This window comes from Canis lupus, chromosome 17, assembly GCF_011100685.1.
Source record: "Canis lupus familiaris isolate Mischka breed German Shepherd chromosome 17, alternate assembly UU_Cfam_GSD_1.0, whole genome shotgun sequence".
Lineage (NCBI taxonomy): Eukaryota > Metazoa > Chordata > Mammalia > Carnivora > Canidae > Canis > Canis lupus.
Genome location: NC_049238.1, coordinates 30784865 through 30856953, shown reverse-complemented (window position 1 = coordinate 30856953; position 72089 = coordinate 30784865). Strand labels below are relative to the sequence as shown.

The window sequence follows — 72089 nt, the reverse complement described above, 5'->3', positions numbered from 1 at the left end:
ACAACAGTTTGATCTCACAACCCTGAGATCAGGACCTGAGTTGAAATCCAGAGTCTGATGTTTAACTGACTGAGCCATCTAGGCACCCCAGGGTATTATAACCTTAATGACTCTTAAAACTGGTATACATAACTTAACAAACATTAACTTTGGCAAAATACATTAATTATTATCAGTTTATCAAAGAGAATTAAAATTTGCCTTTAACCACAGTTTTTTTTTTTTTTTCCCACAGTTTCTAATGCTATAATTTTGTAAGTGGGAAGTGATGGTGCCGAGAGAGGATTATATCTGACAGCTTTGGCTTTTTGAATATACAGTGATATTTGAGGGGCAAAGAGGATATCTCTTTACCCAATTTATATTTGCCACTGTTTTTTTTTTAAGATTTATTTATTCATGAGAGACACAGAGAGAAAGAGGCAGTGACATAGGCAGAGGGAGAAGCAGGCTCCCCATAGGGAGCCTGACATGGACTCGATCCTGGATCCTAGGATCACACCCTGAGCCACTCAGGCATCCCTGCCACTGTTTCTTGAAGTATCACATAAGTGGGGAGGGGTAATCCTGTATTTTAGCCTTCATTAAGAATAGAAGTACTGACATAGACACAGAGAAGTGTGACAGCGTCCTATTCATCTTCCTTTCCTTAGTGCCTACCATGGGGTCGAGTAGGGGTACACTATAAAGTTATATGCATGATCAATATTTGTTAGATGGACAGATGGGGTAGGAGTAGTCACTTGAAGCAACTAGCTGAATGTGACTGACTTTACTGGGGCAGATGACAGCATAGAAAGCATTGTGTTCCCATAAAACCAGTAGCACTCATAGTGGCATTTGGTTCCTAGTTCTCATTACACTTAATGATTTAGATTGTTGCTCCTGCTAGCACAGCTTCTAGGAATATCTGCTAAAGTTGGTGGTAGAGTCAAGATATTGAAGATCTGGGGACAAACAACATGCCTCTTTCTCTTAGCCAGGACGAAAAAACACTCTCTAGTAAGATAATACTTGTTTTTGTTTAATTCAACAGGGATACAAAGGCACTAACAAATTAATGAACTGATTGATGAATTTTTAATAACTAGGGAATAGTGTATATGCCACAAAATTGAAAAGTATAAAAGAATATGTGAAGTATTCTTTCAAGCTGTGGTCTCCAGCAATCCTGTTTCCCTCCCTGGAGGGTCTACCAGAGATATGTTAGGTATAGGCTAGAAACTGCCATCACCAAGAAATCCCAAAATAAGGCATAAAAGCAAAATGGAAGTTTGCCTTTCTCATGTAACAGTCTGGAAGTATGTGGTTCAGGCTGGGGAGTGACTTTGCTCCACAAAACTCATCCAGGGACCTAGTGCCTTCAGTCTGGTTGCCCTGCCATCTCTTACATGTTCTGCTTGGTAGAAGCTGATTCAGTCCCATGTCTATACTCTAGGATGCAAGAAGGGAAAGAGAACATAGAGGGCAAACCATTTCTTTTTAAGCAATGACACAGCAGTTCCACCAACCTTTCTGCTCATATTTCATTGGCAAGAACTTTGTCACAAGGTCACACCTAGCTGCAAGGGGAGCTGGGAACGTAGTTTTTAGTCAGGTGACTGTAAGACCAGCCCAAAATGCAGAGAAGAATTGATGTAGTCGTTGTTGGTATCTCAAAGTAAGAATTGGGTGCCTGGGTGGCTCAGATGGTTGAGTGTCCAACTCTTGGTTTCAGCTCAGGTCGTGATCTCAGGATTGTGTGATGGAGCCCTGCATTGAGCTCTGCACTTGGGGCATCTGCTTGGGATTCTCTCCCTCTGTCCCTCCTGCCCTGCTGCTCGTATTCTCTAAAATAAATAAAATCTTAAAAACAAAACCACCCACTAATAATCCTTTTTACCAGGTGGTAATGATGTCAACTGGATTATGAATCATTGAATCTCAGTATTTTTTTTTATTTATTCACGAGAGACAGAGAGAGACAGAGAGAGAGAGAGAGAGAGAGAGAGAGAGAGAGAGGCAGAGACAGGCAGAGGGAGAAGCAGGCTCCACGCAGGGAGCCTGACGTGTGACTCAATCTCGGGTCTCCAGGATCACACCCCAGGCAGAAGGCGGCGCTAAACCGCTAAGCCACCAGGGCTGCCCTCTGTCTCAGTATTTTTTTTTTTTAAAGATTTTATTTATTTATTCATAGAGACACAGAGAGAGAGAGAGAGAGGCAGAGAGAGAAGCAGGCTCCATGCAGACAGCACGACGTGGGACTCGATCCAGGGTCTCCAGGATCACACCCTGGGCTGCAGGCGGTGCTAAACCGCTGCGCCACCGGGGCTGCCCTCTGTCTCAGTATTGAATTGTGATGCTGGAATGTCACAACTAGATCCTTTCAAAATACCAAGACTAAAGTAAACAGAAATCAATACAGGCCTGATACTTCAACCCATTTCATTACTAGATTATTTGTCCTTTTTTTTTTTTTTTTTTTTTTTTTTTAAGGAGGCTCTCTGCCCAGTGTGGGGCTTAAACTCAAGACCCTGATATCAAGAGTCGTATGCTCTACTGACTGAGCCAGCCAGGCACTCCAAGATCATTTATCTTCTTTAACTCATTCTTCTCTTTCTTTTATTTGAATCTGGAGGTGACTGGCAATCGTCTTTCCCAACAACACTGGGCACACTTAATCTTTTAAAGTTGTGGAAGTGGGTGAAACTTACCTTTGTTGATCTCAGTTCTTCACCCTCTTACACTGAGCATACAATAGCTATGGTGTCCCAACCATTCAGAACCCCACATCAAGGGCACACATGGTTGCTCTCCATGTAAGGCTAATGGCTACAACATTTTCTCTCTTCTTATCCAACAAATACACCTTTAGTGTTCCACTTACACCTGGTTGATAAGGCTGAAAAGCTGGGGGCTGAGAAGGAATTTAAGGAGTGGTTGAAATGTTGCTGCTTGTGAAAAGAATTCAATTTGACTATGTAGAACTATTGCCTCACCTATTTTAAAAGGCCTAGAGTTTGTTTTACTGTCTGTAGGACCAAAATAAATAAATAAATAAATAAATAAATAAATAAATAAATAAATAAATAAATAAATATATTCTGTGTTTAAATTGCAAACATTGGCATCCATGAAGAAACAACTCCAAATATCATTTTTATAAATTGCCACTTCTTTTCTGAAACAAAAACAAAAACAAAACAAAAACAAAAAAACATTGCACAATATAGAAATAATCAAGCAGATGGACTTTTCTCTCTTCTCCCTTCCTATGGTCATTTTGATGTCATTAGCAGAAGAGCTGAAGCCATCTTTTATCTTTTTTTTTTTTCTTTTTCTTTTTTTAGTGCACATGTGCATGGGGGGGGTTGGAAAGGGGCAAGGGGTGAGAGAGCAAGAGCAAGAGAGACTTTTTTTAAAGATTTTATTTATTTATTCATGAGAGACACAAAGAGAGAGAGAGGCAGAGATACAGGCAGAGGGAGAAGCAGGCTCCATGCCAGGAACCTGATGTGGGACTCGATCCCAGGTCTCCAGGATCACCCTGGGCTGAAGGCAGCGCTAAACCGCTGAGCCACTGGGGCTGCCCGGGAGAGAAATACTCTTAAGCAAGCTCCATGCCCATGCCCAGCTCAGAGTCCAAGACAGGACTCCATCTCATGACCCTGAGACCATGACCTGAGCCAAAATCAAGAGTTGGACACTTAACTGAGCTGCTCAAGTGCCCTATTACTATCTTTTCTCACTGTAAATCTTCATTATAAGGGTTGACTTGGTGATATGTAAGTTGACTATAGCTATCTTTAGTTCTCTTTAAAAAAAATTTTTTTTTAAAGATTTTATTTATTCATGGAGACACAGAGAGGGAGACAGGGAGACAGAGACATAGACAGAGGGAGAAGCAGGCTCCTCCCAGGGAGCCCGATGTGGAACTCTATCCTGGACCTGGGATCACACCCTGAGCCAAAGGCAGATGCTCAAACACTGAGCCACCCTGGTATATCCTTCTCTCTCCCTTTCTCTCTCTCTCTCTCTCTTTTTTTTTTTTAAGATTTATTTACTTATTTTTAGAGAGAGTGAGTAGGGAGAGGGGCAGAGGGAGAGGTAAAAGGGAATCTTAAACAGACTCCATGCTGAGTGCAGAGCCTGATGCGGGGCTCAATTCCACAACCCTGAGATCATGACCTGAGCTGAAATCAAGAGTTAGATGTTCAACCAACTGAACCACCTGGGGAACCCCAAGCTATCTTTAGTTCTCTAAATGTGTTGCAGGAATAGTTAATATTAAAAAAAAAAACTGCTACTAATAAAGGATTCCGAAAAGACTACATGTATTGGCCAATATTTGACAAAGACTCAATAACAGACATATTTATTCAAAGACTGCAATGCTTCCCACATCACAGCACATGTAGAAAATATTAGTACTCGTATGGCACACTGATGGAAGTTGGAGCCAATCAGCCTTGAAACTGCCTGCACCTGGCCTCATCTAGCTGTCCCAAGGGTTGAAGGGAATCATTGCCTTGGCACAATCCATTCTTTTGGCAGCTGAGTTGGAGAAGACTTATCTAAAATGCTGGTATCCAAAATGTAGTCTTCACATCAGCAGCAGCAGCAGCAGCACCTGGGGGCTTGTTAGGAATGCAAAATTGGGGGCGCGTGGGTACCTCAGTCAGTTAAGCATCTGATTCTTGATTTCAGCTCAGGTCGTGATCTCAGGGTCGTGAGATCAAGCTTCACATCAGGCTCCATGTTAGGCATGGAGCCTACCTAAGATTCTCTCTTTTCTTCTCCTGCCCCTCCCAACACTTTCTCTCTTATATATATAAAGAAAAAGAAAGAAAAAAGAAAGAAAAGCATTCCATTAATACTCTCAATTATTCTTTAAGTATTTTAATACTTCTGGCTTAAACTAACTGGAATGAATTCTGTTCTCTGAAATTCAACTTTGATTCATATAGTCAGCTGTTTTCAGGACCATACATGTATTCACTGATTTATTTAGCCAGTATTTATTGAGGGTCTTCTCTGAACCAGTGTTTATATATATTACATATCTATATATAATTAAAAATTATATTCCTTTTTTTCTTTAAAGACTTTATTTATATATTCATGAGAGAGAGAGAGAGAGAGAGAGAGAGAGGCAGAGACACAGGCAAAGGGAGAAGCAGGCTCCATGCAGGGTGCCCGACGTGGGACTTGATCCTGGGTCTCCAGGATCACACCCTGGGCTGAAGGCGGCACTAATCCGCTGAGCCACCCGGGCTGCCCCAAAATTATATTCCTAAGAAAGTAGTCCCATCCAAATAGGACAGAAAAATTAAAAGTTCCAATGCCAAACTAATCCCCATAAATAACAGTCCATATGTCCTCATTGATATACTGGAAAGAAGATGGGAATTGAGAGACAAAAGATTAGTTTTTCTGAACATTGTCAAAAGGAGACAGTAAGGACTTGCTCTACTTCAATGTTTCTGTGAGAATCAAATCAGGCAATGTATATGAAACTGCTTTGTACATAGTAAAGTTCTATGCAGTGCTATTTATTTATAATTAGTAATAATAGTAAATTTATTCTATGGACTTTTAATATAGGATGCTTATGATAGCACCTTTAAAAAATACTTTTGTTTGCTTTATTCTCAATTCAGTGGAAATTCTGATGATCGTGTAATGGCATTCTTTTTTTAAAGATTTATTTGAGAGAAAGAGCACAAATGGGAGGAGGAGCAGCAGAGCCAGAGGGAGAAGCAGGCTCCTCACTGAGCAGGGAGCAGGACGTGGGGCTTGATCCCAGAACTCTGGGATCATGACCTGGGCCAAAGGCAGACACTCAGCTAATTGAGCCACCCAGGTACCCCAATGTAATGGCATTCTTAGAGATAAGTCAGAGAGTGACTACTTTGTGAGAAGAATTTTCACGTTTGAAAAATATTCACAATAAGAAATCTTTCGATAGATGTGCTTCATTTAATACAATTGGTTGACAAATTTAAATCATACACATTTTGGTATATCTAGTGTACAAAATATAGCTTAGTTGGCTGAAAAATGTAATTATATCTTTTAAATGATCTCATTTCAAATATGGGTGAGGAGCAAATCAAATTATGGATAAATCTTTGAGACATATACATATACCTAAGTTGCACAACTTACATGTTTTATGTGCTTCCTTTTCTTAAGCTAGGAGAAGGAGAGCTTAACTCAGACCAACAAGTGTCTAGTCAGTGGCTACCATGTACAATGTTGTAGGTGATGAGAACACAAAAAGATGAATAAGATACGGTCCTATGCTACAGTCCAGTCCAGCATATCCAAAGCAGCAGCCAGTTGTACATGTGGCTATTGGTTACTTAAAATGCAACTAGTAGGGGGATCCCTGGGTGGCTCAGAGGTATGGCGCCTGCCTTTGGCCCAGGGCGCAATCCTGGAGCCCCGGGATCGAGTCCTGCGTCGGGCTCCCGGCATGGAGCCTGCCTCTCCTTCTGCCTTTGTCTCTGCCTCTCTTTCTATGTCTATCATAAATAAATAAAATCTTTTTAAAAAATGTGACTAGTATGACTCAGAAATAGAATTTTACATTTTCTTTAATTACAACTAATTTAAATGTAAATAGCCATGTGTGACTAGTGGCCACTGCACTGGATGGCACAGGTCTAGCCAAACTCAATAACTGATTTGTGGTTAGGCTGCATGGGCCAAACACTTTTGTCTTTTTTTTTTTTCTTCTTTTCTTGTCTTAAAGATGATCTATTGATTTTCTGATCTTAGGGGTAGTGGTGGAGGAAACTGCCACAATAATTTCGGAAAGTACATAGTATCAAGGGAAACGATTATACAATTCTGTTAAAAATCCATTCCATTTGATTCAAATGCCCCCTAACATATTCAGAATGCAAAGACATTGCCAGGCCGAGAAAGCTGAAGGTGGGAAAGGTAAATTAAAAAAAAAAAAAAGGGGGGAATCCCTGGGTGGCTAAGCGGTTTAGCGCCTGCCTTTGGCCCAGGGCGCGATCCTGGAGTCCCACATCAGGCTCCCTGCATGGAGCCTGCTTCTCCTTCTGCCTGTGTCTCTGCCTCTCTCTCCCCCTATGTTTACCATGAATAAATAAAATCTTAAAAAAAAAAAAAGGTCTAAAAACCTAGTTTATGTGTTCTCTTTAGTATTCCTTGTCATTTTTAGTGGTTGCAGCATCAAAGATCGGGAAAAACAATGAGTGAATTAGTAACTTTCTTACTAAGGAAACTTCCTTGATGGGGTGAAATGGGGTGTTTCCAAGAAGTTTTTATTTTTCTTAAGTTAAAAAAGAAAAGAACCAAGAGCTCTACTTAACAAAAAGGCACTAAATACTGATTACTCCCAATTATTTCATCTTCTATACCATTGGGAATGATCCGTAGCACTTAGTACCATTTTGTTAAGTGTGAGCAACTACTTGTTAATCTTTATATTTTCATGTCAGTGAATTTACTTTGATAAATTCTATTTGCTCTCAACTGGGGATAGAAATGCTACGATTTTACTCTTCTTGCTTATTAAAAAAATTTTAAAGATGTCTAAAGCACTCTCAATTCACAGGAGTTAGAAGTGGAAATAATTTAAGTATTATTTCTAAGATTAAGTGGCTACCACTATGATGGTAAGAATCTGAATTTTACCCATCATTATTTAGTATCTGAGCTAGTCCTCTAAAGTAAATCTATTTTATTTTTGCTGACTTATCACAACTTTTTTTTTTAAAGAGGCATAATAAGGTAGTAGTTCCAGCCCCAAAGCAGATGTGCATGATGATAATGCCCAAAAGAGAATACCACTGTGGTTACACTTGACTACACAGCGAGCTAATAGTGCTCAAGCACTTCCTACAGGGTGCATCCACTTGGAACTGTGGCTTTTCACCATAACAAACCAAATGTAGATCAAATTAAAGGGGTTAGCTTGGGTACAGGACAGAGTGTCCTTTCTTGGGGGATCTCTGTCAAACACAGAAGTGATATCATCACAAGCATACTTGGGATTTGACAGTTTCATAGGAACTAATTGATTTGTCTCTGTCTGGGCTTTGTGTTAAACAGGTCTTTTTTTTTTTTTTTTTTAAGTTTTTATTTATTTATTCATGGGAGACACAGAGAGAGAGGCAGAGACACAGGTAGAGAGAGAAGCAGGCTCCATGCAGGGAGCCCGACATGGGACTCGATCCCGGGACTCCAGGATCACACCCTGAGCCAAAGGTAGATGCTCAACCGCTGAGCCACCCAGGCATCCCTGTGTTAAACAGGTTTTTGTTGTTGTTGTTGTTAAACAGGTCTTAATGAAAATATACCTCTATAGTTCCAATTCTTTGGAAATGTGGCTCACAAATAAGGTGTGCATAAGGGTTTTATTTGATTTTGAAAAAGCTGAGGCAGAAAACAAAGTTTTGTATATTCAGTCAAATAGTTGCAATATTGGAAATTGAGTTTGGGTATGAAAAGTTCATAGTTTGCATCGCCAGTTGTTCATATGATGTATCCATCAGAAAATAAAGATACTTCTCTATTGATTTCTGAGCCTTTTCTATAGAAATTAAATTTAAAAATGAACACTAAAACAGCTTTGTTTGTAATTTCTTATGGAAGCCAATTAAATTTCCTTATACTAATAAAAATGATGAAAACTATAATCTATTCATCCCTTTCTAGAATTACTACTACATAAGCCCTGGTAGAAATTAGTGAATAAGTTAGTATCATGATAAGTGAGTATAAGATCTGTGTTTGTGGCAGTAAATTTAAAAAATTATTCTTCTTGATGAGTACTGGATCTGGAATCAGATAGCTTGGGTTCTAATTCTTACTCTCTGGTTGGCTTGGTCTTTACGGCAGGTCCTCCTTAACCCTTCCTGGATTGTTTAATTGTAAAATGGGCAAAGTAATAATGCCTGTAAGAGGGCTTCTGTCAGAATTTGCTGACATGACCTGTATAGTGGCTAGCATAGTACCCAGCACACTGTGAATGGCTGTTATTACATGTGTCTTGTTTCCTTGACTTGACTGCAAGCTTTGAGAAGGCAGGGATGATTTCATATAGTTTTCTGGTCCCTTCATCACTTAGCACACTATCTTATAATTTTTTTTTACAGATTTATTTACTTATTCATGATAGACATAGAGGCAGGAGGAGACACAGGAGGAGGAAGCAGCAGCCTCCATGCTGGGAGCCCAACGTGGGACTCGATGTCGGGACTCCAGGATCAAGACCTGGGCCAAAGGCAGGCGCTAAACAGCTGAGCCACCCAGGGATCCCCCACTATCTTATAAATTACACTCAGTACTGAGATTTAAAACTAAATAGCAACTCAGGGTTAGATTATAAAGGACCTTGACTATCAGTTTCCAGTTTCCCCAGGGCTGCTCTAGACCTGTCTCCCATTCTAGTAGAGCCTCTGAATCCACTTTGAGTTGTGGTAATGGTAGTTCATGGCTGTTTCTTATCCTAATCAAGAGCATCCAATCCAATCAAGCATTCAGACAATCAGCCAAAGGCCTGAGGCTAGATGTAGTGCAAAAGAAATTCCAGATGGTCAGGGCATTTAGGAGCTGTTACTGGGTTTCTTAGGCATTTCTGGCTCCTGGGAGGTGTGTAATTTATCTCATTTAAGTTAAATCATGCAGAGTATAATTTATACCCTCCTTCTTTAGCTCTTCTCATGGTAGAGTGATTAGCTAGCTAGCATTCTCCTTATCGAAGGACTTGTCACTGAACAACTTATCAGCAATAAGCTCACAGATAACCTGTGGTCAATGTACAGATCGATGTCCTTTAAACAGACTATGTTTCACGTCTTCAGGTTTTTTTTTACTGAGCAGTTTGATGTGACCTATTCCAAAAAAGAACCAAGTTTCATGCTGGTACATATTCCTTCCCACCTTCTGTTAGTAAACAGAGTATAACTGCAAGGTTTCGCAAGGCTGGGTTTCCTTCTGGATTGGCGTGAGACTTGAATTTTAACCTGGTATAATCTAGGAGTTGGAGGTAGGCTTTGAGAATATTTTCACTATCACTATAAAATATTTGGAAAGTTTGGATAAGGCCTTCTTTCTGGCTCTTTTCATTCTTCCCAATGCTCTGTCGGTAATATTTCCTCATGTGGCCAGCACTGCAGCTCCCTCTTTGGTATTTCTTTTGTCTACTTCCATTCTATCTTAATCTAAAAAATAAATTTCTAACATTTTTTTAGTTCTGTCAGTGTACACTTGCAGCTGCACACAAATTTGATTATAAGCTCTATGGTGCTGTGAAAAGCTTGCATTTTTCCCCCCCAAAATGACAGGCAGTGTAAATTATAAAGTAAAAAACAGTGTGTGTTAAAGCACTGCCAGCAATAAATAAAAATGGCTTTTTTGGAGGAAATAACTTTGGAAATGAGGGAGAACAAGGTGGGAGGAGGAAACAATCCACAAGGTTAGGAAAGGAAGAGCCACATTTAGAAGAGCATGGAAGGATAAAGACAATGGAAACACTTAAGGGTCTCTATCCCAGGCAACCCTCCGGGGGTTAAGTCACAGAGGGCAGTTAGGTTGGATTAGATTTGCTAGTTTCTCTCCTGACAGATACTGGACCTTTATTTCCCAAGGACCACTCACTCCGCATTGTTGAGTATCTAACTTATGCCAGGGATCTGCACAGCAGGTGAGGAAAAAAACAAAAAAACAGCACAGTTCGTCTTCAAGCGTTTCTAGTCTTTAAAACAGAACACCCTAAGAGGTGAAGTATAAAGGGCCCTGCAAAAAAGAGAGAGAGAGACAGAGAGAAAGCAGCAAGTAGAAGCTTGGAAGAGTCCTCGGGGCTCCACGAACGAAAGGAGTCCTGGCCCGAGGGAGAAACAGAATTTTCCTAAGTTTCTGTATCTTTCAAAAATAAACGATAACGTTGAAACAGATTCATCAGCCCGAGAGCAAAGGGTTGGGATGAAGGATGACATATCGCACGGAAGATCTAAAACCCAGGAATTTACACACAGCAGTCCCCCCTAAGTGTCAGGAAAGAGAGGCCTAGATGACAAACGCTATCACGGGTCGCACTGACGTCCACCTGCGCCTTGCTAAATGTAGACCGCTGATCTCGAAATATCTAGTGAGGGGCGGGGAGAGGGTGCACCCACTCTCATCCGATTTTGCACACAACAGAGAGGGAGAGAGAGAGAAGCCTACTTTCATGGTTCCAAAAACCCTCTCCTCCCGTCGGCCTCTGTAGTTTTTAAGGGCTGTGCGAGCTCTCTCTGCAGGGAGTTTAGAGGTTTTCCCCACCCTCTTGTCAAGAGAATAAGAGCATTTAAATTAGCGGGAGGGCGGTTAACACCCGCAGCCCCGGCTCCCCTGCACGCCTCGAGGCCCGCTGGGGTTCCCTCCACGCCCGGCTCCGGCGCGCGAGAGAATCCAGCGGCGCTAACGGCCGCCGCGCAGCAACGGCTCCCGGGCAGCGCGCGGCGAGCGTTGCGCGCTCGGGACTCGCAGGCCAGCGGCGAGTCGGCCCGGCGCAGGGAGGAGGGCGGGGCCGAGCCGTGGGCGGCTCTTGACGAACAGTCCGTGCGGCCAATTGGAAGCGCGGTCGACTTTTCCGCCTGCCAATGGGGAGCGGGGCCCAGGCCGGGGGGCGCTTCCCGCGGGCTGCGGCTGGATTCGATCCTGCGCGGCGGCCGCGAGGGCGGGGGCGGAGGCTCGGCCTGGGCGGCGGGGAGCGGATTAGGGGAGGAGGGAAGACCGGAAGCCACGGCCGCGTCCCCATCCTTAGATTCGCTCCCCGGGGCTGGAAGCAGAGACGGAGGAGGAGGGAGAGGCTGAATGTGGGCTCCGTAATAAAGGGGAGCGGCCGCTCCGGAGCCTCCTCCTGGGGCGCCCCCCGCCCCCCGCATCCCGCCCGCCCTCTGCGCCCGCCCGGCTCCCGCGGCCCGCCCGGCAGCGCGGCCCTTCGCTCGAGAGGCTCGGCCAGTGGCGGGGACGGCCGGCGGCGTCCGAGGCCCGCGCCCCGCCGCCACCCCCACCCGCTCGCGCGCCCGCCGGTCCCTCCGGCCGCCGCCATGTCCTCCTCCTCCTCCTCCCCCAGGGAGACCTACGAGGAGGACCGCGAGTACGAGAGCCAGGCCAAGCGCCTCAAGACCGAGGAGGGGGAGATCGACTACTCGGCCGAAGAGGGCGAGAACCGCCGGGAAGCGACGCCCCGAGGCGGGGGCGATGGCGGCGGCGGCGGCGGCGGCGCCGGCCGGAGCTTCTCTCAGCCGGTAACAAAGCGCGGCGCCCCGTCCGCGGTGCCTGGCGGCTCCCGGGGAAGCAGGGCCGGGCGGCGGGGCCCTCCGCGCGCCCGGGGCCCCCTCCCTGCTGCTGCTGCTGCTGCTGCGCGGGGCCGGCCGGGATTAGCCTGTCTGCCCTACCTGTTTCGCGCATCCCGACCGCGAATCCGGCTCCGGCCTGGCCGCAGGCCCCGCGCGCGCGCTCGTCCGCCGGCCCCGAACTCGGGGAGGGGAGCCGGGCGGGCGCGGGCGCGGGGGCGGGGGCGGCGGGGCGGCGTTGCTTGCGCGCCCGGGGGACTCCCGAGCGCCGCTCGAGCGCCGCTTGCTCTTTGTTAGTTCAACTCCGCCGGCGGGCGTCGGCGCGACCCTCGGTCTCCGCCTCCTGCCGCCGAGCCCGCAGCATCCGCGCGCCCGGCTCGGCCGCAGGACGGTTTGCGTGGGTTCGGCCGGGGTCCCTCTCCGCCTGGGCCGCGAGCACAGCCGCCACCCGCTGACAGGTCGCGCCCCGGCGCTCGCACCCCAGTTCTGGAGGTTTAATTTCAAAATGTTCACTCTTGGCAGGCATGGCGCGCGCGTGCATGCCTTTTTCCAAAAAAAAAAGTGTTGGTAAGGTCTTAACACCGCCCTTGTTTTTAAGTAAAATCGTAAAATCGCCTTAGTTCTTCATTGGCCGTTTGCTCGTTGCACATTTGCCCCACGAAAGGAGGAACAGAACTCTGCCTTAAACACACATTCCTGCATTCTTGTTGCTCTTGTTAGCTGGAGGCAGAAGGAATGTGAACAGTCGTCTGGTCCGCAGCTAGTAGTAGTAACTCGGCTTCAGTTGCATGACTTTAAGGAAACAAAGCAAAGCAAGTTGTCGCCCTTTTTTGGGTGCCCTTAAGGGGTCTTAATAATAGCCTAGATGTCCTTCAAACATTTAACACAATTGTGATTTTTTTTTTTTTTTGAAAGGAAACTTTACCTGAAGTTTAAAAGAATTGTGCACACATATTCTACTTAGGATGTTTTCACTTTTTATAAGAGGCGAATTATTTAAGTCTTTAGTAATAGTTTGAATTTTTACGTAAAAAATTCTGGTCAAGTAGTCCGTGTTAGAGTTTCCAAATACCAAACAGGTTTCAACACGTTAGAAAAAAAGGAACTTTTTCTTCTTCTAAATAAATGTCTCCTCCTGGCTAAATAATAGCTTTTGATTTTTGTGCCTAGGTATTTGGAATATTCAGAATGTAACTTGAACATGCGAATAAAAGAAATGCATGTTTTCTTAAAAGTTTCAGTTCAAAGACCATTCCACTGTGGAATTGAAACAGGAATATTGTAACTGATATTTTAGATGGATCTCATGGATCAGTGTATTTCTTTTGCCAAAAGTCTTGAGTTTTTTGCATAGCAGCATGAAATATCTCCCTTCAGTGTCTTGGAAAGATACTTTAATCTGTTTATGAAAAAATTTTTTTTGAAAAATTGATTAAACATTAGGGCAATAGTATTATTTTGGATGTTGGTAAGAAAATAATATATAATTAACATATCCAAAGTGAATTGGATCTGGCAGTGGAAATTGCACTGGGCAAGGCTTGAGGAGAGTCAGAAGTCTTAGCTAGCATACAATCTATGTGCCTTTGGGAAAGTCAGTTAACTACTACTCTTGAATTTGCTTAGTCTGTAAAATATAAAAAGTTGAATCTTTCCATACCTGATGTTGTAGTTCAGTGATTAATGTAATGCCGCTTTTAAATTACCCAGGCAGGAACTAACATATGCAGATTAAGTTAAAAATTCTAATTTTTGTTTATCTTAACAGTTTTGTTTCTTAGGGGAGAGTGAATTGCTTTTATTCAACTGTAGAATGCAATACTGTACTGTGAAATCTAATGAAGGCTTATTTTTCCTGTCTTTAAACTTTTTTATTCGTGTAATTTTTGGTACTATTTTGAAATAATTGCAACTATGGAAACCTGTACATAATAAAATTTTATTAGGATAGACATTCCCTAGATAGAAGTTTAATGTCTAGTGCGTCATCAGCCAGAAATATGATAATTCATCTAACTGAAATGGGTTTGGCTCAACCTCCAGCCATAGAAGAAATAAATACCTGGTGGTCAAACTGTTAAAAACAGTAAACGTAGATTAGATACAATAATAATCAAGCTTTTCCACTCCAGTTGGAGGTTTGTAAGATGCAAAGACTTCAAAGATTTACATTATTTTGCTTTGGATAATTAAGTTTCCATGAGTGCTTTAAAAATGATTAGATTTAAAGACTGCCGTAATTAGGAAAGCAGTGATGGGGCTCCTGGGTGGCTCAATAAATGTCTGACTCTTGATTTCGGCTCAGGTCCTAATCTTAGGGTTGTGAGATCAAGGAGTCCCCCCTCAAGCTCTACGCTGGGAGTCTACTTGTCCCTCTCCCTCTGCTCCTCCCCTCTCGTGTGTGCTCTCTCTCAAATCTTTAAAAAGAAAGAAAATGAGTATTTTTATAAATCCTTATAATTTAAAGATGAATTGATCATTGTGAATGATCATGTTGTTTTAAGGTGTATAGACAAATGAGTTAGGAAAAGAAGAAATGAATTTGGATATGAGAAATAAGATACTTTAGATTTATGGCTTCTTGTACTTAATTTGAAGATCAAAAATTCCTAGAGTGTTTCATATCCACTTGACTGCATTGTTGCACAAAGCTGGATTATGGAGGTTTGTGCTATGTATTATACAATTACTTTATTCTTGTAGAGTGAGTAGTCTTAAATTTAGCAGTCATGACCTTCAAGATCATATTAATGGTACATTTCTGTATCTGCTTTATTTTTTTAAAAGATTGTTTATTTGAGAGAGAGTATAAGAGAGAGAAAGCAGAGTATGAGGGGATAGGCAGAGAGAGAGGCAGGAGCAGACTCCCTGCTGAGCAGGGAGCCTGATGTGGGGGCTCAAATCCTAGGACCCTGGACCATGACCTAAGCCAAAGATAGATGCCCAACCAACTGAGCCTCCCAGGCACCCCTGTATCTGCCTTTTTTTTTTTTTTTTTTTTTTTAAGATTTATTTATTCGTGAAAAGCACAGAGAGAGAGAGAGGCAGAGGGAGAAGCAGGCTCCCTACAGGGAGCCCCATGTGGGACTCGATTCCCAATCTAGAGATCACACTCTGAGCCGAAGGCAGATGCTCAACCGCTGAGCCACCCAGGCATTCATATCTGCTTACTTTTAAAAAAGCAGTTTGACTTACAAATATTAGGACTTTACTTGGCAAAACCAGTTGAGGAATTAAATTGGGAGATTACATAGAAAAGATCTTTTATAAAAGACTGGTATCAAAAAACATTTATAGAGTGCTAATTCATTTTGGAGGCTTTTAAATTTTTCATTCACTGTATTGTGCCGGTGAGTAAACAGGCAAATCAGATTGTTAAAGTGGTTTGTTTGCTGATGTGAGAATTTATTTCTCAACTTTTTAATAAATAGACTTACAAGATGGCAAAATGCCAAGATAAAAATGTAGATCCTAAGATTTCCTAGTGATATATATCATATAGAGAATCTAGTTTGAATTTATGATACACTACTATACTTTAAGGATCTGAATTACAAAGATGCATAGGAATATTATGATGGCTTGTTGGATGAATGTGGGATGGGAGAGGAGATGAGGTCACTTTGTTAGCTTAGCTCCCACAGGAAAAGTTTAGAGGCTGACAGTGAGCATGGTAACTATACCCTGGGCAATAAAAAAGTTAAAGGATGTGTGCCCTGGAGGGAAGTGCCAAAGTCTTGAGGCTTCTATAGCAATAGTGTTCCCTGTCTCCTTTAGCTAAGCTGCTGTAGTAGCGTGAGGATTTTCTGGCCTGATATTAGGAAAGAAGTGAAAAGTAGTAGATTTTACTATCTTTTTTTTTTTTTTTTTTTTTAAAGATTTTATTTATTCATGAGAGACACAGAGAGGCAGAGACAGAGAGAGAGAAGCAGGCTCCCCGAGGAGGGGAGCACCATGTGGGACTCTGATCCCAGGACTCCAGGACCACACCCTGAGCTGGAGGCAGATGCTCAATTGCTGAGCCACCCAGGCGTCCCTGCTATCTTTTGGTTTTAACAAGTGACTATATTTCATCATGTTAGTACATAACAGTGAAAAGAGCTGTTAATAGAGCCATAAGCCCAACCAAGGCAGTTGTCTTGGATCTGCTACCAACATGCTTTGTGACTTAACCTCTCTGGAACTCAACTATCACATGGGGAGGTTGGATTAGATGATCACTGTGATCTCTTAATTCATCAAAAAACAATACTTGAGCACCTTTTGTGTGCTAGATGCTATTCTCACTGATGGGGATATAAGAAAAAAAATTACATATCTAAAAATCTGTGATTCTACATCTTTAGTACTTCTTTTTTTTGCCTCTATGAAATTGGATACAACTTTCAAAGCTTGCAGTTGCAGCCACAGCAACAGTTCAGGTGAGCTTAAGCAAAACAAAAAGTTGGCAGACGTGGGGAATTTTACTGGCCCATGTAACTGGAAAGCCAAGTTGTGGTGGTGGTTTCAGGCATGGCTGGATCTAGGGATTTAGGTGATGTCATTGTGACTTCATTCTGTGTGCTTTATATCTTCTGTGTAGTTATAAAGCTAGACTTACATTCTTAGCGCTAGCAAATAGAGAACACTCTCTTCCTCAGTGTCCATATGTATCCCTTCTGATCAACACTTTTAATCTTTGTTCTCCCTGCATCTAATCACTGGGCTACCTCAGAAATTGGGCAGGCATGATTGTGTGATTGAGAACACTGGTGGAATAACAAGAGTTCCAAGTGTGTGCGTGTGTGTATGTGTTTAACTAGAAGAAGGGGACGGGGCTCTAGGTAGGCAACCCAAATAATTTCTACTACACGAGCAAAATGAAGATTTTTTTAAAAAGTTATTTGAGTACGGCTGTTCTTTTTAATCATAGCTCTGTTATGTGATCAAATGTACCTAAAAACTTTAGATAAGAAAATTAAAGGGTTTCCCATATTTTGGATCTGCTGTATTTCTTTAAAAAAAAGAAAAGAAAGGGGCCCCTCGGCTCAGTCAGTTAAGTGTTTAACTCTTGATTTTGGCTCAGGTCATCATCTCAGGGTGGTGGGCTCCTGCAGCCCTCTTAAGATTCCCTATACTGACCTGCCCTTCCCCCCACTTCACTTCCTCTCTAAAAAAAAAAAAAAAGAAGAAAAAAGTAAAGAGGTGTAATTTATTTAGTAAGAAAAATTATGTAGTTAACTCTAAGCATAGTGTGAATTAAAAAATATTTGCAGCTGCCCCTTAAAACCCCTTTGTCTTTTGTTTGTATGAAGTATCCAAAGTAAAAGAAATATAAATATCTATTGATTGTGTTTTTTTTTAATGTTGATAAATTCTAATTCATCCAGAGAATGATTACCAGCATGGAAAAGACATTTGAAATCACGTTATAAGAGGAATGACAGAAGAATCTGGAGCTGTGTAGCCTGAAGGGTATATTTAGGTGTAATTTGAACAATCATTACAAATATTTGGAAGGTTGTCATGTAGAAAAGGGAAATGTAGATAAGGGTAGGGGGTGCCATTTAATATTTCTTGAACTCTTGTTAAATAACTATATCAGGGTAGGGGGTGCCATTTAATATTTCTTGAACCCTTGTTAAATAACTATATCTTGCAACTATGCTAGACATTTTATATTTGTTGTCCCATTTATTGTAATCTTATGTGATCAGAGTTTTTTTTTTTTTAGTAGTGAAACTGAAGCTCAAAAAGTTAATTAGTCTAAGATCACTGAGCCAATGAATGTCCAAAGATTCAGACGCTGGTCTGACTTCAAAGGTCATTTTGGATACAAAACTATGGAGAGACAGATTTGGATGCATATTGTGAAGAATTTTCTAAAGATTTAATGGATTGTCTCATGAGTAGTATGTTTCCTGTCATTGGAGGTGTGTAAGGAGAAGCTAGATAATCTCTTGGCAGTTGTTCTGTGTCTGGTGTTGGGGACTGAATTATTGAATTTGAGGTTGGTCTTTTTTTTAATCCTCTAACTATATAAGAGGGCAGAAGAGGGTTGTTCAGCTGCTGTTTAGCATTTCTTGTGTTGTTAAACATGTGTTGTGCATGAAGATGTTGGGAAAACAAAGCCTAATAAGGATGTTGTGCCTGGCCTTTACTGGTTTATAATTTATAATTGTTGCTTTACTATGTGAAGAGACGTTATGGGCCCTTCCTAGTCCTCTCAGGACTCTCAGGTAGAAGCTTCATCTATACTCTCCTGAGCTTCCCTTCTCTTCAATAGAGCATGGTCTTCAATCAGCAGTAGTCAAAATTAGCACTTAAAGTTGGTATTATTAGAGTTGGTACTTGAGATAGCCTTCACGGGACTGAGAGTTTGGAATGGTTATGACTAGACTGGTCTGTAGCCTGCAAAGGGAAAAAATAATGCCTCCGTTATAGTTGACAAAGTTTGGCTAAAGAAGGGATAGGGTGATAAAAAAAAAAGGTATATGTAAAGTGCAGCAATGGCTTCATTTGCTGAGTGCTACTTGAATTACTGTTTTTAGTCTGATAAGTAATCGACAAATAGATCAGGAGGGAATCTAGATAACTAAATATTTGAAATGGAAAGACTGGACTTCTGTATGAGAAAGGTTTAAAAAAAACTGAACTGGAGAAGACATGATCAAAATGTAAATACATGGGTAGGGTAAATAATATTTATTTACCAATTTAGAAATTAGATTCATAGTATGATGCTTTAAAGAGGTAATTTTAGGGTAAGTAAAAGAAGTTGTACAGATGATTTCAGATTTCTTATCACCAGTGTATAGCATAGCTAGAGATAAGAAAATACTGATTTGAGAAAAGTTTTAGGGGGCGCCAGGGTGGGCTCAGTAGGTTAAGCAACTGACTCTTGATTTTGGCTTGGGTCATGATCTCAGGGTTGTGAGATTGAGTCCCACATCCGGCTCTGCTGTGCTGAGTGTGGAGCCTACTTAAGATTTTGCCCCTTCTTCCCCTGCTTGCTGCACATATGCTCACACACCTGTGCGCACACACTCTCTCTTTTTTTAAAAAAAACCCAAAACAAAAAACAAAAAAACAAAAGGGGGGCGTGTGAAAATATTGTTTGAAAAGATGTCACTAATATATTGATTGGTTTTATATTTGGAAACAATCCCAGGGTTTTTTTTTCCTTTTTTTTTATTTAAACAAAGGATGAAAAAATGTGAAGTTCAAGAAAAGAGATCTAAAGATTGGAGAACTATCAAGGTAGATAAACTCATGAATGGAAGATTCATTAGTGGGGATAAGAGAAATGCAAGGGGGATATGATATATTTTCTGCCTTGAAGTTGAGATAATTGTATCTTCCCCCTAAGTATGTTTAATAGCATTAAAAAATAGTATTTTTTAAAAATGTTTTTTTAATAGCCTTTGCCAAATCTTTTTTTAAAGATTTTATTTATTCATGAGAGACAGAGAGAGAGAGAGAGGCAGAGACATAGGCAGAGAGAGAAGCAGGCGCCATGCAGGGAGCCCAGCCCGATGGGGGACTCCATCTTGAGACTCCAGGATCATACCCTGGGCCGAAGGTAGATGCTCAACCGTGAGTCACCCAGGCGTCCCTATTTAATTGCTTCCAGCTTCAGAAGAATGACTTAAGTCTTGAACTGTTCCATTTAGAAAACAAATTAAATAATAATATATTAACAGCAGTTATTTTTGAGGGATTTTAAAAAATTGGTCCTATAATCCACTTCTTTGTGAGAAGATCAATTTGAAAATAGTCATATTTTTTACCATTATATTCAAGGTAGTGGTTATCCATGATGGGAAGGGAGGTAGGAGACATATTCAGATGATTGGTAGTGTTTTATTTGTTAAACCGGGTGGTGAATTAATGACTACATTGTTCTTCATACCTTATTGTAGACCTTAAATATTATATAATAAAATAATTTTCCAATTTTTTATTATGGGAAATAATCCAATTACATATGCCCTTTACCTAGTTCTTAACATTTTGCCATTTGAGATTTTATCTCTGTACATGTATATCCATACTCATATACATTTTTCCCCCTAAACTGTGAAAGTAAGTTGCACACATCATGACAATCCATCCCTAAATATATCCCAGCTTTCCTAAGAATAAGGATATTCTTTTCACATCAACATTACCATTATCATAATGGTACCTAAGACAATAAATAGTTCTGTTACATAATATAATATCCTATCTGTATTTAAATTTCTCCAATTGTCCTTAAAATATCTTTCATAGCAGTTTTTATCTGTTATAAAATGAAGACTAAGGTATTACCTTTGATTGTTGTCTCTCTTTAGTCTTAATCTAAGATCTTCCACTATTTTTTCATGCTAACTTTTTGAAGAGCCTTGGCCAATGTAGTTTTCCTTTGCACATTTACCTTCGCCAACTGATTTTTAAGGACCGAGATGACTGTCTTATTTCTTGAAGTTTACTGTTGCATTATTTTTAGAGTAAAATTTGTTAACTTAAACTTTAAATATATGTATGGTTTAGAGCTTTTTTTCTGAATTGTTGTCCAGTTATATTTAGTAGCTTATTGATGTTAAGGTACATTTGGTTATTGAACTTTACTTGGGCAGAGTTCATTTAAGGTTGTTAATAGAGTGTTTGGTTGCATAGTATACAATCAGAATTATTCCTTTCAAACTTAGTGGTGTATAATGAATATCTACTTGACCATAGAAAAGACTCAGCATAAGCAATTCAAATGAAATTCCAAGTTATTAGTATTTGGAGAGGACTGAATTTATTTGTTGAATTTGACAATAGTGTAAGAGAGTGGGATCCCTGGGTGGCGCAGCGGTTTGGCGCCTGCCTTTGGCCCAGGGCACGATCCTGGAGACCCGGGATCGAATCCCACATCGGGCTCCCGGTGCATGGAGCCTGCTTCTCCCTCTGCCTATGTCTCTGCCTCTCTCTCTGTGTCTCTCTGTGACTATCATAAATAAATTTAAAAAAAAATTAAAAAAAAATAGTGTAAGAGAGTAGTCCCATGGTTAATTTATATATTTAAATCAGCTCTTTAAACCATGATGTAACTTTTTTATTGGCAGGGCACTAGACTGTTATATTTTTCTAACAGTCTTTATAGTAAAGAGAAATTGGTGAATATTTTAAACTAGCCATAAAGAGATTTAGTTTTCTTAACATGATTCTTAAGTTTTAAAGGGAAAACATTTGTGCTTTTAGGTTAGTCTGTAAGAGAAAAAAGCTTTTTATTTAATAGATTTTTTTTCTGTGTGTATGGATCATATATGGAAGTCATTTCTGAAGTGATGTAAGAGAGATGCCCAGTGGCTAGTTGTTAATACAGATTTTTGTCTTAATAGAACTTGACTAAGCAGGTGAGAAAGCTGTTTTCATTTACAAAGTAATTATTATTATTTTTAAAAATATTTTATTTATTTATTCATGAGAATGCACAGAGAGGAGAGAGAGAGAGGCAAAGACACAGGCAGAGGGAGAAGCAGGCTCCATGCAGGGAGCCTGACCTGGGACTTCATCCAGGGTCTCCAGGATCACACCCTGGGCTTCAGGCAGCGCTAAACTGCTGAGACACCGGGGCTGCCCAAGTAATTCTTAAATATAGTCCGTTTACTTACATTTAAAACTGTCTGCTGGGTGTACTCCAAGACATACAGTACTCTAGAAGCCCTGGGAGGCTTGCATTTTTGAGTGATACTTGTTTGTCAATAGAGAGGTACCTTGTATAAATGTGATTGTACTGCTTAAGTAAGTAACTTCAAATTATAGTGGGACTAGGTAACCAATTAAGAACAAAAGAGGATATAAATAAAGTTTATAATCTTTATGTTAAAGAAACATTTAAAATTAAAATGTTTTGTTCATTTGGACTACTTGAGATTTTGATTTTATGGACGTGAAACTATAAAATTATGAGTATAACATATAATTCCAGTCATAGCATACTTCGTATCTGCTAAAATTTTTTTGGAGATTGAAGTTGAAATAAGTTATTATGTTGTACTTATTAGAGAATCCTACCTTTTAAGAAATCAAAATTTTCATGCCAAACATTTAATTGATGATTTTATTCTTAGGTCCTTTTGCTAACTTGTGAATGCAGTTTGGTTTGGATTTTTTTTTTAATGTTTGCTTTTTAATGCAGAATTGAATTTACCAAAATGCAATTTAGACTTTTAAAGTTTTTAACTAGGTGTGCATGGGTGGCTCAGTTGGTTAAGCGCCTGCCTTTGGCTCCTGGTGGTCCTGGGGGATCCTGGGGGATCCTGCTCAACAAGGAGCCTGCTACTCCTTCTCCTTTGGCCCCTGCTCTTGTGTGCGTGCGTGTAGTGCTCTCTTTCTCTCAAATAAATAAGATCTTTTAAAAATGAAGTTTTTAACTAGAAATTATTTTCTCTTGCTAGGAGGCAGGTGGAAGTCATCATAAAGTTTCTGTTTCACCTGTTGTCCATGTTCGAGGACTCTGTGAATCTGTGGTGGAAGCAGACCTTGTGGAGGCTCTGGAGAAATTTGGGACAATATGGTAAGGCTCATAGGGACTTTGTGCAGATTGAAAACAGTATGGTAAAACAAGCCTTGCTTGCCTGCTACAATCCTTGATGTTTAACCATAATTTATATTAAGTTTGCCTGTGAGTGTATTTCCTTAGAACCCTTTGAGCTTCTTATTTTTAACCTTCTGGGATGATGCATGGATGTATTTTTGTGGATCCATGCTTGCCTCTCACTCCGCAGCCAGGTGTTGTATGTAAAATAGATTATGACATCTTTCATCTGATTTTCAAATGAGTCCATGATTCCTTGTTAAACACTGCTTTAATGTTTAAACGAGTTGATTACACTCTTCATCTTTAGAGTTTTAAGTAGTGGTACTTAAAAACTGATTTTTTGTTGTTATTTATTTTGGAATTTTTAAGAATTAATTGGCAAGTAAAAGTGGGTAGATTAAGGGTAGGCATTATTTGCTTAGGTGTGTTGCTATGAGTTCTTAAGCAGATCATGAGCTGTCAGTGTTTTATCCTAGTTTGTTTTATTTTTGTGTTTTGTATTCACTCAGGGTCCTCTTTTCTCTTCCCACAGCTGGTGTGTGCTTAAGAATATTGACTTAAGTGAAAACATAATCAGAAAAGTGAATCTGTTGCCAAAAATAGACACTCAAAAAGTCTTTCTAAATTATTTTTGGAGTATGCCGGGCTGTTGTTCTCTTCTTAGTATGGATAGTCTAGATTTGATTTTATTATTTTTTCCTTGGTGAATATGTTTGGGGTTTTGGTTATAGGCCTTAGAAACACAGACTAACTCAAAATACAGAAACAGCAGAGAAGTTTCAGTATATTTACAGAGATAAATCGGTTGCTTGATTGCTTCCATCTTATAAAATGTGATGTGGAGTTCTGAGTATTGAATGGATGTATAAATAAATGGTGAGAGATTGATCAGACATGTCCAACGGAAAGGAATCATTGCTTCAAAGGAGTAGGAGTAGTGTTAGGTGACACCTTCTGTCATCTTTTTTATTAATTTTTTTGATGACCATGTTATAAAGAGGTGGATGACTTGGCAAACCTGTTATCCTCAACTTATGTACCTCAGAAACTACAGTTATATATTGTTTATTCTTGGAGGTACAAATTGGCAATCCACAGGGCAGAAGAAAGCCCATTTCTTAAAGTGTCATTTTAAGTGGATATTGGAAATAAGTTTGTCTGGAGCTTTATATATTGAAGCAAACCTCTTAGACCTTGCTTAGACTTGCATGTTTGCTCTAGACTAACCCTATGGATTGCATCATCCCATGGAGTTAGAAAGAGATGGTTATTTCTGGGCTTATTTTTTCTTCTATTCTTTTATATTGGGCTTTTAAAGTTATTTCCTTAAAGTGAAGAAATACTGAAGCAATGTCCGAAAACAAGCTGGTGAGCAAATACTGGTGGAAACTTTAGAGAAATAATAACTGTATTGATATTTTGATGTTAATTATGACCATGACCTGAATGTTGGGCCTTAAAGAAATAAGACTATTTGTTGAAGTTGGTTAGTTATTTGAATCCCTTTTGAGTGGCCTATTTTTAGCCTGTATACTTTTTGATACTTAGTCCATGATAAAGTGTTTTATATGTGAATGTAATTCAGTTAATTTGCATTCTGCCTTCAGGATTGGTAGTTTTGTGGGTAAAAAGTTGCAAAATAATTGGAAAAATTAGTGTATAATTAAAAGTTTAATTGGGATAAATATGTGTGATAGGAGTTTTATTTATATGCAATGATCTTGAATAAGATGGCAGCTGTTAAAGCTGAAAGAACCTTGAAATAGCCTCCAGCGAGGAGTAGGTATTTTACTTCAAATGTTGCATTTATAGAATCTTTCTCTGTTTATTTCTTTAGTGGTGTGTGTGGGATTATAAGATTATATAGAAGCTGCACATATTAAAAGGATGTGTCACTAAGTTCAACACATAGTAAGTTTACGCCTAAAAACTAGATGTGTAGGAAAGAAGTTTAGGAGAAAGTATAAGATGTTGAGAATGGTTGTGTCAGTATAATAAAATTCTATTTTTGTCTTTATTCTTTAGTGTATTCATGTGTTAGGATCAAAATAATATTTAAAAATCTATACTGAGGGGCAGCCTGGCTGGCTCAGTGGTTTGGCACCGCCTGCAGCCTGGGGTGTGATCCTGGAGACCCAAGATCGAGTCCCGCGTCGGGCTCCCTGTGTGAAGCCTGCTTCTCTCTCTGCCTGTGTCTCTGCCTCTCTCTCTGTGGGTCTCTCATGGATAAATAAATAAAATCTTAAAAAAAAAAAATCTATACTGAGTCTCTCTTTCTCCCTTTCCCCCTTCCATTAAAGGAGAGGATGCTATGTATAATTAGCTACATTGGTTTAAAATTTTAAAACAAAACTTTTGGGACCTAATTTGTATAATAAATCTTTTGCTTCCTTCTGTTTTTATTTAAAAATTAGTAAATGTGTTTTGAGTTATAAGTTGAAAGCACTGACCCTACCATGTCCTTAGGCCTTTTACTTTTTTATTTTCTTTGTTCTTCCAATCTTCCTCATATTAATGCTTTTAAAGGTTTCTTACAAATTACATGCCCAATACTTTAGGTGCATTCTAAAAATATCTGCTATCTGCAATATTCTAATTTCTTCTTCTTTATCTCCACATGATGCCACTTCTTAACTTTTTTTTTTTTAAGATTTATTTATTCATGAGAGACCTAGAGAGGCAGAGACACAGGCAGAGGGAGAAGTAGGCTCCCCGCAGATAGCCCAGTGGTGGGACTTGGGACTCAGGATTCATTCCGGATCCTGGGATCAGGCCCTGAGCCAAAGGCAGATGCTCAACCACTGAGCCACCCAGGCATCCTGCCACTTCTCAACTTTTAAATCTCTAGCTCACTTAGTTTAGTTACAGAAGGCAGTTTTACTATGACCATGTCTAAAATAGGCCAATAAAGAATTTATTTTCGAACTTTTATAATTTCCTGTGCTAAAGAATAAAAAGGCATTATTATTATTTTTTAAGATTTTATTTATTCATGAGAGACACAGAGAGAGAATCAGGACATAGGCAGAGGGAGAAGCAGGCTCTCCACAGGGAGCTCAATATGGGACTTAGTCCCAGGAACCCAGGATCATGACCTGAGCCAAAGGCAGACGCTCAACTACTGAGCCACCCAGGCGTCCATAAAAGGGCATTATTAACATATTTACTTGGTAATACCATTTATTCAACCAACTTTTTTTGTTTTTTTTGTGAGAGGAGAATGTTTATTCTTTAATTTCTTTAGCGTAGTCCTGATTCCAGGGTTTTCTATTTTTTGTATGCAAGACTTGAGAACTTCAGCCAGAAGTTTCTAAAAGGAATGTTTCCCTCCTGGGATTTATATTTTGCATTCATGATTGGTAAATCTTTAATTTCCGGCAGCCCCGGTGGCGCAGTGGTTTAGTGCCGCCTGCAGCCTAGGGCGTTATCCTGGAGACCCTGGATCGAGTCCCATGTCAGGCTCTCTGCATGGAGCCTGCTTCTCCCTCTGCCTGTGTCTCTGCCTCTCTCTCTCTCTCTCTCTGTGTCTCTATGAATAAATAAATAATCTTTAAAAAAGTCTATTATTTCTGTATTGTTTAATTTGAAACAGTGTGGGTGGGTAGAGCTAGCAAGCTTCATAGACCAGCAAATATTGATTGAATGCCTGTTAATGTGTCTGCTCTGTTTCTAAATTCCCAAGGATTTGAAGATGAATGAAGCAAGGCAAGCAGTTTGTATGCAGTAACATAATCTTGACAACAATCCTTCCAAGTTTTATAAATGAGGAAGCTGAAAATCATAAGAAATTACATAATTTGGGGATCCCTGGGTGGCGCAGTGGTTTGGCGCCTGCCTTTGGCCCAGGGCGCGATCCTGGAGACCCGGGATCGAGTCCCACATCGGGCTCCCGGTGCATGGAGCCTGCTTCTCCCTCTGCCTGTATCTCTGCCTCTCTCTCTCTCTCTGACTATCATAAATTAAAAAAAAAAAAATAAAATAAAAAAATTACATAATTTGCCAGGCCACAAAATAAACCATTTGCCAGTTTCTAAAGGATAGCAGTAGGTCTGGATGCTTGATTGAGAAGCAGTGCTGTCACTGAGTACCTGACCTGATGGTTTTTTTTTTCCTGCAGCCTTCTGTTATTATAAAACCATAATTGTATTTTAAATATTTTTAAGGTGTTCTTGTGAATAGAGGGCATATTGTTTCCCCTGGTGTAATCCACGTGCTTTGATTTCTTTGTTCCCTTCTTCCCTTCATTGCTTTATTTTTCATTTGGTGTACTAAAATATGTTCCTTCCCAAGAGTATACAGTGAAATGTAAATAATACCACCTTCTTGCTCATAGGCAACCGCAGTTACCATAATCTAGTGAGTATCTTTTCATGGATTAATTTTTTTTTTTTTAAAGATTTCATTAGAGAGAGGCAGAGACACAGGCAGAGGGAGACTCAGGCTCCATGCAGGGAGCCCGATGTGGGACTCAATCCCAGGACTCCAGGATCGCTCCCTGAGCTTAAGGCAGATGCTCAACCACTGAGCCACCCAGGCATCCTAGATTCTTTAATATTTAAAAATATTTTGGAGATCATTTATTTGTATGAAATTTGGTTGGTTTGGAGTTGCTTTCATGTATCTTTTGGTTCCCTTGTTTTTAGTAAGATAAATGAAAGTATATAGTCATTTCTTAATTATTAGTGTGAGCACTTATTTATTTAGAAAATTCAATAGGGGTAGTTTCTGTTGTTAAGGGTCCCATCTGCTACTCTACAGTTTTATTCCTATTGGTTTCTATATCTCTCTATTTTCTAATACTGCTTTGGCAGCCTGAAGAATAAAATGGGGCGGTGTCATTAATGACTGATAACAGACTTGTGCTTGAGAAGGGCCAAAGATGGACAACCTTTCAGTCATAGGATAAGTTTTCAAATATGAATCATCTGCCTGGTGTACCACAATTTATTTGGATGATTTAATAATTGATGAAAACTGGATATATATAGTAAAGAATACTAATCTGTATTATTTCACACATTTTTATTAAAGTCTACTTTTTCTTGATTGAGAATAACAGCAACTGAATTTATTATATTTGGATATTCTTTCCCAATCTGCCTTTCAGCTATGTTATGATGATGCCATTTAAACGGCAGGCTCTAGTGGAGTTTGAAAACATAGATAGTGCCAAAGAATGTGTGACATTTGCTGCGGATGAACCTGTGTACATTGCTGGTCAACAGGCTTTTTTCAACTATTCTACAAGCAAGAGGATCACTCGGCCAGGAAATACTGATGATCCATCAGGAGGCAACAAAGTTCTTCTGCTATCAATTCAGAATCCTCTTTATCCAATTACAGTGGTATGTATTTTAGGATAATAAGCTAAATTAAAAATGATTTTGAAAATTGCTTCTGGAGTGACTTAGTTTTCTTCACTGCCTTCTAGATATTTAAAAATAGTGTTTTTAAAAGGATTATTAAGATGAATCTTAATTTTGACTATCATGTAACAAACAGATTTTGAGCACTGAAGCTGAAAAGGTCAGATATGCAGTTGTCACAATTAAATAAGCACATTTTAGATTTTGTACATTCAGCATCAGTGTTAACTCTGTTTTGGATAGGGAATTAGACTTGTTAGAAATGACCAAGAAACTTCTCTCACTCATGTGCAAGCACAATTGTTAAGGGCAACTACTAAGAAAGGACAGAAGCCCGAAGATGTATATATCATTTTAAGTGGTTTGAGATCATGTATTAAAAACCTGTCTGAGGGATCCCTGGGTGGCGCAGCGGTTTAGCGCCTGCCTTTGGCCTAGGGTGCGATCTTGGAGACCCAGGATCCAGTCCCACGTCGGGCTCCCAGTGCATGGAGCCTGCTTCTCCCTCTGCCCGTGTCTCTGCCTCTCTCTCTCTCTCTCTCTCTGTGTGACTATCATAAATAAAAAAAACAACAAAAAACAACAACAACAAAAAAAACCTGTCTGATTTACTTAAAATTCTGTCATACCCTTTAAAAAAAGTGATATTAGCAGAATTTATATAAAGGATTCATGTCCTGAATCAGTTAAGTTTTTTACTCCATAGTCACATGCTGTTTCATAATAAATCAGTGACAAGGGAACTTTATTTTTGTGATGAATAGAGTATCACAGTAAGGGAAGCTTCACTTGGTATGATTTCTAGTAAGGGTATGTGATATTGGGACATAAAGCATAAGATACTATTTAAATTTTACTAGATATTATTTACCTCTGTAATACTTCTAGACTTATTAATAAGCAGTATCAATATAGTTCTAGTATTTTGTGTTTGAGGAAAAAGAACAAATCTGATCTAGTACAAGTACTCTCATTGGTTTATGGTTGTATTCCTAGTACCTAATGGTGCCACCATGTAATTGTAGATGCTCAAGAAATTTCTTGACAGCTGAAGAGTTGTTGTTAAGTGGGTATTTTAGTTCTTTATTATTTAATTCAGGGATCTTGTTTGTTGATATCTAACATTGTATAAATGATCTTCCCAGAGTCTTGTCTCTGTATAGTCATCCCTTAAAAAATGAATACCAAGTTGATCTGTTACTACTTCTTTTTTTTTTTTTTTAAGAAGTAGTAACACTTCTTAATAAGTATTTATTACTATAATTTAAGGGATCATAAAACATTTCAGAATCACATTTGGAAAATGAAACATATATTAATTGATTATAGGTTGGTTTTATTGTGTATTGTCAGACGTTATTTTAGGTACCTGTGAAATAGGAATCAAGTATTTATTTAGGAGATAAAATAGGTTACAGTCCTTTTGAAATGTTTCATTGTAATTTTTTTAATGTTAGATATACTGTATGGGTGAGGAAATAATTTAGAAGTGTAACAGTTTTTAAAAGTTTAATAGTAATGAATAGAAATGACATCTTGACAAGTTTTTTTTTTTAAGTTGAAAAAGGTATAGTATAACTTTCTTGTTTTTCCAAATATAAAATGTGAAGAAATCTTGTTTTCTTTCCTTCATAGGATGTTTTATATACTGTATGCAACCCTGTTGGAAAAGTACAGCGTATTGTTATATTCAAGAGAAATGGGATACAAGCAATGGTTGAATATCCTTTACTTATAAATTTTTTTTATTGATGTATAGGAATGCTGTGTAATGTGCTCTTGTTTTCCCTTTATAATTTCTAGACAAGTGGTATTCTCCACTCCTCTCCCCCAAACTACTTTAGATTTAAACAATGAAACTGCAGTACTTACAGATAAGAATACCTTGCTACCTAAAAACATTCTAGTGCTGCATCTCCAGAGTGTGCTTTGTCTTTTTTTAATGGGGAAAAAATGTTTGATAATATGTACATTTGTACCTTTCTAAAATGTGAACTTCTCCTTAAAATAAGTAGTTTGAAAGTACCAAAACTTTATAGAGTTGATAATATAAAACTCTTCTTACCTTTTTTTGTTGAATTTTTTAAATGGTCATAGTTTATGTAAGAATTTTTCATTGTTAAATTTGTTAATTGTTGAGTAAAAGGTGCAAGTTGCAAAATACTACGTATTGTATAATGCCATGTAAAAAGAAAATAATAACTACCCACCCCTCCCCCCCACCTATGTGTACATGTGTATGCATAGAAAAACATGAGGGCTTTACAGCAAACTTTTTTTTTCCCCCTAAGCCAAGGCCCAGTTTTATTAACACTCATTCTAGAGCACTTGGTTTGGGGCTATTAGACATGTCTCTGGGGAAAGGAGGCTGTAGGCTGGCAGGCAGTGATGGGATATAGAGGAAAGGTACAACAAAGTTGGATGGGTCCCCCCTCTTCAAGTATCCCCCATAGACTCCCACGTATCTCTGGGCAGAGGTTGGAAGTATGATCTCACTCAGGATTTGGACTTGGATACAGCAAGTCGGATGAGTCCAGCCAGGTCCACTACGCCTAGGGCCACATCTCCAACAATGGCCATGTCCACTAGTCCATCTTTCTTCCTGGCCTTGTCAGTGAGCCATTCCAGTTCCTGGGCCTGGTTGTTCTGAGGCTCTGTCTGCAGCAGCCCCCGCACATGCTTTAGTGCCTTCTCATATTCTTTGAGCCAGTAGTTCCCCATAGCCAGGTAGAAGACATAAGCCCACTGCTCTTTACTCCCTTTGGGGAGCAGCTACTCTAGCAGTGCAATGCCTTTGCGGATGTCATCGCTGTACTTGCTTTGCATCAGGCACCAGCCATACTCAAACCGTGTGCTCTTGGACACGAAACCTGCTACCTTCCCAGATTTGAAATTTCTTTAACAAACTTCAGCAGGTCATCCACAGACACCAACTTGTTCAGTATGGCCTGCATGGCTGCTGCCACTGCAATCCTCACACTCCTCACACCTAGGTTGCTACTGTGCCACCAGTCTCCATGGTCTATTGGCAGGGAGAGCCTCTTTCTTCTACAGCAAACTTTTAATGGTGCTGACTTCCAGCAAGGTGTTTTGCTCTTTTTTTTTTTTTTTTTAAACCACTTTGGTGATTTTTTTTTTTAACTATAGACCAAATAATTTTTTAAAACCAATAAAATGAAGGTAGTTAAGTGATTATAAAACCCTGCCTTCTAAAAAAAATTTAAAAAAAACCCTGCCTTCTCAGAAATATATAAAATCAATTATTTGTTTTATATAGTTTTTTTTTTGTAATGTTTTTCCTCCTTTAAGAGTAAAATATTTCCTGTTTCAAAAGAGCAGACTGTCGTTTGCCAGGGAATGGGACCATGCTCCATTTCCCCTCTTCCTTTCAATTTATAAAGTACTTCTAATGGCATAGGAGGATTAATGTCGAGTTTTTGGTTTATTATGTTTTCTTTGGCACCCTTGATCTTAAAAAGAAATTCTCCTAAAATTCATCTAGAAATTTTATTGGTAAAGCATTTCTAGAAGCGAGAGTTATGTCTGATTATTTTCAGTTCTTTTTTTTAGGCAGTGAATAATGATTAAATATTTAAATTAAACCAAATTTCCTTAATAGATCTTATGTTTGAATCAGTCCTTTGTGCCCAGAAAGCTAAAGCAGCACTCAATGGAGCAGATATATATGCTGGATGTTGCACACTAAAAATTGAATATGCAAGGGTAAATATTTTTTTCAACACTTTGCCAAAGAAGTATTTATGCTTTGGATATACAATTTGAGCTTACTTTTTTTTTAATCTTAACAGCCAACTCGTCTAAATGTTATTAGGAATGACAATGACAGTTGGGACTACACTAAACCATATTTGGGAAGACGAGGTAAGTATTTTATGCATTTTAGAATGTCTTACATCTGCTGACAAATTTTTTACGTGCAGTTAGCTTCCTTTTTCCTGAGGTGAGCTAGTTCATTCAAATGAAAACCTTGTTTGGTGAATGCTTGTGTTGCTAAAGGCCTTGTAATACTGGAAAATAACCTTGAAATTAGTGCCCCCTACTGGTATGTACTGAGTTATTTATATTTAGTTCAACAAGGAGCCCACACATACAGGCACGCCCGCAGTTCAAGGACTTGCATTTCTCCAAGCAGCTCTCTCTCTTTGGAGGAGAGGAAACTGATTCAGAATATTCCTTACAAACTGCAGACTTGCACACTGCTTCTCTATGGAAAGGACTTTTCCCCCAAGCTGGACGAGGCATTAAGAAGGATAGAGGACTCCAGCAGGCTGACTCTACACTTCATCATGCACAACATCGGCATCAGCAAAAAGCCCTCTGAAAAACTCAGACTTGCAATTCACCTTGACTGCATACTGCATGCACCATCACCCCAAGTTTTTAAAGGAGGACACTTAACAGTACTTCAGACTTGCATGGGATGAACACCATGATAGACTGTGCCCATTTATTCAAGTTGTATATGTATATTGGTCTGATTTCCCTTAAGGCTTCAGTTGTAGAATTTAAGACTTTTCACGAAGTACTAGACTTTATTTACAATGTTGTAAATCTTAATGCCCATTAATGTAACTGTTTGCAGCTTAGATTCAAATTGTTAATTGGCAATAACCAGGACCAATTTATCTATAGGTCTTGAGAACTGCTAATGCTCAACCAATCCACACAGATATTAAAGATAAAAGGATTAGAAAGGTGCACACTTGCTGCACTTAAGTTTACTCTTTTGGGTTTTTTTTTTTACCTTAATTGTGGACATTGAACAGATTAACATGATGAAAAGATGCATTATATGTAAAAGATGGTTTCTGTGTGGTTTGATTTTTTTTTTTTTTTTTTTTGTAAAGTGGCTGTTTATAAGTTGTCACTTTTTGTAACAATTTAAGGTTATCTATCACTCATGTTAACTTGTGTAACTAGAAATTTTGACATTTTAAATATAGGTGAAAGTAACATGTCTGTTCAAGGTACACTATATTTAAATCTGATAAATCTTAAAATAAGCATTTCATTTGAGATGCATTTTCACCTATAACTTATAAATGCTAGATTTCATGAGCATAGATTTGACTGATAAAATTGTTCAACTAATTGTGTGGCAATTTTGGAATATACAAATTAAAATGTGGATCTTGTAAAAACAAGGGGGCTGCAGTATTGGCTACACCTCAACTACAATATCAGTTTTTGAACCACATGTTGGAAAAACTTACCAATATGATCATATCTGTAAAAGTCCATAAAGTAGGAAAAATTTTTGTGGCATCCAAAATATCTTGGGCAATAGGGACGCAATAGTGCATGTACTCTTGCAAAAAAGAAAAAATAAAAGACAATGCAATGATCTTGTGCATGTTCCAATATTTAGAACTTTGGATGATTGGCCTCTTTAATTCTCAATTGTTAGGAAATCATCTTGCCTTATGCACGGGGTTGCAAACAGGTTTGTATTGTGATGCAGCTTTGGCCGGACCCCACATTTTTCCCTACTCACAAATCTGCTTGGCATAAGCTTGGTACAGTTGAATACAGTATTGGAAAAAAAGCCTTAGTACTCAAACAACAGAACAAGTGGTTGATGAGAAATCTCTCACTTCTGTCAATTTACAGTCTGTTATTGAATACTTTTTTTTTTAAAACTCATTTGAGAGAGTGAGTTTTGGTCACATTTCTCTTAATGTCTCTTAAAACGTTTGTGGATATGCTTCTTACTTACTAGTGTTTACATCTGTTCTGTTAGGAGGTCTAAAGTTTATGCAGAGCCAGCCTTGGTTAGTTTTTCCTATAAGAGTTATAATCAGAAAAGGTTAGAAATGTGTGAGGTAGATATTTAAAGAGTGAAATATAAAGAAGTAAAGTGGAATTTTAGTTGGTTTTCAAAGGAAAAGAATTCTTGCTTTGTAATTCCTGACAGATACTTGTCTGGCAAGACTGTAGCAGTTTATATTCTTGTTTTTGTAGTGATTTCATCATCCAATCAAGTTGATAACTGAATTGTAACTTTTTCTACCAAAAAGAACTCTGTAATAAATATTACCTCATTTTTAAAAGTCCTTTTCAGCCCAAATTACATTTTAGTGCAAAAAGTTCTTAGCCTGGACTCCAGAAAATCGTTCCAGAAATGTTAAGCAAAACTTGTGTATGTGTGCACTTTTTTTGGGGAGAAGGTAATATAGCTTCCATCAGATTTTAGATGTATTCATGGAAAGTTACAAGCCACTATTTATAGACTGATATAATCAGTATTTGATTCTTCTGCACACTTCTGTTTTATGTGACCTTATATTAGGTAGCGAATACTTCAAATGAGAATTATTAATAATGAGAATGTTTGGTTGAAAGATACCTTGGGAGACCATCTACTCTTAACTCCTTCATTTTATGAATGAAGATTGTGAGTTTCTGTGATTTTTTTTTTTTAAGATTTAATTTATTTATTCATGAGAGACACAGAGAAGAGAGAGGCAGAGACACAGGCAGAGGGAGAAGCAGGTTCCATGCAGGAAGCCCAATGTGGGACTCGATCCCGGGACTCCAGGATCATGCCCTGGGCCAAAAGCAGGCGCTAAACCACTGAGCTACCAAGGTGTCCCGAGTTTCTGTGATTATACAGTGAATTAGTGGTTAAATTGGAATCTTCTGATTCCTAATCTAGTGCTCTTTCCTTTATAGCACACTGTTAACTTGTTTCAATAAAACTGAGCTGTGAAGACCTTATAGTGGTTTTGGTTTAAGATTCCTTAGATCAGATAAGGAATTTCATGTAGTGTTTGGTGGCATACTTAAATAGAGGAATACTAACAGAAAGGATTAGCTGACTGGGTTAATTCAAGAGGAGTGGGACTTAAATGGTGATGGTGGAATCCATGTAATGGAAAGAAGGAACTATGAATGACGGGAGAAGAAATGACTTTGGGGAAATGGAGGGAGGATCTTAATAACTTGGAGCATATGAAAGGGTTTTTGGAGAAAGACTAAGTCTGTGAGGCCCCAAGTGGGATAGAATATGGGTAGAGGACCAATTTCTATACAATATAAAAATTAATTATCCTCTAATTTTGGACCAACTGAAAATTTAAGGGAAAGTAATGAGTACCTTTTTATGGGTTTTGGGGAAGCAGAGGGCTAGATGGTTTTTTTGATTGATAGGGATGGTATAAAGAGAATTTATATACTGAATAAAAGTTGAATTAAATGACCTCTTAGGTCCCTTTTAATGCTATGATAACTTGAAATAGGTACTTAAAATGACAACTTCTCTAGGCTGAAGTGAAAATTATTTCTCATCTCCCATAAACCTCATTTGTTTAGGTGACTAAGGATTTATTGAAAGCCTCTTTATGAATTTTCAAAGATTTAGAATGACCAGACTCAAAGATACATTTAAAAAAATTCTTATTTGGTACTATAATATGATCAGCAAACTTTCTAAAAATATTGTACAATAATTTCTAAAATTTACCAACCAACATAGGAAGTGTTGTTTTAGAAACTTACAAGTAATTTTTTTTTTGATGTCTCAAATTAAATTTAGGAAAATTGGCATGCCTTTCCTAAAAACTTAGCTAGAATTAAAATTGTTTTTTAGGAGTATTGTAGTACTCTCATCCAATAATGTAGCCCCCTTGGTTAGCTTTATCTTGGCATATTTAAACTTTGGGGAGTGCTCATAGTCCTGCCTGGTGTTAAGGTCTATACACAATGACCAATCCATGATATAATATGGGCCAGTGATGTGCAAATTTCCAGCTCTCAAGTCAGTAGGTGTTTGTAAATATGTGTATATACATACAAAATACTCTGTGTTTACTGATTGTGAAACCATGTAATACAGGTTGTTGTTGGCTTATGCTGAACTTCTTGAAAGAAGCCCACTTTGAAAATGTGTTGCTGTTGAAGCTAATAGTATGATTCAGGTACTGTCTTTCAAAAGTACTGCACTTAAAGCTTGTTTTAAAGACATGTATTGGTAAAAACTTCTGTACAGTGTCAAACTCTAGCATTGTGTATGTTCACTTTCTGAAAAGTATCCATTCTTTCCTTAAATTTGAAAGTGTGATTGTATTTGGCATTTGCCAAAAAGATATTTTCAAGTTAAGTGGAATTTGTTAGATAGAGTTACTTCCTTAAACTCTTGGTGTTTGTATTTAAATTGGATATGAATGGATGTTTAAAGTTAACCAGGAATCATATTTCTTTTATGAATTGTAATGGATGTTTTGAATGGGTGTTTCCCATGTGAGTACTCTGTTAAGTACTTGGGTCAAAATTGTTAAAACCATGTTTCTACTTTTGTGTCAGATAGAGGAAAGGGTCGCCAGAGACAAGCCATTTTGGGAGAACACCCTTCTTCGTTTAGACATGATGGCTATGGTAAGTTTGTCAAGGCAGAAGGAAGGTAGTATAGATGAACTATTAGAATTTTTGCATTTCTGATGAAGAATGGCACATTTCTTGTCTCTATTTTTCCTGCTCACCTGACTTGGTTTATAGGGGATCAGTCCCTTATAATGTACTCCCAAGGAGTTGTCCAAAATCCTTTGTTTTCTTAGGATATTGATATATAATCCTTGAGATGAATGAGAGCTGTTGGTTGGGGATTGAAAGCTTTATTACTAGTTTGGTTTGGTTTGGTTTTGATTAGTAATAGGCTCTGGTCTGTTAGAGGACCAAAGAGAAATATTACTGCTTAGTAAGTATATTTTCTTCCATTCTAGCAATTACGAACAATGAGGAACTTTGAGTAATAAAGGCAGAAAGAGGGGCATTTGTCAAAAAGAAACATGTTTCTGGTTAGAGCCTAATTCTTTAGTTCTGGAGTTGGTATTTTGGCTTTGGCTAAATTTGTTTGTATTTAATTCCTCTTTTAAAACTTCAGTTTTAATGTTTGCTATGTTGATAAGATGAGATCATGAAACCTAAAATAATAGTCTTCCCAAGGAAAAAGTTAGGTATCAGACTATTATCCTTGTAGGGGTAGATGTTGAGAATTGTTATTGATAAGAGTTTTAACTGGTTATAAGGTTTGTGTTTTTTAAATGTTTTTTAGTTTTTAGTAGTAGTTATTGACCTCACCTATTCTGTGGTTTAAAGCTGAAGTACAATGCTCTTAGAAGTGATAGAAAATAGAAATTGTTATACTGTACTCTCGGGATTTATTTTCGAAAAGCACCCGGTGTTGGCTCTGAAATGTTTTCAAATTGCATTCCTTAGTGTCTTTTTTTGAACTCTGGAATTTATTAACTTATGTGTGTGTGTGTGTGTATGTTCAGTTATATGGTAGTCTATATGGCAGAAGTGATTGAAACAATCTCTTTGTTGTCAAAACAGTAAATGTGATATGGAAAGAGAATCTTATTACAGCTGTTTTAGTGCGTTCCTTGATCATTTTTCTTAGCTGTTTCTTTAACAGCATAAATATTAAGTTGGTCATTAGGAGCCCTTATTAGGAGCCCACTGCGCTTTCCATAATGGAGGGTAACAAAGATTTCTAATCATAAGTTTTTTTTTTTAAGATTTTTATTTATTTATTCAGAGAGAGAAAGAGGCAGAGACACAGGCAGAGGGAGAACCAGGCTCCACGCAGGGAGCCCGACGTGGGACTTGATCCCGGGTCTCCAGGATCACACCCCAGGCTGCAGGCGGCGCCAAACCGCTGCACCACCAGGGCTTCCCTAATCATAAGTTTGTAGTGTAGTTGTGGAGTATATGTGTTATGACAGTCAGGAAAGGGCTAAAAATAGTTTAAATATTTTGCCAAAGGAATCTAGAAAAATCTGTGAAAAAAATAAATGAAGGACCAAGAACCCTGCTGTGGTAGTGTTGACACAGACTATTTTCTCAGTATGGGTTTTCAGGTTTGCCTTTTTTTTTTTTATAAACTATATCTCACTGAAAAATTGTATAAATAAAAATGTTATATGTCCTAGAAGAACTTGATATTTTTAAAAAGCCAAAGTGAAATTCTTTGTCAGTTTCATACCTTAATTGATTTTGCGTGTGTGTGTGTGTGTGTGTATAAATTTTAAAATGTAAACTTAAAGAGAGGTGCAAAATTCTTTGCATTGGCAGATAAATAGGGTCCTCCTGAGGAGGAATGGTTGTGGTGGGGTTATGTAGGGGTATACATTCTGAGCTATGTCCATTGAAACAGTTAATTCTGACGATAACTTGTTCTGCTTTCCTCGGGAAGTAAGCAGAATAGAGTATTGGAGGAGAGAGAGAGAGAGAGAGAGAGATGACTAAAAAGAGGTGGAGAAGTAAGGTGAGGAAATTGGGGAAAAGCAGAGATGGGAGTAGGTGCTAGTGATATGTTGAGCCTTTTTAAAAACTGCAAATCATAGCTGTATCCCTTCACATCTGCAGTTCAGCAAAACAGGTATTTTTGCACTCTGGTGTCATATGATACCATGGGTGGCTTTTCCTTTCTGATGGTCTATGAGAATAAGGGAATAGAAAAGGTTTAATTGTTTAATTATATTAAATTTATACATCAGTTTATTATAGTATTAAAGATCTGTGCTTTCAGAATTCTTTAAATCTTTTACTTTGGGAAGCCCTGTCCTAGGAGGTGAACTAGTAGACGCCCTCATACTTGAAAAATACTATTTTTGCCATTACACAGATTTATTTTCTCTAAACCTCAGAAAAAAATTGTATATTAATTGCTAGCATCTTTGGATATGGCCCCTGAACCAAAGGTTTCAAAGTATAAGGGTGAAAAATGTCTTCAAAATTATAATAATGCCATTTATGTAGCATTTTTCCACATAAAGTTAATTTTTTTAATACCCAAAGTATTAGCTTTTGAGCATCAAAACTTTTTTTTTTTTTAAAGATTTTACTTATTTATTCATGAGAGACACAGGGAGAGAGAGAAGCAGAGACCACAGGCAGAGGGAGAAGCAGGCTCCATGCAGGGAGCTCAATGCGGGACTTGATCCCGGGTCTCCAGGATCAGGCCCTGGGCTGAAGGCAGCGCTAAACTGCTGAGCCTACCCCAGGCTGTCCAAGCATCAAAACATTTTGTGTGAACTTTTTGTTTTATGTATAGAAAGCTTTTAAAAGATTTCTATTTTTTCTTCTTAAAATATAGGCAACAATTTAAATAGTGTAGACAACATAATTTAATCCTGAAAGCTGAGGTCATGATTACCAATATCAGTTATATTCTCTTGCACTGAATTCAGTTGTTACCTATGGCAGTGGATCTCAACATTTTTGGACTTTAAATAGAGTGGAAGTTTCCACTGCTCGTCTGCCACACATCTTCCTACTTTCTATGACAAAATGTAGCGATGATAGTGAAGTGTCATTACTGTACAAGCAAATGGTGGTAGTGGAGGGATGATGTGGTATGGATATGTACTTTTGCAGTAGGGATAAGAATGAGTGATATTTGACCTTAGCTTATGTATCAAGTTTAAATTAGAGGCCAAAATAAGTATAGTCACTAACAAGTAACTCACCATGAGCTATATTGTTTGTTTTGATAAACTACTAATTATCAGTGAGAAGGGCAGTTGAAAACCATTCCAATTTAAGGCAACACTGATGATGATGATGCATTGATGAAGTGTTTCTCCCTCCATGAAATTGTAGGAATTCACACTGTGTGTATGCTCATTGGTAGTATTGCTGTGTTGTTATGAATGGCAGCTATATTTAGAATACTAAATATAAATACTAAATTGGAGTCTGCAGAAACTCTAATATGAATACCAAAATGTGGTTTTGGTAACTTACCTGATAGATGACAAGTGTCCCTTAGTCTTACATAAAAATGAGAGCCAGTAGCATTACATACTCTTTATTTCTTGAGAAATGAGGAAAAGACTTGGGCTTTTGGATTGGTATCTTGCACATCAGGAGGAGCTTTGCATGTACAAGAGTATGCTTCTGTAATCACTAACTCAGGAACACCTAACATGTATAGGTTTATAATTCTGAGTTATATCTCCATTTTAGTTACTGCTGCTTTTTTTTTTTTTTTTGCTGCTTTTTTTTTTAATTGAGGTATAGTTGACATACAGTGTTTTTTTTCTTTTTTTTAATTTTTTTTTCTGACATACAATGTTATATTAGTTTCAGCTAGACAACATAGCAGTTGGACAAGTCTATGCATTGTGCAGTGCTCACCATGATAAGTGTAGTACCATATCATGTTATTACAGTGTTGTGGGCCATATTCCCTATGCTGTACTTTTCATCCAGAGACTTATTATTATTATTATTATTATTATTATTATTATTTTTGTAACTGGGAGTTGGTACTTCTTAATCCCCTTCACCTCTTTCACCCCCTCCCTTCTCCCCTCCGCAACCACCACTTTATCAGTCTTCTTAGTTGCTTCTCAGTTCTTGCTATTGTGAATGTGCCCTGTGCCTGCTTTTAGTATCAGTTCTCCAGACTCCCCCATTCCTGTCTGTTCCATTCACTTTAGCTTTATTTTCTTGTTTTACGGATGGGAAATCAGATAAATCAAAGTTGTTTAGAACTACTCTAAAATTAGCAAGTTGATTCTTCATAAGGATTCTCAATAAGAGATGTAGATTTGTGTGTGTGTTGTGACAACAGTTTCAGATACTCAGGCATTATTTTCTTCTGGGTTCTTGATGTTTCAGATAATGCAGATGCTGAATAAATGACACCTTTCAGTAGGTGTGATATTAACAAAATTAGAGGTTTTGTTTCCTAGATTAGAATTAGGGGAATAAAATACTAACCAGAAAGCACATTACAGTAAAATCTATTCAAGGGGATAGCCTTTCAGTGGATTAAAGAGATGTTCTTTTTGTTATATCTGTATATAGATAGTTTCCGAGATTTCACTGTATATATTATCATATTATCTCCAAAAGATATTGACAGAATGGTTTTTAAACAAATTTGAGATAATTATAATTTATACACAGTGGCCCAAAGTTTTACATTAATACCCCTCCATCCCTGCTATCTTTGGCCTGATCTTATATACACTTTTTTGTTAACAGTATTTTTTAAAATATAAACTTAAAAGCCTGACATATATGCAGGTCAATGCATCTTGGATTTGGTAGAAAGAAGTACAGATTTTATTAATCTCCACAGGTTATATTTGAAAACACATTTGAGTTTTCCTTGGACATGCATCACACTAGCTAATATTAAGAGTTTACTATTAGTGTGAAGTGTGTCTGCTAAAGTTGTGTTTTGTTTATCATTTTTATAGGATCCCATGGTCCATTATTGCCTTTACCGAGTCGTTACAGAATGGGCTCTCGAGACACACCTGAACTTGTTGCGTATCCATTACCACAGGCTTCTTCCTCTTACATGCATGGAGGAAATCCCTCTGGTTCAGTTGTAATGGTTAGTGGATTGCATCAGCTAAAAATGAATTGTTCAAGAGTGTTCAACCTTTTCTGCTTATATGGAAATATTGAAAAGGTAAGTTTTGTTTTATATTAATTTCTTTTGCTAGGATATCTAGTAGGGAAGTCTGAAAAGTCAGCAAATATGTGTGTCTTCTTATATTAGGAACATAAAAGTTCTTCCAGTAATAACCCACATAAGCTAAAAATTCATTACAAGCTTCAGAAATTGGGTTTTATTGGTAAGTCATCAGTATAGGTTGTTGCTACTAAAAATACTTTAAAAATAGCTAATATAAATAGAAATCCAAAGCAGTAGTTTAATCAATTACTACCCTGTTTTGATTGTAATGATGCAAAGAGTGTCTAGCATTTAACCTGTTAACTGTAGAATTAGAAAGAGCAGTTACTTTCATGGAGCTTGGCCGTGTATCATGAGTTTTAGGAGACTTCTAGATTTAATACTTGCCTCCTAAGTGCTAGGGCTCTAGTATCTTCTGAGGAACAATGTGCTTTTAGGTCTATCAGTATCTAAAACAGTGACCCACTTTGAAAGAATGTGTTCAAAACTGTATCTGGAGGCTTGCCTTTTAAGATTTATGTATTTATTCATGAGAGACAGAGAGAGAGAGAGAGAGAGAGGCAGAGACACAGGAGGAAGAAGCAGGCTCTATGCAGGGAACCCAATGCGGGACTTGATTCCGGAGCTCCGGGATCACGCCCTGAGCCGAAGGCAGATGCTCAACCACTGAGCCCACCCAGGTGTCCCACTAAACTATTTTTTAAAGAATCATGGAAAATTTAACTGGGGAAATGATTGGTTGTTTTAAGTTACCAGTTATTTGATACACTTGCTAATTTGAATTTCAGTACTGAGATAATGTTATTTTTCTTTATTCTTTTCACAATAAAAAAGGTACAAGCATGAGTCATAAATGTGTGTGCATGAGGGAGCCTGGGTTGAAAAGTTGGTACTCTTAGTTCTTACTTTGTTAATTCTAAAAGCTTCTTGATCTGAGAAAGCAACTCAGAAAATCTCTGAAACAAGAATTTCCTCAACATAACCATTTGACCGCATTTAGAAAAGAAAAGAAAGAAAATCCCACATTTGGTCTAGGGATAACATATGGGATATTTCTGCTTATATAACTTGCCAGGAATACATGGGACAGATTTAGCAACATTGAGAAGTAGTTCAGATTTTTTCACACAGACATTTCTCTTAGACACCTAGATGTTAGTTAAGGTGGAAGAACTGCATGTTTGATAACTAAATGGGCTTTAATGTGTATTTTAACCTTATCACATAATGTTACTTTTCTGTTTGTGCTTTTCACATTTATAGGCAATCAGAATCAGGCAGTTTAATTAACATCTTTAGTATATTTTTGTCTTTTCTGTTATGAACTAATTATCTCATGATTTAGAAACCTAAATCGCTTTGTCTGATAAACTTAAGTTTTCTGTGTGCTATTTGAGCAATTCCGGTCTCACATCTCAAAAATGTTTAAACAGGGGCCCCTGAGTGGCTCAGTGGTTAAGTGTCTGCCTTTGGCTCAGGTTGTGATCCCAGGATCCTGGGATTGAGTCCTGCATCGGGCTCCCTACAGGAGCCTGCTTCTCCCTCTGCCTATGTCTCTGGCTTTCTCTGTGTGTCTATCATGAATAACTAAATAAAAGTAAAAAAATTTTTTTTTCAACTTTTTAAATGATTATGATATATGAAACTTAAGCTATGGTAATATTTTAAAAGATTTATATATAGTTAATTATGCCTCACCTTTTTTTTTTTTCTTTGAAATTTACAAGGATAAGAGTTACATGTTTAGCATTAGATATTTAGTCATTGCTAGATTTGCAGGTCGATTAAATCAAGGTATAGAAGGTTTGCCCACACGAAGGTAATTGATTTCAAGTTGAAAAGTTCTGCTACAACTGAGTTTTGTTGAAGTATAGGTATAGTATAAAAATGCTAGGATAAAAAAATAAATAAATAAAAAGAAAAATAAAAATGCTAGGATAGCCCATTAAAATTGGTAGTTGCGGGATCCCTGGGTGGCGCAGCGGTTTAGCGCCTGCCTTTGGCCCAGGGCGCGATCCTGGAGACCCGGGATCGAATCCCACGTTGGGCTCCTGGTGCATGGAGCCTGCTTCTCCCTCTGCCTGTGTCTCTGCCTGTCTCTCTCTCTCTCTGATGTGACTATCATAAATAAATAAAAATTTAAATAAAATAAAATCCTTCCCTTTAAAAAAATAAATAAATAAATTTGGTAGTTGCAAGGATGGATATAAATACTATGCTGTATTTGTTGTATAAATGTATTTGTAGTAGTCTTTTACGGTTAACAAATAAGTATGTTCAAGGTATCATGAATGTTAGTGGTACAGAATAGCTATTTAAGGACTTTGTAAGGGGTGGGTAATATGCTGAATGACTATCCTACTTTAACCCATTTAACCCTTATTACTACAGTGTTACCTACTAAAACCAGAATAAAATAAGAGGATAGGTATGAGCTTTTGTCCAAGATGCAATGGAAACTTGTGAAGTGTGCCTGGTTTTTAAACTGCCCCTACCTTGTACAAGCCTTCCTGCTGTCACTGCTATCTCAAGGCTGTCTTGCAGTATTTCTTATAGCATCTTGTTAATTGCTTTAACAGCATTCTGAATAGTTTTAAATTTTTTATCCTACCTACCAGAATATAAGTTTCAAGAAGACCAGGTCTATTATGTTCACCATTAATCCCCAGTATCTAGCTCAGTGTTTATTAAGACATTTTAGGCACCTAATATTTATTGAATGAATAAATATCGGTGAACCCTATCAGATGTTATCATTGTCTCTGTTTTATAGGGAAGTCTGTAGCTTGGAGAAGAAAATTACCCTAAGTCATGCAATACATAGCAGAGACAGAGTAAGCCTGTGCTCTTCTTCATTGTGCTACACAGTAGAATTACAGTCTTCCTTTTTACCTTTTATCTTTGTTGAGTTTTGGTAAGAGTTAAGAGTGTCTTTTTTTTTTTTATTTATTCATGAGAGACACAGAGAGAGAGAGGCAGAGGCACAGGCAGAGGGAAAAGTAGGCTCCATGCAGGGAGCCCAATGTGGGACTCAATCCCGGGCCTCCAGGATCAGGCCCTGGGCTGCAGGCGGCACTAAACCGCTAAGCCACCCGGGCTGCCCTAAGAGTGTCTTAATAGCACAGCAGAATAAAGTCAAGATTCTAGATGATCGTCTGTATTTGACCTCAACCACTTAAATCATACTCTCAGAAATTCTGTTATTGTAGAAGGGAAATAGTCACCTTTTTGGGATTTTGTATTTGCAGGTAAAATTTATGAAGACCATTCCTGGTACAGCACTGGTAGAAATGGGTGATGAGTATGCTGTAGAAAGAGCTGTCACACACCTTAACAATGTCAAATTATTTGGGAAAAGACTTAATGTTTGGTAATTATCTTAAGTGGTAAATTTTAAATGTATTAAAAAATCTTTATCGTTTTTATTAGATATTTCAGTTTTAGAATATTTTAATGTAATTGAGAGCACATTTGAAACTAGCACCTATAATGTTACCATTTTTGACATAGCATGTTAAGGTCATATAATTCAGGTTTTGCTCACCTATATTTAGCTTTTAGTGTTATGATTGTAAAACAGCATGTTAAAATGGGCAAGTTTTATGTGAAGTTTCCTAATGTGAGAATATACCTAAACTTATAAGAGTCGTGGATTATAACTTAAATTTAAATATTCAAATAAGTGTTTAAATATTAAATATTTGAATCATATTTAAATAGCTATGTGTATTATTTGTTAAAATTGGTGCAGGCATAGATACTAACATTTTGAGACTGCCTACTTGCTGCTTTTTATCTAACATGTTTTTTACCTTTTTCCTTCCCAATCTTTAGTGTGTCTAAACAACATTCAGTTGTTCCAAGTCAAATATTTGAGCTGGAGGATGGTACAAGTAGCTACAAAGATTTTGCAATGAGCAAAAATAATCGCTTTACAAGTGCTGGTCAAGCATCTAAGAATATAATCCAGCCACCCTCATGTGTGCTGCATTATTATAATGTTCCACTGTGTGTCACAGAGGAGACCTTCACAAAGGTAGGTGTTAAAATACAATTACGTAGAATGTTCCTATTATTTTAAAATTTATAACATTTTTACCTCATTTTAAAGTCTTGCACTATTCATCTTCTGCTTTTGATATTATTGGTGTTCTGTTATTTATTTGGTACTTTATAGCTCACTCTTTAACCATTGTGCTTTTCTGGCCTCCATTCTGCATTATTAGTATTTTTAGTCTTTTGTTGGTTTGTGGCTCAGTTATTTTGAGAGTTGGAATGAAATACCTGACTTCTGCATTTAGAAAATTATTTTACTATGCCCTTAAATCTTGTCTGTTACAAAATTTTATATATCCCTGCCTTTTTGCCAAACTGTAGGAAATGCTTTAGAAAATAATTGATTTTTCTGGAACTCTACTCTCTACCTTAGGTACTAAATAAATCCTGACAACTCTGAGCATACATGTTACATAAAATTTATAGTTTTATTGTATTAGCACTAAATTACTTACATAGTTTATAAGAAATATCACTTTTTAAAATTGATTTTCTCATAGAACTTACCAGTCTAAAAACATGTTTGACTTAATTCATTCATGCCGGACTTAAACGGTACCACAAAGTTTACTTTTTTTTCTTTTTTCTAGAGAGAGAGAACATGCAAGAGCATGCACACATGTGCACACGCAGGAAGGGGGGAGGGGCAGAGGGAAAGTAAGAATCCTAAGCAGGCTCTACACCCAGCATAGAGCCTGATGTGGGGCTTCATCTCATGACTCTGAGATCATGAGGTCAGCTGAAATCAAGAGTCAGACACTTAACTGTCTGAGCCACCCATGTGCCCCCATAAAGTTTACATTCTAAAAAAAAAAAAAGAAAAAAAGGCAGGAATATTATTTTGGCCATATTTTTAATGGGGTTTTACATTTCTTTGACAGTTATGTAATGACCATGAAGTTCTTACATTTATCAAATATAAAGTGTTTGACGCAAAACGTAAGTGCACATTCCCTCTTTTTAAGTTTTCTGGTTAAACTGATGACAAGCAAATAACTGGATTTTTGTTTCTTTGTTTTGTTTTAGCTTCTGCCAAAACGCTTTCCGGGCTGTTAGAATGGGAATGCAAAACTGATGCGGTAGAAGCCCTTACAGCACTTAATCACTACCAGATAAGAGTTCCAAGTAAGAAAGATGTGTCATAATTATTCAATAGGAGTTACTTCAGAAACATCAACAATTTTAAAATAACACTTTTTTTTAAATATAGAGAAGTATGAAGAAAAAAGGCATATAAGTCCTGCAACTCATAACAATCCTTTTATTAGTTACCTGTTGCTGTGTAACATTACCATACCAAGCAGCTTAAAACAGCAAACTGAGGGTCAGTAACATGTACAGTGTAGCTGGGTATTTCTAGCTTAGGGTCTCTTGAAGTTTCAGTCAAGCTGTTGTCTGGGTCTACAGTCATTTCAAGTCATGATTGGGAAGTGGGTAATCCATTTCCAAGCTCATTTATGTGCTTATTTGCAAGTCCAGTTAAGCTACATTGGCCATTTCATTGTAGCTGGTTTACTTCGAGTGAGTGATCTGCGAGAGATGAGAGAAATGACTAAAACAGAGGCCCCAGTATCTTTTATAACCTAACATTGGAAGTGACATACTATCACTTATGTTGTATCCTTGTGGTCCCACAGATCAACCAGAGTACAGTGTGGGGAGGGGACCATACAGAGCTGTGAATACCAGGAGGGTAGAGACCATTGGGGCCGTCTTGGATACTGGCTCCCACAGTCCCTGTTGATCTTTTTAGAAGAAAGCAATACATATATGGTTAAAAAACGACACACAGTGGTACAAAATGAAAGTTAAAAAGCTTTCAGTAGCTTCTAACTTGTCTCCTTTTATTCCTCCTCCTCAGTGTATGTATATCTACGTTTTTAAAAGTTATACAAAATGGTTTTTCTATACATACTCTTCTATGCCTTGCTGTTTTCACTTAATATGTCTTGGAGCTATTTCTGTATCAGCATATGCAAGGCTACTACTTTTTTTTTCCCCAAAGCACAGACAGAGTAGCTATTCATAGTAGAGATACACCACAGTTTATTTGATTTACCCATTTCCCTACTAGTGAATACTGTTTTTTTCTAGTTGTTTTTTCTGTTACTATAATAACCTCCCTATCATTGCACTTTTTCTATTTTGTAGGGCAATTTCCTAATGGTGGAGAACATAAAGGTTTATATTCTAATAAATGTTACTAGATTGCCCTTTAGAAAGGTTGTACAGTTTACATCTCTAGCTGTGGTATATGAAAATGCCCATTGCCCAACATTCTTACCAACACTGAGTCTTGTCAAACTTTCAATTTTTAGCCAGTATGATAGATGAAAAATGGAATTCCATTGTTTTAATTTGTATTAAGTGAAATTGTCACTGTTTATTCTCCAGAATGGTTAAGGCTTCTTTTTCTATCATACAAAATACACTCAAGTATTTAACTTTTGAAGCTTTGTGCTGTGTACTTTACTTTGATCCTGGATTTAAGGAGTGTTAAACCCTTATTTTTCTAATAGTGGAAGAAAAAAGTATTAATTTTATTAGGTGTAATGTGGAAAAAAAGGAAAAATACACACTGAAGGATTTGTGGGTGGAATAATATATCTAGGATTTACTTTAAAATATTCCAGCTCCCAAAATGTGTGTGGAGAATAAGTAGATGAAATAAGACTGCCAAATGTTGACAGTTATTAAAACTAGGTGATAGATAAATGGGGGTTTATCGTGTCAATTTATATATTTTTTATGTTTGAAAAAAAATTTTTTTTAAAGATTTTATTTATTCATAGACACAGAGAGAGAGGCAGAGACACAGGCAGAGGGAGAAGCAGGCTCCATGCAGGGAACCCGATGTGGGACTTGATCCCAGGTCTCCAGGATCACATCCCAGGCTGCAGGCAGCGCCAAACAGCTGCGTCACCGGGGCTGCCCTATGTTTGAAAATTTTAATTAAAGAATAAGAGTACCTCCTTTCATATAACTTTTAGTCAACGAAAATAAATTTTAAGTAGTGAATCAAGCTTAATCTTTGCTAGAAGGCTTTTAAAGGTTTTAAAATTATATACATATTTGAGACATACTCAAGATGTATTTTAAACTACTTGGGGCAGCCCGAGTGGCTCAGCAATTTAGTGCCACCTTCAGCCCAGGGCATGATCCTGGAGTCCTAGGATCAAGTCTCACGTCAGGCTCCCTGCATGGAGCCTGCTTCTCCCTCTGCCTGTGTCTCTGCCTTTCTCTCTCTCTCTGTCTCTCTCTCTGTGTGTCTCTCTCTCTCTGTCAGGCTCCCTGCATGGAGCCTGCTTTTCCCTCTGCCTCTGTCTCTGCCTCTCTCTCTCTCTCTGTCTCTCACGAATAAATAAAATCTTTAAAAAAAAAAATTGAAAACATTTGTTTAAATAAATAAGTAAATAAACAAACTACTTGGAGGCAGGAATAATTATTTATCTTTTTATCCTCTCCAGTGTCATGCAAATACCTGTTAATTTATATGCTTTTTCCTTTATAGGAATTTAAAAAAATTTAATCCATTAAGATACTGGAATTATTTCTTTGCATAATTAATTGAGGAGTTCTCTTTGGTCTGAAAAGAAAGAAAAATGTGTAAAATGGAAAAAATTTTGTGGATTATACTCTGTTTTTTGAGTAATTCTAGAATTTTTATTTTTTTAAAGAATTTTATTTATTTATTTATTCATGAGAGACACACACACAGAGAAGCAGAGACGCAGGCAGGGGGAAGCAGGCTCTACACAGGGAGCCCGATGCGGGACTCGATCCTGGGACTCCAGGATCATGCCCTGGGCTAAAGGCAGACACCAAACCACTGAGCCACCCAGGGAACCTTTAATTCTAGAATTTAATACTAGATCCTGGAACTTTTTCAGCTTATTAATATCTTCCCTTACATTCCATTCTTATCCCATTTCCCAGCCTCTATTTGAATTGGCTTTTTAAAAAGTTTTAAATTCAATTAGCCAACATACAGGAAGGACATCATTAGTTTCAGATGTAGAATTTAGTAATTCATGAGTTGCATACAACACCCAGTGTTCATCACATCACATGCCCTCTTTAATGCCCATCTCATAATTATCTCATTCCCCCACCCACTTCCCCTTCAGCAACCCTCAATTGGTTTCCTGGAGTTAAGGGTCTCATGGTTTGTTTCCTTTCAGTTTGAATTGGCTTTTATAGAGGAATTGCCATTCTAATATATTCTGCAAAATGAGCTTCACTAATGGACATAAGCTTAATCCTATACTGTTTATCTGTAATGATTAACTAATTCACTAAGAGATGTTGAGTGCCTCTGTGTGTCAGATAGGGTTTAGAGCAGTAGCAAGAGTGTGTAGCTGTGGATAAAAGTTCCTGCCTACATGTAGCTTACCTGCTGGTGGAGATATACAAAAGTAATCTTCCCCTTACCTTACTTAGATAAAAATTTTCCTTCTTTATGTTTCTGCTTCTGATTCTATAAAAAGGTGAAATAATTTACTCTGCTAACTCAGAGTAATCTTGAAAGTTTGATGAAGTGAGCTGTTAACTTTTTTTTTATTTTTACAGATGGTTCCAATCCCTACACATTGAAGCTTTGCTTTTCTACATCATCCCATTTATAAGAAGAGAAGAGCATGTTAGAATTTATGTTCACCTTTATTACAATTTTAAAGCTACACTTCATTAAGAAAAATCTAAGATGGTTGATCTAATGTTGCCTTGCTTACTTTGATTTAAGATCCTGTTCTGTAATAAACAGATATTTTGCCTTGAGTAAATTTGTTGTAAAGTTAAATATTGAATTGTTTTCATTTTAAAATAGAATGTCATAATGTAGACTATCTACAGCTTCCTTGTAGATTACACAAATATATGATTTCTAATCTTATTATTTTTCTTCCACAGTGAAAATATATTTGCATTCTTAATGCTAATTATCTGCAAGTATTTTTCCATTGTGTATGAGATTAATGCAGGTGAAAGTATTGCATTTTAATATTATAGAGTTCCTATTATATGTTTAGATGTTTTAAGTATGTTGCAGTTATTCATATTAAACATAACTTGTATTTATTAAGTATTTTAATCAAGTTTGAGAATAACATTGCACATAATGAATTTTAAGTACTAAAGATTTAGCTGATTTTATATTTCTGAAAGGCTAACAGACATGGATACACTTGTACAGTATGCACTCAAACTTATTTAAATTGGTGTATTTTTTTTTTTTTTAAGTCATTGTCCATTTGTATTGACATGCCTCTGTTTCTAGTTCCAGTTTGGAGATTTTATAAAGTTACAACAATGAGTTAATGTGTTCATCTTCATTTGTTGCATGTGACTTGATCTTGAAAACACACTTGGTATTTGGCATTGAGATTTTAATAGAAGTTATTAACAATTCTTAACCTGAGATCCATGGAGGGGCTTTAGGGAGTCTGTGAACCCCTTAAAATTGTATGTAGAATTTTGGGTACTTGCATTTTTATTTTTTACTCTTGAATCCATCAGTAATATATGTATTTTTCTATATGGTGCAAGGTGTAAGGATCTAATTTTATTTTTATTCCAAACAGATAGCTGTTTGTTTCAACACCATTTATTAAACATTCTCTTTCCCACTGGATCTGTTTTTTTTCCTTTTTTTGGAAAGTACTACATCTCAAGGAAGGTGTAAGGAAGGTGTAAACATGGTATTAAGAGACTGTAGCAAAAAAAAAAAAAAAGAGACTGTAGCACACTTAGCAAATTCAGAGCTTTTTTATAATAAAAATGTCATATAGCCATTTTATATTTTTATCTTTAATAAAAGGGACAATATTTCATCTACCTAAAATAACTGAAGTTTATAGTTGGCAATAGCAGTTTTGTGATCTTGAGAGTTTTAAACAAATTTGCAAGTAGAAGTTCCATTTAGATCTTTTGTAAAAGTTTTATTGTGAATTTTAACTTAAAAAAGACATTTTGCCTTAATCCTTTTAGAAATGAGGCGGGGATGCCTGGGTGGCTCAGTGGTTGAGCATCTGCCTTGGACTCAGGTCATGATCCCAGGGTCCAGGGTTCGAGTTCCGCATGAGGGACCCCACAGGGAGCCTGCTTCTCCCTCTACCTATGAATCTGCCTCTCTCTCTCTGTCTTTCATGAATAAATAAATGAAATCTTTAAAAAAATAAATGAAATGAGGCAGGATTTTAAAAAGTTTTAGAATTTTTGAACAGTAAGTAAAGATGGATACCAAACACATTAACATTTATTTCCCTTTGAATTTAAACAGCTGTCAACCAATGTCCCTTTAGCCCTCTAAAGACCTAGAAAAATTTAAGTTCAGTCTTGAGGCATTTTAGACTCTTATAGAACCCAGTCAGTTTTGCCAAGGGTAACTTTGTATATGAACTGTAAGTGTGTGGTACTCAGTGGTATATATTCCTCATTCATTCATTGCCAATTTAATACCTAAGTTTATGTAACTCTACAATAAACAAAGCTTTATCCCCCCTCTCCTATAAATACTTTTCTACATTTATTGCAAAATTAAAATGCTTTCATTTTAAAAGGTAACTTCTGAGTTTGTAGAATTGTTTCCTTCCCTTCCCCTCTTCTGAAAACTAATCGTGATGTCAGTGTTATAGATTATTTTATGTTGTACCTAAGGTTTTAGGAAAGAAACCCTTGGATGGTGACAGGGCTTATTTAATTTAGATTTGGTTTAAATGGTATTACTATTTTTTATTTATTTTTTTAAAGATTTACTTATTTTAGAAGAGTGCAGGGAGGGAGGGGTAGAGGGAGATGGAGAGAGTCATAGGAAGACTGCACTGAGAGCTGATTTGGGGCTCGATCCCACGACCCTGAGATCAGACCTAAGCTGAAACCAAGTTAGTCACTCAACCAACGGCTCCACCCAGGCACCTCTAAGTGGTATTGACTTTTAGGTATGAACTCTATCTTAATGCTCTTTCCCCAACAAAATGATCAGTAAATTCTTCATGTGTAAAGTATGTTAAGTTGTACCTTGTTTATTCATAGATCACTGATACGTCAGCCCTATTCTGTTGCTATCAGTAATATCTTTGACAGTTTACTTGCTTGGGCAGCACTGCTGTTGAATATCTGATATTATCTGATCCTAGAATGGAATTGGCTCTGACAACACTCTCTCTTTCCTTAGCCTTAACAACAACTTCTTTATGCTATCTTTCCACTTTTAGGAGAACATGAAAGAGCAGATTCTATAGCTGTAAAGAAATAATATTAGCTGTGAGTTTATTTTTTTAAATAATAGAATCCTGTTCCGTATCTAAATTCCAGTAAATGTTTGATAATACATCTGTATGACTGAGTTAAGGAATATAAGCTGCCTATTAAAACCATACTTTCCTACTGAGGGTACTACCCCAAATTTTAAAAAATTGCAATTGCAGCTGACATGAGACTTACCAGCATCCTAGTGATTTGGTTATCCAGACTATACTTTCTGGGACTGAAATGAGAGAAGAGAATAAAAATGACCAAATAGGGTCAGCTGTGTTTCATTTTTAAAAAATCACTATCTGTAGGGTTAGGTTGCTAGGTAATTGCTTTTTAGTAGTTGTTAGTGATACTTCATTCCCTCTCTAGCGCAAAGCAATTTTGACTAGAGCATTCTTCCATAATTAAGAATCAAGCACAAGGAGCTTTGCTTCCAAAAGTTTTTCAGGTGACAAGGGTCCTTGTAAGAAAGATAACTGCAGTAAGCTTTCCTGCCTCCATATGGTCCTTTGGCTCAAGAGACTTAGTCCATTTAAGGGACCACGTAAAGAGTAGCAAAAATTTGGGGGGCACCTAGGTGGCTCAGTCCATTCAGTGTCTGCCTTCTACTCAGGTTATGATCCTAGGGTTCCAGGATTGAGCCCCAAGTCCCACTCCCTGCTCAGTAGGGAGTCTGCTTCTCCTTCTCCCTCTGCCTCTCTCACCCCTACTCATGCTTGCTTGCTCTCTCAGATAAATAAAATCTTTATTAAGAAAAGTAGCAAGCCTTTTTATTCATAATTCCACTTGTTTGCTCACAGAATTAAGTCCTAAGCGGATTTAGAGGAAACAAGATTCATAGTTTCTGTCCCTCAGCATGTTTTATTCCTTCTAAATTATTTCTACTATGATGGTTTCCAATGTCAACCGAAATATAAGTGAATGTGCAAACATGATTCTTGTTTAAAGCCGAGAAAGTTATTGGGAGTTTGAAATCTAGTGGATATTTAATTTGTAATATTGTTGCTTTTTCCTAAAACCTACCATTTCTACCAAATGGATTCAAGTGCTAATTAAAAACTGATATATTTTATTTAGTTCATTCAGCTTATCACCTTTCTGGCCATCTCAATTTTAACATGCTTTGAACTTGAACAAATACAAAAGACTTTGATTTATTAGTAGACATTTCTTGAATATAAAGCCTTTTATCTGAGGAAGCACTTGAAATTCTCTTGGTGTTTTGTTTTTAAGTTTTTATTTTAATCACCCAGTGCTCATCATCACAAGTGCACGTCTTAATCCCCATCACCTATTTAACCCAACCGCCATCCACCTCCCCTCTGGTAAACCATCAGGTTTTTTTTTTTTTTTTTTTTTTTGCCCCCTTTGCTTATTTTGTTTCTTAAATTCCACATATGAGTGATATCATGTGATATTTGTTATTTGTCTTTCTCTGACTTTTTTACTGAGCATTATACCCTAGCTCCATCCATGTCATTGCAAATGTCAAGCTTTCATTCTTTTTTATGGCTGAACAATATTCCATTATATGTAGGTGTACACACTTTTTATTGGAGTTCAATTTGCCAACATATAGCATAACACTCAGTGGTCATCCCATCAAGTGCCTCCGTCAGTGCCTGTCACCCAATCACACCCCTTGCCCACCTTCCCTCCCACTACCCCTTGTTCCTTTCCCAGAGTTAGGAGTCTCTCATCGTTTGTCACCTTCTATATTTCCCAGTCGTTTTCTCTCCTTTCCCCTATAGTCCCTTTCACTATTTCTTATATTCCCCGAATGAATGAAACCATATGATGTTTGTCCTTCTCCAATTGACTTCCTTCACTCAGCATAATACCCTCCAGTTCTATCCACGTTGAAGCAAATGGTATTCGTCATTTCTAATGGCTGAGTAATATTCCAGTGTACACCACATCTTCTCTATCCATTCCTCTTTCGATGGATGCCGAGGCTCCTTCCACAGTTTGGCTATCATGGACATCGGTGCTATAAACATTGGGGTGCAGGTGTCCTGCCATTTCACAGCATCTGTATCTTTGGGGTAAATCCCCAACAGTGCAATTGCTGGGTCGTAGGGCAGATCTATTTTTAACTCTTTGAGGAACCTCCACACAGTTTTCCAGAGTGGCTTTACCAGTTCACATTCCCACCAACAGTGCAAGAGGGTTCCCCTTTCTCCACATCCTCTCCAACATTTGTTGTTTCCTGTCTTGTTAATTTTCACCATTCTCACTGGTGTGAACACACACACACACCTTTATTCATCAGTGGATGGACTTTTGGGCTGTTTCCATAATTTGGCTGTTGTAAGTAACACAGCTATAAACATTAGGTTCTTGTATCATTTTGAATTAATGTTTTTGTATTCTTTGGGTACATACCCAATAGTGGGTTGCTGGGTTGTAGGGGAGCTCTATTTTTAACTTCTTGAGGAACCTCCATGCTTTTGTCCCTAGTGGCTGCCCCAGTTTGCATTCCTGCCAGTGCTAGAAGTTTTCTTTTCCTCCACTTTCTCGCAATGCCTGTTGTTTGTTTCTTTTTTATTTTAATCATTCTGACAAGTGTGAGGTAGTTTTGATTTGCATTTCCGTGATGATGAGCATCTTTTCAAGTGTCTGTTGGCCATCTGTATGTCTTCTTTGAAGAAATGTCTGCTCATGTCTTATGCTCATTTTTAAATTGTATTTTTTGGGTTTTGGGTGAAATTCTCTTAGTTTTAATTTATGAATGAGGAAGTGGATATTGCTGCCTCTCACCTTTCTTCATTTTGTAAAGTAATTGAGGTTTGAGTGAGCCTTACTGACTTCATCGGATTCCTACAGCCGGTGGCCCCCTTAGAGAACATTTCAACAGCATGTAGGGGTGCTTCTTCATGGTTTGGGGGATACTACTACAAATATTTGATGGGCAGGGACTAGGAAGAATTGTCCCTGTCCTATATGACTTGCCAGTATCCCATCAGATACTATCTGATCTTAGAGTGAATAATATTTTGTAGATATTAATGGTGTTTTTTGTATACAGTACAAAGAATTTCCTAGGAATGCAACTGCCTTGTAAATCAAGGAAGGATGATTATTTTGTTTGGAATATTTCCAAGAGTTGTTTTGCTATTTTGGAAAACTATGTCATTACAGTACTTGACATTACAGCACATCAGGGTCAGTTTTCATTTGCAGCAGTCATACTCCTCTTTTTCCTCTATTATAGCCATTCCTGAACATTTATGTATCACACTATGCATTTTATTATAAGTTTTATTTCTCCCTGATAATATAATTAAGTTTTAATGTTGTTTTTCTTCAAAAACTGTGTGTGTGTATGTGTGTGTGTGTGTATATTAGGTAGATAGGTAGGTAGGTATTATCAAAGACTTAGTTCAGCATAATGTAAGGATGTCAGATTGTCTGGGCTGGGTTGGGAACTGTGGATTTAAACTAATCTGGTTCTGGGTTGAACAGGTAAGGGGGATAGATTGATCCAAAGACAGTGAAGACAGGATTTGTTGAAGAATGGAGGAGGAAATACTCTCCCAAAGGGGTGTGGCCTACATCTGTGAGGTCGGCCTGGGACTGCAACAGCCAATTTACTATCTTGAGAGCAACCAGCAGGTGGAAAAAAATGATACACAGAAGGAGGAGAACTATAAAGACACCCTAATTTAGATAGCTTTGGAAACCACCGTGAGCATAAGCAAGTTTGATCATGCTCAGTAGACTCTTGTCTTCAGAGTTCCCTTTTCAGTTTGAAGAATGTCTAAGTGCCTAAATCTCATCTTTGGCCATTGTAATGTAAACACAATCAGGGATGCCTGGGTGGCTCAGTGATTGAGCCCCTGCCTTCGCCCAGGGTGTGACTCTGGAGTCCCGGGATCGAGTCCCACCTCAGGCTCCCTGCATGGAGCCTGCTTCCCTCTGCCTATGTCTCTGCCTCTCTCTCTCTCTCATGAATAAATAAATCTTTAAAAAAAACCACACAATTGAATGAAAGAGCATGGAGAATTGTTTGACAGGTAGCCCTATTTTTATTTTTTATTTAAAGATTTTATTTATTGAGAGAGAGACACAAATTCTCCCTATTGTGTAACTTAAATCTTTTTATGAAAATTTTACAGAACTTAATTGAATTTAGTAGAAGCACTGAATTAGTGGGAATTTCTGATTTGAAAACATACACAGCTCCCTTAGGTGACAGTAATCAGGCTAAAGCTGCTGAACAACCTTGAAATACTTGCTTTGAGTTGATTTGATAATTTGATTATCTTTTTTTCTCCGCAGAAATACCAAGAGAAATCAAGAGCAATATTAATCCTTTCTGGGGATTATTGAGAGCTTGGAAAGTTAAACCAATAAATGGCCTGAAATATTGTGATTATTACTATAATTTGAGTATAGCTGATTAGATAACTGAATACCAGTGGAATAATTTGGAGACTTGAAACTTGATTACAATTTAGGATTATGAAATTTAGGTTGTTAAGATGATTATGGATGTGGTTTTGTTTGTTTGAAATTCCTTTTTCTTAAGACAATAGGAGAAAAACGTGGTAAATGATGCCTTGTGTTGCCCAGTAATAGTTGACAGTGATTCTGAACAGAAAAGAGGATTTTGTAGGGGTTTGGGAGGGGGGGTGTTGGAGGGCTGGAGGAGGGGGATGATTCCATGAGTAGAAACTAGAATTATACTGGTCCATCTGCAGATTTTGACTTAATTGGACTATATGTTTGTGTTTCTAATAGTCAAAGCAAATTGTATTATTTGTTGCTTTTCATTTAAAATTTGTGATCTTATGATGTCACAAAACAAATGTAGTTAAGATTATTTTTGTTATTACTTAGACGTGCAAAGGAAAAATGACAATTTGAGCCAACAGATAATAGTTTCTACAAAAACCATACCAGAAGTGTCACTTGCAACCATTTAGCTTCTTGGACATTTAACTCTTTTTTTTTTTTTAAACATCTGTTAAGTGCACAGAATGTGCCAGACATTAAAAGTTGGGCTTTTAAAAGTCAGTGGGTCAATTTGAGCTTACAAAGGAGCCAACAGAAGAATGGCAAAGATATCTTCCCAGATAGGAAACACTATTTCCTAGGAAGGAGGAACCAAAAATCGACTAGTGAATCTTTAATCTTTGAGTAATATAACTTAAATTTGTTCTTTTATGAATTCTATAAAATGGAAAAATGAGATCAAGGAGTGATTAACACTACAGAGTATGGAGGGAAACGGGGATGGTAATTAATTTTACTTGACAAATTAATGATGAGGGACCCAGATATGGTAATCTGTTAAGGTTTAACAAAACCTACAGGGATATTATGACCTGAAGTTAAATTGGATTTAGAATCCAGATGTTAGTCCTTAAAATTCTTAATATAAACAAAAATCCCTTTTGCTTCATTGAATTAATTGGTCCTTCTCAGTGAAGTATTAGCAATATTAGCCCAAACTACTAATTGCTGTGGTAAATGACAGCAGAATAAGTAGTTTGCCAGGGGGCTGGGGGTCGCATGAATGGAGAGTGGATACAGGAGGGTGATGATACTGCTCTGGAACTGGAGGGTGGTAACGTTTAGCCAAACTATGAAATACTAAATGCCATGGAATTGTACACTTTAAAATGGTTGAAATGATAATTTTATGTGTATTTTACAATGAAAGAAAAGGTCTGGCCCAGCAACCCTTCAGTTTGGATGAGGTTCAATATAGTGAGGGTGTCAGGGCTTTCATATAGCTAGTTAAATAGGTTGAGGAAGTGGGCATGGGGGGAGTATGGATTAATATCCCCTAACACCAGTGGAAGATGTGATTCTAAATCTGGCTTATGGTTGAATTGCTCTGTTGGTTGGCTGCTTCTGTTCTGTCATGGACTATGGGGCAGGAGAGTAGGAGCCAGGGAAGAGAGTCCATTGGGTCTCATGAACAGTGAGCAGTTAGGAAAGAGGGTTTGAGAAATGATAGGTATGATTCCATAAATAGAAAGTAGAACTTCTCAGCACTCCTAAACCAGAGTAGTACACTAGCTGCTCAGTTCAGGAGGACTCTCTACTAAAACAGTTTTGAGCTGTCTTCACTTAGTGAGCCTCAGACTACAGACATAGTTATGAATATACCCAATTTCCTTGAAAGTTTATAGGCTATCTTATCCAGTCTACCCTGTTTTTTTAGACTTTGATCCATGTATTGCATTTATAGCTGCTTCAAAGTCTTGAGAACTTCAATAAGAGACTGATATATATATATATATATATATATATATATATATATATATATATGGAAAATAATACATAAAACAAAAAAGTTTATGTATATATGAGTTCTTATGGTTTGCTCAAGAGGGCTTTAGGGGACTTTTATCTAAAATGAGAATGCTAATGTGTTTTGTTTTATGCATCTGTATGATACATGATAAAACCTGAGCTTTTTCTGCCCAATACAAAGTAATTGGGGGCACCTAGGTGGCTCAGTCCATTAAGCCTTCTGCTTGAGTTATGATCTCAGGATCCTGGGATCAAGTCCCATGTCATGCTCTCCGCTCAGCGGGGAATCTGTTTCTCCCTCTCCCTCTGCCTCTCTCTCAAATGGATAAATTAAAAACAACAACAACAGCAACAACAAAAAAACCAAACCAAAGTAGTCGAAAAGGACTGATTCCAATATCAGTGACCTCAATCATGGTAGAGCTTTTCTTGCTAAACTATTATAAGGATAAGTAATATTTACAGGACTTTTGCTAATACAAATTTAGATTTGTTCTTAAAAGACCTCATATGATTATTTAATACCACAATATTTCTCAGCAAAGTGCTATTGAACTGAAATTTCTACCACTGTGCCAAAAACAGTTCCACGCCTGTTGAATGTCCTCCTGCTGTGTAATAACCCTGTAGTCCCCAGTTTCTGCTCTTTTTTTTCCCCCCCAGTTTCTGCTCTTAACACTAGTCTTGGAATCAGTAAAACCTGTTATTTTCCTTTGTTCATTTATGTTTCTGAGGAAGGTAGGACTGCTTTGGGGAATTATTTCCATTATGTGTGAATGAAGACTACACGGTTTATAAATTGTAGGGTAAGTCCCTGAAAATGCCCAGGGAAAACCCCTGGGAGCGCCAACGCTCAACCTACTTACCACCAGGTGTGACACATTGGATTGTTTGATGGGCTGTGATGCTCTTCCCGTGAAGAGCACGTGACTGCATATAGTGCAAAGGGCAGAGACTGTGAGGAAGGAGACCTGGATTATAGTAATGGTTCCTAGGTTCTGCATTGATACAATGCAGAATTGATACAATTTGGGCTAGATGACATTGTTTGCTCAAGAAAGCAGTTCTATTTGGTGGTGTTCACTTTTTTTTTTTTTTTTTTAAGTTCTTCTCTGACCCAGCAGTTATCACTGGGGAAAGGGGCTGTCAAAATTATTTGAATAAAATGAGTAAAATTGTTCTTGAGTGAGTTTTTTTCTTGTCTGAATTATGCAGATAATTTTCATGGATTGGTTGAATTTTTTAAAAAATATTTTACTTATTTATTCATGAGAGACACAGAGATTTAAGATTTATTTATTCGAGAGAGAGAGAGAGAGAGAGAGAGGCAGAGACACAGGCAGAGGGAGAAGCAGGTTCCATGCAGGGAGCCCAATATGGGACTCCATCCTGGGACTCCAGGATCAGGCCCTGGGCTGAAGGCGACCCTAAACCGCTGAGCCACCCAGGGATCCCCTGATTGGATTAATTATTCTTGTTCCCTAGTAACTTTGCCCTTATAGCATAAAGGAATAAAGGAAGGAATCAGGCTGCCTACCAATTTCTTACATCATGAATGTTTATGTGAGGATCCTTCAAGTTGGTATATATTACAGAGGTAACTTGGATTAGAGGAAGAAATTTCTATCCCAGTTTATGGGAAGCTAGCTGAGGAGATTGCTGCCAAGCAACAGTGCTGCTTTTCCATGGTATTCCCTAATGATACCAGCCACCTCTATTCAGGTTACAGGTAAGATAGATGGGGCCAGGTTATGGGATGGGTTGCTGTGATGGGGGAGGAGAACAGTAGTGTTGGCACACTCAGGTATTGGTTTGCCTTTCTGAGCTTGAAGAAATATCTGAGGTGCACCAGCTTCTGACTCAAGAGTTGGAAAAAAAGAAACACAGTAGCTAAAACTTTGATTTTTTTTTCTCCTGAAGCTATGTGGCTTTGAGAAAAATCTAGACATCTATGATCACAAGAAAATCTCACTGTGCCATTGGCCATCTAGTGAGAGGGAGTGATCATAGATAGGCATTTTAGAAACAGCTCCATTAAATGGGAGACACCTTACTGGAAAGACCTGGCTTAATAGTCTGTCTGCATTATAGTCCTGTCTCAACCAAAAGTCCTGCTTTGATCATGTATACAACTTGCCAACTCCAAAGATTCTTAGAAATATCTTTCTGTCCTGGCAGACAGGTGACTGGATATACTGCGGGAAAGTGGTATTTTTCAGTTAAGGCATAATTTATACATATTTCAAGACAATGTATTGAAATTAAGAAGGGACAGAAACAGAACTCTTACTACATTCTGTTGTTTTGGATGAGTGAAAAATAATTGCTAATAACTTTGAGGTAGCACTGTGTAACAGGACTTGTGAGATCTGACTTCCTGTCCCAGCTGTTCGACCAATGAGCTGTGTGACCTTGAGCAAAGTCATTTAAGGTACCTTAAGCCTTAGACTCTTTTTGTGTAAAATGAGAACAATATCTGTCCTACTTACCTCACAGTGAAAGAATATAAACATGCTTCTGATGGTAGTCAACATAAATCTTCAGGACAGATAGGGGGCACTTCCATTGGAGAGGACCTCTGCACTGCTATGGGGTTGACACTTGGGAGAGAAATAGAGGCTGTCACAACCCAATCATTGTCATTTCAAATTCATGGTCAGCTGCTCCTTTGAAACTTCTTCAATAATAAAAATGGGTTTGTAGATTAAAATGTAATAGCTCAGGGATCCCTGGGTGGCGCAGCGGTTTGGCGCCTGCCTTTGGCCCAGGGCGCGATCCTGGAGACCCGGGATCGAATCCCACATCAGGCTCCCGGTGCATGGAGTCTGCTTCTCCCTCTGCCTGTGTCTCTGCCTCTCTCTCTCTCTCTCTCTCTGACTATCATAAGTAAATAAAAATTAAAAAAAAATAAAATAAAATGTAATAGCTCAGATAATAGAAAATCCAATAAGTTGCTGGTTTGAATGATTTCAACCTATCTGGACAGTGGTTTGTTTGTTTGTTTTCTGTAGACTTATACGATCTCCATAAAAGACCTCCTAAATTCTAAAGCCAGGCAAAATTAAACTGTTAGTTTAAAAGAAGTTTATGTGATAGAATTTCACTTTTAGTATTGAATATATATATGTATGTTTGTATACACATGTTATAGTAAATTGAGATCTTACACAACCAGGATGTGGTACATATTGACCCTTTTATGAATATGGGATTTTGAAGTCACAATATTGGATTTTCATCTATGTTGGCCATATCTGTGATTTAATAAAATATTTTATTTATTCATGAGAGTCAGAGACATAGGCAGAGGGAGAAGCAAGGAGCTGAAGGACTCGATCCCAGGACCCAAGGGATCATGACCTGAGCCAAAGGCAGACGCTTAACCACTGAACTACCTAGGTGCCCTCTTTTTTTTTTTTTTTAAAGATTTTATTTATTTATTCATGAAAGACACAGAGAGAGAGAGAGAGAGAGAGAGGCAGAGACACAGAGAAGTAGGCTCCATGCAGGGAGCCCGATGTGGGACTTGATCCCTGGACTCTGGAATCACGCTTGGGGGCCAAAGGCAGGTGCTCAACCGCTGAGCTACCCAGGTGTCCCTTTTTTTTTTTTTAATTCTAATGAAGTAGCTCTTCATCAAAGGCCCAGGATTGATTTCTTTCTTTCTTTCTTTCTTTCTTTCTTTCTTTCTTTCTTTCTTTCTTTCTTTCTTCTTTCTTTCTTCTTCTTTCTTTCTTTTTCTTTCTTTTTCTTTCTTCTTTCTTTCTTTTCTTTCTTTCTTTCTTTCTTTCTTTTTTTTTTGTTCAATTTCTGTTTATTTTATTTTAAGTAATCTCTACACCCATTGTGAATTTACAAACCCAAGGTCAAGAGTCACATGCTCTGCTGACTCAGCCAGCCAGGCAACCCTCAATTTCTGTTTCTTTTTTTTTTTAATAATTTATTTTTTGTTGGTGTTCAATTTGCCAACATACAGAATAACACCCAGTGCTCATCCTGTCAAGTGCCCCCCTCAGTGCCCGTCACCCATTTACCCCCACCCTCTGCTCTCCTCCCCTTCCACCACCCCTAGTTCGTTTCCCAGAGTTAGGAGTCTTCCATGTTCTGTCTCCCTTTCTGATATTTCCTACCCAATTCTTCTCTTTTCCCTTCTATTCCCTTTCACTATTATTTATATTCCCCAAATGAATGAGAACATATAATCTTTGTCCTTCTCCGATTGACTTACTTCACTCAGCATAATACCCTCCAGTTCCATCCACGTGGAAGCAAATGGTGGGTATTTGTCGTTTCTAATGGCTGAGTAATATTCCATTGTATACATAGACCACATCTTCTTTATCCATTCATCTTTCGATGGACACCGAGGCTCCTTCCACAGTTTGGCTATTGTGGACATTGCTGCTATAAACATCGGGGTGCACGTGTCCCGGCGTTTCATTGCATCTGTATCTTTGGGGTAAATCCCCAGCAGTGCAATTGCTGGGTCGTAGGGCCGGTCTATTTTTAACTCTTTGAGGAACCTCCACACAGTTTTCCAGAGTGGCTGCACCAGTTCACATTCCCACTAACAATGTAAGAGGGTTCCCTTTTCTCCGCATCCTCTCCAACATTTGTGGTTTCCTGCCTTGTTAATTTTCCCCATTCTCACTGGTGTAAGGTGGTATCTCATTGTGGTTTTGATTTGTATTTCCCTGATAAGGCCCAGGATTTCTTACATCATTTAGTTATCTCCTTTCTGGGGCTTTTCAGGTTCTGATATGTGGCAAGCAGAACTGTATGCCAGTGGTGTGCTCACCCCAGTTCACAGGAAGCTATTTTTCATTGTGATTTCCATACCCTTAGAAGGAAGAGTGCTGAGGGGGAAGGAATGTAGAATTTGGATTCAGAAATCCTGGGTTCATGGCTTCCCTCTGCCCTTCATTAGCCAAATGAGCCTAAACAAGTCCTTTAAAATGTCCTGAGCCTTGGTTGTTTATTAATCTATAAAATGGGGATGTTAATATCTCCTTTACTTACCTCATTTATCCACCTAAAACTAAATTGTCTTAGAGCAGGCCATGGTGCCATTTGCAGTGACCCTATTTTTTTCTTGTTTTGAAAAGGGCCATTAATTAGACTAGGAATGTCTTGAGGGCAGAAGCCTTTGTATTTCCTTTCCCTTTCTCAGCACCTGACCCAGGGAGTCAGGGCCTTTCACATGAAATTGTTCTCAAAGAGAAGAGTTGTCTCCATGGGTGCCAGAGCTACAGTTTGACCTTCCCTAACTTTGTGACCAAAATGGAGGAGCAAGTGTGCTTATCAAGGGGAAGATAACACAAATCTAAAAGGAAGTTATAATATTGCAGACCACAGAATTGAGATTAAAAACTATCTTGACAGGCTGTGGCGCTGGGTTGGAAACAATAATATGAAATTTGAGATTAAATGTTCCTCATTTAAGTTTAATAATAGCTAACAGTTATGTTTGTATGTTAGGCACCTGCTAAGTATATGTGTTCTGTAGTTTTTATGAGAGTCAGTTGGAGTCGATGCCATTATTATAAAAAAGAAAAAATTTAAAGTAACTTGTCCAAGATTCTTTGCCTGTTAGGTGTTAGAACCAGATTCCAACCCCTGAGGATTCCAAAGCATACGCACTTAACTGCTCCCAAAGATGTTGATGTCCTAATCCCCAAAACCTGTAAATATATAACCTCACGGCAAAAGGGATTTTGCTGATGTGAGTAAATTTACTGACTTTTGGTTGGGGAGAATATCCTGGATTATCTAGGAGGGGCCAATCTAATCACATGAGTCTTTGAAATTGAGAACTTTCCTTCAGCATTGAAGGAGGAGATAGGAGAAGGAGGAGATATTCGAAGAGAATTTGACCTGCTATTGATGGATTTTAAGATGGAGGGTTGAGGCCACAAGTCAAGGAATGTGGGTAGCCTCTAGAAGATGAGAACAGTCCTTAAACTGACAATCAGCAAGCAAATAGGAGTCTCAGTGCTACAACTGCAGTGAACCGAAATATGTCAACAACCCGAAGGTACAAAGAAGTGGATTCTCCCTAGAACCTCCAGACAGGAACACAGCCTTGCTGACACCTTCGTTTTAGCCAAGTGAAACCAACATCAGATTCCTGATCTATTGGACTGTATGGTAATAAATTTGTGTTGTTTAACCCATTAACTTTGTGGTAATTTGTTATGACAAGAATAAAAACTAATAGAGTTGGTTAGTTTTCCAACAGAAACCTGGTTGGATGACTGGGGGGCTTTTTACTGACCACAGTCTAAATACAGGTATACCTCAGAGGTACTGTGGGTTGGGCTCCAGACCACTGCAATAAAGAATACCACAATAAAGCAAGTCAATGAATTTTTAGGTTTCCTAGTGCATGTGAAAGTTATGTTTACACTATACTGGAATCTAGTAAGTGTACAATAATATATCTAAAAAATAATGTTCATACTTTAAAAATACTTCATTGCTAAAAAATACTAGCCTTCATTTGAGTTTCCAGGTAATCAATCTTTTTGCTAGTGAAGGGTCTTGCCTCGATGTTGAGGGTTGCTGACTGAACAGGGTGGTGGTTGCTCAAGGCTGGGATGGCTGTGACAATTTCATAAAATAAGACAATGAAATTTGCCCTATTGATTAACTCTTCCTTTCATGAACAATTTCTCTGTAGCATTGATGTTAGCAGCATTTTACCCACAGAACTTCTTTCAAAATTGGAGTCAATCCTCTCAAACACTATTGCTGCTTTATCAGTTAGGTTTATTTAATATTTTAAATCCTTTGTTGTCATTTCAACAATCTTCACAGCATCTTTACCAGGAGTAGATTCCATCTCAAGAAACCACTTTCTTTGCTCATCTGTAAGAAGGAACATCTTATCCATTAAAGTTGTATTGTGAGATTACAGCAATTCAAATATAATGATAATAATGAAAAAGTTTAAAATATTGCAAGACTTGCCAAAATGTGACAGAGACATGAAGTAAGCAAATACTGTTGAAAAAATGGTACTGATAGACCTGCTTGATGAAGAGTTGCCCCAAACCTTTAGTTAGTAAGAAAAGCAGTGCCTGCAAAGTGCACCAAAGTGAAGCGCAATAAAAGGGAGTATGCCTCGATGAAACCACACTGTGATGAGGCTAAAACAACACTAACAAAATAAGGAGAGGGAAACATTAGTTTTCAGGTCATGTCTTACTGTTCTGCAGGTTGGCCAGAATATTTCTGGAATATTAGGTCAATTCTGAATGCTATATTTGGAAAGTCATCAGCAAATCAAAGTGAATCAAGCATAATGAACATAGAATGCTAAGCATAGGATTCACAAAATTTTAATATTTTGGAAATTGAAGCATTTTGCACATAGCTTTGTTTTAGTTAATTATCTTCTGAGAGTATTGATATATTTCATCAGAGTACATAATATGGATTTTTTGTTTGCTTTTTTCTAACTGCAAAGATAATCAGACAAAATTCAAACATCTTCAAAATATAAAACAGATGATGAAAGTCCACTGTAATCCCACTTCCTAGCCATATTACAGCCTGCAGGATCTTCCTCCAACTTTTTGTTTACATGTATATTAACCTAGCTACATATTTGTGTAAAATTTTAAAATAAACATGAGGTTTATAGATTAAAAATCCTTATTTGAAAGACAAACTCTATTCTGAAGTTCTACAAGTATTTTCTTATAGTTTAATAGTCTCTTTTTTTAGGATTTAAGAGTTTTGATCCAGTTGAGAATTCATTTTTGTGTACTGTGCAACACAAAGATCTAATTTTTCTCCTTATGTATAACCAATTGTCTTAACATAGTTTCTGGAATAATCCTACACAGGCGGTATACTAAATCCCCTTAATGCTTGTGTCTGGTTTTGTATTCTCTAATCTGTCCCACTGAACCCATATTATGTTTTTAATTTGATATCTGACAGAGTAAGCTACTCTAGCAACTCTCATGTATCTTATTTTTCACATTTTTCTTGCCTATTCTTAAGTACTTATTCTTCTAGATTAATTTGAGGATTGGGGGATCCCTGGGTGCCTCAGCGGTTTATTGCCTGCCTTAGACCCAGGGCGTCATCCTGGAGTCCCAGGATCAAGTCCCGCATCGGGCTCCCTGCATGGAGCCTGCTTCTCCCTCTGCCTGTGTCTCTGCCTCTCTCTCTCTCTGTGTATCTCTGATGAATAAATAATTAAAATCTTAAAAAAAATAATTTGAGGATCAATTTACCAAGTTAAAACAAAGGCCAGAGTTTTCATTAGAGTGGCATTAGGTTTATATTTTGAGAGGAATTAATATAGTTTTATGTTATTATATATTTACATTTACTCTGTACATGTAACATGTAAAATATAAATATATAATATCTAAATACATGTTTACATTATTATTATATTATTTACATTAATCTATCTAGGAGATTTAGGTCTCCTTTTAAGTCTTTCAGCATATTTTTGTGATACTTTTTTTTATTTTTTTATTTTTGTGATATTCTTTATGTGGAGTTTAATATACTTCTCCTAGGTGTTTTATTTTTGTTACTGTGAATTGAATCTTTTCTTTCATTATATTTTCTGACTAGTTACTCTACTATCATGTTTGGCTATTGAATTCAGAATGTTTAAAATGTCAACTCTTGCTGATTGATCTATAAATTTAAGACAATCCCATCAAAATCCTAGCAGGCTTTTTTTTCCCAATTAAAATGTATAACTTGATTCCAAAAAACTTATATGAAATGCAAAGGACCCAGGATAGTCAAAACAACTTTGAAAAAGAACAAAATTGGAGAACTGAAACTATCTGGTTTCAAACTTATAAACATAGTGGGTGGTGGCACAAGATAGAAATAAATCAGTGGAACAGAATAAAGAGCGTGGAAAGAGATCTATACATACATTGATGATATAAAGATGAAAAGATAATTCAGTGGTGAAAGGATAGTCTTTTCAACAAATGTTGCCATAACAATTGGCTGTACAAAAGCAAAAAACAACAAAAGAACTTCCAACTCATATTCTGTAACATATACAGAAAAAATTAATCAAGATAGGTCATGGATCTAAATATAAGAAAGAGGGGATCCCTAGGTGGCTCAGCAGTTTAGTGTCTGCCTTCAGCCCAGGACGTCATCCTGGAGTCCTGGGATAAGGTCCCACATCAGGCTCCCTGCATGGAGCTTGCTTCTCCCTCCACCTGTGTCTCTGCCTCTGTCTCTCTCTCTGTGTCTCTCATGAATAAATAAAATTAAAAAAAAAATAAATGTAAGAAAGCTAAAACTATAAAACTTGTAGACAAAACATAGAAAAATCTTTGTGACCTTGGTTTAGGCAAAGATTTCTTAGTTATGACACCAAAAGAATGATCTATAAAAGAACAACTCATAAATTGGACTTAATCAAAATTAAAAACTTCTGCTCTTAAAAAAAAAAAAACTTCTGCTCTTAGAATGAAAAGACAAGCCATGGACTAAGAGAAAATATTTGCAATGTACATATCTGATAAATGACTTGTATCTAGAAAATATAAACAACCTTTGAAACTCAATATAGGAAAACAATCCTGGGGCACCTAAATGGCTCAGTCAGTTAAGCATCCAACTCTTGATTTCAGCTCAGGTCTTGATCTCAGGACTGTGAGAATCGAGCTCCATGCCCAGCATGGAGCCTGCTTAAGATTCTCTCCCTCTCTCTCTCTGTCCCTCCCCACCCTTGCTCATGCACACATGTGTGCTCTCACTCAAAAAACTAAAATAAATTAGTAAAAAAGAAAGAAAGAAAGAAAAAAAGAAAGAAAGAAAGAAAGAAAGAAAGAAAGAAAGAAAGAAAGAAAGAAAACAACCCTATTAGAACTTGTCAAAAAGGTTAGAATAGACATTTCACCAAAGAATATATGTGAATGATCAATAAGCACATGCATAGATGCTTAACATCATTAGTCATTAGGGAAATGGAAATTAAAGCCCCAGTGAGTAACCACTCCATACCTATTAGAATGGCTTAAAATTGAGATGACTGACCATAAGAAATGTTGGTGAGGCTGGGAGGAACTGGAAATTTCTACATTTCTGGCACGAATGTAAAATGGTACAACACTTTGCAAAAACTATTTGGCAGTTTCCTAAGAGTTAAACCATACACCTGCCATGTGATCCAGCCATTTACTCCTAGAAGAAAGCACATGTCCACACAATGACTTGTACACAAATGCTCATAGCAACTTTATTTGTAATAGCACAAAATTGGAAACAACCAAATGCCCATCAACAAGCAAATGAATAAACAAATGGTGATATATCCTTACATAGTGTCACTTCTGCTATGCCACCAGCCTGCCCAGATTCAAGGGAAGGGAACACAGACCCCACCTCTCACTGGCAAGAGTGTTAAAGTCACGGTGTAAGAAGGGCATTTACAATGAGAGATATTGTTGATCTTGCCACAGTGTGTGATGATGTGACCCCTTTTAAAGACCTACACCATATGTCAAACTGTGAACACAAGAATCATTGTCCTGTAACTTGGTACAATGCTCCTGTTTCTTGAAAGCCCATTAACTAGAACCATTCTGCTTCTGCTTAATGAAAGCTCATTTCTGAGAGGCAACAGAGTGTGTTTTATCACAAACTAAGTGCTATTTAAGAACTTTCTGAGCTCAAAGAAATGCAGTACAGGATTGTGGCTCAAGGGTCAGATGTGAAAATTATAGCTAGCTTAGGTCAACACTTACCACGGGTACTCTTTCTGGTGGAATATTTCTGATTGCCAATCATGTCTGTGCAAAGGGAACTCTAGAATTTGGGCCCAATGGCTGTTAAACTAGCTCCTTAATTGGAAAATGGTAGAGGAAAAGAAAGAAATTTAATTTGCCTTTCAAATAGGAACTGGTAACCAAATGGCCCCAGATGATTAGTAAAAATCTCTATGTTACCAAATAATAACTGCTAATAATGTAATAGGATTTTTTTAGTATATGTGCTGCCGAAGCGAGCACTGTAATAGGATTAATAGAATTAGCAAGTCAACATTCTGCAACATCCCTAACTCAGGCAACAATTATCAAGGGTGCTAAAAGCATTAGGTATACGGTTGATGCGAAACCGTATGTTTATAGAAAGCCAAATTGATGCTGTATAGATGACTTTCTAATTGCAAGGGGAAAAATGTAACTCTCCTGTTGTGGGATCAGAAGGTCATCACCCTCATCCAATGGTTGACCTTAGCATCAGTAATGGCAGGTAGATGAGGTGGTACATGTTTTCCAATATGATACAGAGATGAAGTAAACATTATGATGTAGACCCAAACTTGACTCCATCAAACTTTAATTTTTCGTTGATAAGTAATACAGAAAACGGGAATGAATGAATCAACAAGAAGTATCCAGAAAAATCCAAAAGATGGCATGGCCCATGTACATCTTGTCTATTTAATAAGTTGATGTTATATATATATATATATATAAACGGTTTTCAGTTTAAATAGTCTTATCTATTATAAAACAGTTATATGCTGATTAAACTAGATTTTTGGGATGACAAGAAATCTGAGTATGAATTGGTATTAGCAAAGATGAAATTTTACTTATATAGAAAAGCAGGAATCATTAAATTAAAAAACAGGTTATAAAATAGCATGTATCATATGGTCTGATTTTGGTACAAAAAATACAGAAATATACACATGCAAATTGATTGTCTAAGCTTATTCTCACTTATGGGAATAAAGGTGGTTACTATTGCTACTTATGCCAGGACAACTGAGTCTTCCAGGTGAGCCTGTAGGCATGGCCATTGACCAGAAGCTGTTCTCAGACCTCCTAAAACAGCAGTGCAGCAGAATTGCCTGAGGGTGGGTGGGCAGGTGCGGGAGGTGTGGGAACATGGGGATTCCTAGGCCCCATCCCCAGAGACTCTGACTCAGCAGGTCTGGAATGAGCCCAACAATAGGCCTTTCTCCTAACTACCCAGGTTTTCCTCTCTGTTTTTTAAAAATTTATTTAAATTTTACTCAGTTAACATACAGTGCAGTGTTGGTTTCTGGAGTAGAATTTGGTGATTCATCATGTACAACACTCAGTACTCATGACAAAAGGTGCCCACCACTCATCTAGCCCATCCCACCACCTCTCTCCATCCACCCTCAGTTTGTTCTCTATTGTTAAGAGTCTCTTGTGGTTTATTTCTCTCTCTCCCTCCCTGCCCCCTTCCCACATGTTCATCTGTTTTGTTTTTTGAATTCCACATATGAGTGAGATCATATGATATTTGTCTTTCTCTGACTTATTTCACTTAGCATACCTTCTAGTTCCATCCATGTCATTGTAAAGGACAAGATTTCATTCTTTCTAATGGCTGAGTAATATTCCATTGTATATATACATCACATCATCTTTATCTATTCATCAGCCGATAGACATTTGGGTTCTCTCTGTAGTTTGGCTATTGCTGATAATGCTGCTAGACACATCATTGATGTGCATATACCTGTTCGAATCTGTATCTTTGTATCCTTTGGGTAAATACCTAATAGTGCAATTGCTGGGTCATAGGATAGCTATATTTTTAACTTTCTTAGGAACCTCCATACCGTTCTCCAGAGTGTGCCCAGGTTATTCTGATGCTGGAACTGATGAGGGAATGGAGCTGGCTCCATAGCAGTTTCTGTTAACATCACCACTGAGCAGCAGTTGGCTGATCTTTGTGGATATGTTTAACTGAATCTTCCTTCCTTCCTTCCTTCGTTCGTTCGTTCGTTCGTTCCTTCCTTCCTTCCCTCCTTCCTTTTCTCTCCTTTCCTCCCTCTCTCCCTCCCTCTTCCTACCTTT

General features: G+C 37.8%; 1 protein-coding gene and 1 pseudogene across 3 annotated transcripts; one reads left to right on the top strand and one right to left on the bottom strand.

Annotated features, from left to right (window-relative positions):
• Positions 1–11710: 11710 nt before the first annotated feature.
• On the top strand, positions 11711–51481 carry HNRNPLL (heterogeneous nuclear ribonucleoprotein L like). Of its 3 annotated transcripts, none has more exons than XM_038561301.1 (13): positions 11713–12251; positions 22709–22827; positions 27959–28196; positions 29853–29938; positions 31844–31940; positions 32027–32099; positions 36540–36611; positions 41450–41667; positions 44922–45043; positions 45508–45709; positions 46611–46668; positions 46756–46854; positions 50299–51481. In XM_038561301.1, the coding sequence occupies exons 1-13, from the start codon at positions 12051–12053 to the stop codon at positions 50352–50354; spliced, it is 1641 nt and encodes a 546-aa protein (XP_038417229.1). In that variant the 5' UTR covers positions 11713–12050; the 3' UTR covers positions 50355–51481. The 3 variants fall into 3 exon arrangements, with proteins under 3 accessions (XP_038417230.1, XP_038417229.1, XP_038417231.1); XM_038561303.1 differs by lacking the exon at positions 11713–12251 and adding an exon at positions 19470–19538; XM_038561302.1 differs by lacking the exon at positions 36540–36611 and having other exon boundaries at positions 11711–12251.
• Positions 30714–31171, bottom strand: LOC106559892 (annotated as a pseudogene).
• Positions 51482–72089: the final 20608 nt, after the last annotated feature.

Coding starts and splice junctions, on each gene's coding strand:
- HNRNPLL (XM_038561301.1), top strand. CDS start 12,051: ATGTCCTCCTCCTCCTCCTCCCCCAGGGAGACCTACGAGGAGGACCGC. Junction 32,100..36,539: donor ACCATATTTGGGAAGACGAG/GTAAGTATTTTA, acceptor CTTTTGTGTCAG/ATAGAGGAAAGGGTCGCCAG. Junction 46,669..46,755: donor TAAAGTGTTTGACGCAAAAC/GTAAGTGCACAT, acceptor GTTTTGTTTTAG/CTTCTGCCAAAACGCTTTCC.